This window comes from Cynocephalus volans, chromosome 12 (assembly GCF_027409185.1).
Source record: "Cynocephalus volans isolate mCynVol1 chromosome 12, mCynVol1.pri, whole genome shotgun sequence".
NCBI classification, from domain to species: Eukaryota; Metazoa; Chordata; class Mammalia; order Dermoptera; family Cynocephalidae; genus Cynocephalus; species Cynocephalus volans.
This window is the reverse complement of record NC_084471.1, coordinates 8066302-8135174: the sequence shown is the minus strand read 5'-3', so window position 1 is coordinate 8135174 and position 68873 is coordinate 8066302. Positions and strand designations below refer to the sequence as shown.

At 49.0% G+C, this 68873-nt stretch overlaps 1 protein-coding gene and 1 pseudogene across 3 annotated transcripts; both read right to left on the bottom strand.

Moving 5' to 3' along the window:
• Positions 1 to 8544: 8544 nt before the first annotated feature.
• LOC134391581 (PRELI domain containing protein 3B-like) lies at positions 8545 to 9126 on the bottom strand (annotated as a pseudogene).
• A 10045-nt stretch (positions 9127 to 19171) lies between these two features.
• Positions 19172 to 43793, bottom strand: A4GALT (alpha 1,4-galactosyltransferase (P1PK blood group)). 3 transcript variants are annotated; one of them, XM_063075669.1, is made up of 3 exons: positions 43718 to 43793; positions 23710 to 23847; positions 19172 to 21921 (listed from the first exon to the last, which is right to left on the bottom strand). In XM_063075669.1, the coding sequence occupies exon 3, from the start codon at positions 21873 to 21875 to the stop codon at positions 20814 to 20816; it is 1062 nt and encodes a 353-aa protein (XP_062931739.1). In that variant the 5' UTR covers positions 21876 to 21921; positions 23710 to 23847; positions 43718 to 43793; the 3' UTR covers positions 19172 to 20813. The 3 variants fall into 3 exon arrangements, with proteins under 3 accessions (XP_062931739.1, XP_062931740.1, XP_062931741.1); XM_063075670.1 differs by lacking the exon at positions 43718 to 43793 and adding an exon at positions 23964 to 24108; XM_063075671.1 differs by lacking the exon at positions 43718 to 43793 and adding an exon at positions 24010 to 24108.
• Between the last annotated feature and the right edge of the window lie 25080 nt (positions 43794 to 68873).

Sequence of the window (68873 nt, the reverse complement as noted above, 5' to 3'; positions counted from 1 at the left end):
GAAAAATTAGTCATTACTCTTACAACCCTGCAGAGGTGGCGAGTATATAACATAAGAGTTTATTGATACCCTCATACAGTTTGATTCTTGCATATTGATGTTTTGTCTTCTTTCTGTATCTGTAGATAATACCTCAATGTCAGGCATCAACACTGGGGGCCCTGAGATCCCATTCCCTGATCAGAGGAATAGTATGATAAAAGTTTATGAGATTTAGGATTTGCTCATCTTAGAGCACAGACCTACTTTGAAATTATTTTAAATGAAATATCAGTGAAAATAAAGTTTACTGAACTTCCAGTCAAGATGGCGGAATAGACAGTCCCCAGTGTCACTCTCTCCCACAAATCAACCAATTTACAACTATCAAAAAGCAATGACAGCCAAGCTGGGGCCACTAGAACTCAGGGGAAAAGGAGAAGAGACGTATGGAGTGCATGAAGGTGGGAGAAGCCACGATGACAGAAAGGACCGCTACCACCATTTCAAATCCCAGCTGCTTCCAGGCTGGCCCTGGTGAGTGCATGGAGCAGGAGCCAGCAGAAGCCACAGCTGTGCCCTTTGGGTGGAGTTGCTTGGAGGCCCCCAGCACAGCAAGACCACTAACAGGATTCCCGTGGACCCACATAGGAGAAAGGAGTCACAACTGAAAAAAGGGAGTCATTCAGAGGCCGGTGAGTCATCACAAGGGACTGGCACATGGCCCATCCTGTGGGAAGAGTTTGGAGTGCAGGGGGAGATGGTGGGCGAACACTGGGGCACAGCATGGACAGCTGATCTGCCCCCCAGTCAGTGCAGGACCACTCAGTGGAGACTAGTCAGGAATATAAAACTGCAGGGGGTGAAAAGACTCAGGTCCAGACCAGAGTACAACCCAGGTGTACCAAACCTCAAAAGACCCAGAAGTGCTTACAACATCCAACAATTAAAACCTGAGCTGCACAAAAAGCCATCCCCAGGGAATCAGCAGCAAAGCAGCAGTTTAGCTCAACCACAGGGCTCAAGTGCTGGTCCCCACAGGAAGTTCCCCCATTTTAGAAGTAAGCAAAGGACAACAAATTAGTTCCAGTGCAGAGTTTAGGGGTGGGAACAGCAAATAATTCAACATGGAACTGAAAGAAAAAACAAAAAAATCCACATATTAGAGACAAAATTCTGATATTAATCAGTAAAGATCTAACACCACCAAAGAACACCTATAAAACCTAGAGAAACTGGAAGACTCCTGGGCTCCCAGGCCAGGGAGCAGGGAGAACTGGGCGTCTCAGCCATGCCCCCCCGACATCCACAACCAGCCCAGTGATGACCATCAGGCCGCTGCAGGAAATGCCCTTGGCTCCTGAGTTGGGGCAGTGGGGGGCCAAGGGCCTCGGCCACACCCCCTCGGTCAGCCACGCCCCCGGCCACACCCCCAACACCCACAACCAGCCCAGCAACAACCACCATGCTGTGGCAGGAAGTGCCCTTGTCTCCCCTGAAGGAATGAGGGGGGTGCTGCTGCCCTACCACGTCCCCCTCCTTTGTCCTTCTCCCTCCTTATTTCCTTTCCCCTTCTCCTCTCCCCCCTCCTCCCAACTGTTCCCCAACAACATCTTAGAATGTAAAAAAAAATGATATATTATTTTTTCAAGATGGCGGTGGCTGCGGCGGTTGGCGCGGAGTAGCTAAGGTGGAAAAGGCGGCCACTGGGCCTCAGGCAGCCGGGAAACTTGTGGACCTTCCTCTTGCCATCTCTTAAGGGAGGACCGCTGCTGGTGGCCGGTTGTGGGGGCTCAACGCCACTTTGCCCCCGGCAGGAGAGGCTGCCTCATTTACAGGCAACAGCTTTGAAGTGTGGAGCAGGAAAAGAACTGATTCTTAGCTGCAAAAGCGAGTCTTGAAACAGGGAACACGGCGCCAGGGCTGCTGTGGATGCAGCCAGGATCCCGGAGGCTGGGGCCGCACTGAAGGCGGCCAGCTGCCCTATTCAGGATTCGAGGTTTCAGGCCGGCATAAAAGAAGATATCTGGGGGCGCCCGAGCCGCACCACGGGACCGAGCAAGCAGCCCGAGGCGGCAGCGGCCAAGAACGGGGAAGGCGACAAACCAGAAGCCGAGAGTGAGCGCCCGACCTGACACAGCCCTGTGAGTGACCCCTGGCCCGGACCTGCTCAGGGGGCTGACGCCCACCCAGCTTCCACCTGCATCACCGGGCCACTCACTGCCCCGGGGCTGCCTCCATTTTCCCAGGTGGTGGCAGCTCCGCCCGGCTCGGCTCCTCACTGAGCCTTCCCACTTGCTTGCCCCGGCACGGGGCTTCCCGGGGCCTGTGGGTTGGCCTCCCCTCCCACTCCCTCCGCGGTTCTCTTGTGGGGCTGGTGGCATGGGGTGTCCCCAGCCAGTGTTAGGAGGGCAAGGAAGTACGGGTGGGCCGACTGTCACTCCACCACACCCTGGATTCCAGCCCCCGGTAAACTTCCTGTTACTGGGAGGCAGATACCATCTCTGCGGCCACCAGTTCGGAAAAATGCCTAACCAATTTCTGGTTGGGAACAGTGTGGTAGGAGAGTTCCCAAGTCCGCTTGAACCTGCCAGAGAGCTGATTGCAGGCGGGCGCTAGACTCGGTCCATGCCGGGGGGATACAAAGGTGAACAAGTCCCGAGAAAGATCTACACAGTGCTACAAAGGCACCCAGAGCAACCGGTCGTCTGTGCCTAGCAGAAACCTGGTAGACTTCCTGGGCAAGGCGGTGCCGAGCAGGGTCTTGAAGGCCCAGCTGATAGGCGAGGGTTGCAGAAGACACGTCCCAGCCCAACCCAGTGTGCACAGAGTGGGGAGATGTGCGGCCAGGGAGGCGGAGACTCGACAGAAACCACACACCCTGTGGGGTCGCCACTGCATGATCCAACAGCCCGGGCCAGAGCACACGGAACAGGGAGAAGTCCTGCACGGGAAGTGAAAGCTCAACAGAGATCACACACCCTGTGGTACATGATCCACCAGCCCAGCAGAGTCCAAGCTGACCAGAAAGGTGGCTCCCCAGAGAGGCTCAAGACCCGAGGCAACCATACACACAAGGCACTAGAGGCCAACTGAGCAGTCACGGAGGTAGCCATACGAAATTGGCAACCACAGCAACATCCTAGTTAGTCATTAGTCTCAAACCGGTGGACTGTGAAACCCCCTGCCACAATGAATAAACATCAAAAAAAAGGTACCAGAAATACAAAAAATCAAGAAAGTACACCACCAAAAGTTAATAAATCTCAAACTCTAGATCCTATAGAACAAGAAGCCCTTGAAATGACTGACAAGGAATTTCAAGTGATAATTCTAAGGAAACTGAATGAGATACAAGAAAACTCAGCTAGACATCATGATGAAATGAGGAAAAGTATACAGGATCTGAAAGAGGAAATGTACAAGGAAATCGATGTCCTGAAAAAAAATGTAGCAGAACTTGCTGAACTGAAGAAGTTATTCAGCGAAATAAAAAACACAACGGAGAGTTTAACCAGCAGGCTTGTCGAAGTTGAAGAGAGAACCTCTGAACTTGAAGATGGGCTGTTTGAAATAACACAAGCAGACAAAAAGAAAAGAAAAAAGAATCAAAGGCATTGAAGAAAATCTGAGAGAGATATCAGACAACCTTAAGCGCTCAAATATCCGAGTCATGGATATTCCAGAAGGGGAGGAAAATGGAGATTACATTGAAAACACATTCAACAAAATAGTGGCAGAAAACTTCCCAGGTATAGGAAAAATCACAGATCTTCAGATCCAGGAAGCTCAATGATCTCCAAATGTATTCAACCCAAAAAGGCCTTCTCCAAGACATGTTATAGTCAAATTGGCAAAACTCAGAGACAAAGAGAGAATCTTAAAAGCTGCAAGAGAGAAGCGTCAAATCACCTATAAGGGAGCCCCAATCAGGCTAACATCGGGCTTTTCATCACAAACCCTAAAAGCTAGAAAGGAATGGGATGATATATTCAAAATACTAAAAGACAAAGATTGCCAGCCAAGAATACTCTACCCTGCAAGGCTATCCTTCTGAAATGAAGGGCAAATAGTATATTTCTCAGACAAACAAAAACTGCAGGAGTTCACTACCACACGACCACCTTTACAAGAAATCCTCAAGGGAGTACTGGGTTTGGTTCCTGAAAAATAACTACCACTGCCATAAAAACCCAAGAAAAATCAAAACCCACTAGTATAATAAAAATGGCATTCATGAAGAGAAAACAAACAAACAAAAAGGCTATCTACAACCTAAGGAACCAACAAACACAGAAAACAAACAGTAAATCAGAATGCAAGGAACAAAAGACACCTAAGACAACCAAACAATAATCAATAAAATGCTAGGAATAAATCAGCACTGTTCAATAACAACTCTTAATGTAAAAGGCGTAAATTCCCCAATCAAGAGACACAGAGTGGCTGCCTGGATTAAAAGGGAGGACCCAACTATATGCTGCCTTCAAGAGACCCACCTCACCCATAAAGACTCACATAGACTAAGAGTGAAAGGATGGAAAAAGATTTACCATGCAAACAGAAAAGGAAAATGAGCTGGAGTAGCTATTCTTATATCTAACAAAGTAGACTTTAAACTAAAAACCATAAAAAGAGACAATGAGGGACACTACATAATGATAAAAGGACTGATCCATCAAGAAGACATAATAATCATAAATATGTACACACCCAATGTTGGAGCAGCCAGATTTATAAAACAAACTCTATTAGACCTAAGGAAGGAAATAGACACTAATACCATAATAGCAGGGGACCTGAACACCCCACTGTCAATATTGGACAGATCATCTAGGCAAAGAATCAGCAGAGAAACACACGATCTAAATAATACTCTAGACCAATTGGACATGGCAGATATCTACAGAACATTCCATCCAACAACCTCAGAATAATCATTCTTCTCATCAGCACATGGATCATTCTCCAGGATAGATCACATACTAGGTCACAAATCAAGTCTCAACAAATTCAAAAAGATTGGAATTATCCCATGTATTTTCTCAGACCACAATGGATTAAAACTAGAAATCAATAACAAACGAAATTCTGGAAATTATACAAACACATGGAAATTAAACAGCATTCTACTTAATGACATATGGGTTCAAGAAGAAATCAAGCAGGAAATCAAAAAATTTATTGAAACTAATGAAAATAATGATACATCATGCCAAAACCTGTGGGACACTGCAAAAGCAGTATTAAGGGGGAAATTTATTGCATTAAACGCTCACCTCAGAAGAATGGAAAGATGGCAAGTGAACAACCTAACACTTCACCTTAAAGATCTAGAAAAACAAGAACATCCAAACCTAAAGTTAGCAGACAGAAAGAAGTCATTAAGATCAGAGCAGAACTTAATGAAATTGAAACACAGAAAACATTACAAAAGATCAATGAATCAAAAAGTTGGTGTCTTGAAAAGATAAATAAAATTGACAAACCATTAGCATGGCTAACAAAAAAAAGAAGAGAGATGATTCAAACAACAAAAATTAAAAATGAAAAAGGTGGTATTACAACTGATTCATCTGAAATACAAAGAATCATTCGAGAATACTATAAACAACTATACGCCAACAAATTTGAAAATCTGGAGGAAATGGATAAATTTCTGGACACACACAAGCTCCCAAAACTGAGCCATGAAGATGTAGAAAATCTGAACAGACCAATAACAATAAAGGAGATTGAAGCTGTTATCAGAAAGCTCCCAACAAAGAAAAGCCCAGGACCAGATGGATTCACAGCAGAATTTTACCAGACATTCAAAGAGGAATTGATACCGATTCTTTACAAACTATTCCAAAAGATTGAAACAGATGCAAATCTCCCAAACTCATTCTATGAAGCAAACATCATCCTGATACCAAAACCAGGTAAAGATATAACCAAAAAAGAAAACTACAGGCCGATATCCTTGATGAATATAGATGCAAAAATCCTCTCTAAAATACTAGCAAACAGAATACAGCAACACATACGTACAATTATTCACCACGATCAAGTGGGATTCATCGCAGGGATGCAAGGTTGGTTCAACATACGCAAATCAATAAATGTGATACACCATATTAATAAAATCAAACACAAGGACCATATGATCATCTCTATAGATGCTGAAAAAGCATTTGATAAAATTCAACACTCATTCATGACAAAGACCCTCCATAAGTTAGGTATAGAGGGAAAGCATCTCAACATAATTAAAGCCATATATGATAAACACACTGCCAATATCATCCTGAATGGGGAAAAGCTGAAAGCTTTTCCTTTAAGACCAGGAACCAGACAAGGATGCCCACTCTCACCACTCCTATTCGACATAGTGTTGGAAGTACTAGCCAGAACAATCAGAGAAGAGAAGGAAATAAAGGGCATCCAGATTGGAAAAGATGAAGTCAAACTGTCCCTGTTTGCAGACGACATGTTCCTATATATTGAAGAGCCTAAAGCCTCTACAAAAAAACTCTTGGAGGTGATAATTGATTTTAACACAGTAGCAGGATACAAAATCAACACACAAAAAATCAGTAGCATTTCTATTCTCCAATAGTGAACATGCAGAAAGAGAAATCAAGAAAGCCTGCCCATTTACAATAGCCAAGAAAAAAATAAAAGACTTAGGAATTGAGTCAACCAAGGATGTGAAAAATCTCTATAATGAGAACTACAAACCACTCCTAAGAGAAATTAGAGAGGATACAAGATGGAAAGATATCCCATGCTCTTGGATTGGAAGAATCAACATAGTGAAAAGGTCCATACTACCCAAAGTGATATACAAATTCAATGCAATCCCCATCAAAATTCCAATGACATTTTTCTCAGAAATGGAAAGAGCTATCCAGACATTTATATGGAATAACAAAAGACCATGCATAGCCAAAGCAATGCTGAGCAAAAAAAATAAAGCTGGAGCCATAACACTACCCGACTTTAAGCTATACTACAAAGCTATAATAACCAAAACAGTATGGTACCGGCATAAAAGCAGACACACTGATCAATGGAATAGAATAGAGAATCCAGAAATCAACCCACACACCTACAGCCATCTGATCTTTGACAAAGGCACCAAGCCTATACACTGGGGAAGAGACTGCCTCTTTAGCAAATGGTGCTGGGATAACTGGATATCAATATGCAGGAGAACAAAACTAGACCCATACCTTTCACCATACACTAAACTCAACTCAAAATGGATTAAAGAATTAAATATACACCCTGAAACAATAAAACTTCTTAAAGAAAACGTAGGAGAGACACTTCAGGAAATAGGACTGGACACAGACTTCATGAATATGACCCCAAAAGCATGGGCAACCAAAGCAAGAATAAACAAATGGGATTATATCAAACTAAAGATCTTCTGCACAGCAAAAGAAACAATTAACAGAGCTAAAAGACAACCAACAGAGTGGGAGAAAATATTTGCAAAATATACATCTGACAAAGGATTAATATCCAGAATATACAAGGAACTCAAACAACTTTACAAGAAAAAAACAAGCAACCCAATTAAAAAATGGGCAAAAGAGCTAAGTAGGCAATTCTCTAAGGAAGATATACAAATGGCCAACAGACATATGAAAAAATGCTCAACATCACTCAGCATCCGGGAAATGCAAATCAAAACCACACTGAGATACCATCTCATCCCAGTTAGGATGGCTAAAATCCAAAAGACTCTGAACGATAAATGCTGGCGAGGTTGTGGAGAAATAGGAACTCTCATACATTGTTGGTGGGACTGCAAAATGGTGCAGCCTCTATGGAAAATGGTATGAAGGTTCCTCAAACAATTGCAGATAGATCCGCCATATGACCCAGCTCTCCCACTGCTGGGAATATACCCAGAGGAATGGAAATCATCAAGTCGAAGGTATACCTGTTCCCCAATGTTCATCACAGCACTCTTTACAATAGCCAAGAGTTGGAACCAGCCCAAATGTCCATCATCGGATGAGTGGATACGGAAAATGTGGTACATCTACACAATGGAATACTACTCAGCTATAAAAACGAATGAAATACTGCCATTTGCAACAACATGGACGGACCTTGAGAGAATTATATTAAGTGAAACAAGTCAGGCACAGAAAGAGAAATACCACATGTTCTCACTTATTGGTGGGAGCTAAAAATTAATATATAAATTCACACACACACACACACACACACAAAAAAAAAAAAACGGGGGGCGGAGAAGATATAACAACCACAATTACTTGAAGTTGATACGACAAGCAAACAGAGGGGACATTGTTGGGGGGGAGGGGGGAGGGAGGTTTTGGTGATGGGGAGCAATAATCAGCCACAATGTATATCAACAAAATAAATTTTTTTAAAAAATGATATATTAATAAATAAATAAACTTAAAAAAATCAAAATAAAATAAAGTTTATACTTTAAAAAAATTCCACCTAAAATGTAATAGTATTTTTAAAATAACAAATACATATATTGCCAGCTTGGAGAGACCTGGGGGACTGGATGTCGTCTGCCACCTGTCATCACTATTTCTCTACAAATGCTGCTGCCACTGTTGGTGTCTTTATACTTCCTCTTGCCGGAGCTGTCAATTCTTCAGTCTCAGCATTTAACTTATGTGTCACCCATTCCATTGCTTCTCGGCCTTTCTTAGCATTTGCAGATACCCTACTTGCCGTCAGTCCTTCAAGGTTACTGCTGAGGCTGATGCCTTTCACATGACTCTGACTTCTTGAATCAGAATAGTTTTTCTGGGTCTTGAGAATGTGGTTTGTATACAAGTCTCTCATCTGCTGAGACCATATTTGTAAATGAGATATTAGTCGATTTAAGTTCCATTGTTTTCTCTACAGGATCAACAACAGAATGTTCTTGCACGTCAGTTTTGGTTCTTACAGCACCAATGAGAGGCTTCACGATGAAGGCAGGCTCCACTCTGTGCTGAGAAGTCTACGGCCATGCAACTTTCCAGACGGATCTATACGTCTGTTCTACCCACCCACTCCAAACACACTCGAGTTCATAGGGTCTGGGTGTTTCTGCATTGCAGCTGTTGTAAGAGTTGCCCATGGGTGGTCAAAGACGTGATCCCAAGTCCAGATCGTCATGCTGCTGGCAGCCTGCATGATGTCCAGGCAGCGTAGGGCGCAAAGAGGCTCAGAGGCTACCCCTACCCCCGCCCCGCCCCGCCCCCAGCACCCCAGCTTTTCTTTTTCTTTTTTTTTTCTTTTCATTCTCCTCCTCTTTTCTTTCTCCCCCCACCCCCTTTTAACCTCACTCTGCTTTCTCCTCTCTTCCTCCTTCCCTTTGCTGTTTTATTTTTTTTATTATTTTTTAATTTTTTAATTTAATTTTATTTTTAAAAAGATGACCGGTAAGGGGATCTTAATCCTTGACTTGGCGTTGTCAGCACCACTCTCACCCAGTGAGCAAACTGGCCATCCCTATATGGGATCCGAACCCGTGGCCTTGGTGTTATCAGCACCGCACTCTCCCGAGTGAGCCACAGGCCGGCCCCTTCCCCTTGCTATTTTAGCACTGATGCTGGTGCTTACCTTTATTATTTGGGGGATTCTGTTTCTGCGTTTATTTTTGGCAGCTGGCTGGTGGGTGGTTAACTTTAATGTATCCTTTCGATTGCAGAACACACAGGTGAACTTGTGATGGACTTTGAAGACTAATTAACCTCACCCAGAGATGGATACGATGACCACTAGGACGTTGCACCCCCTCTTTGGGGGAGGACAGTGACAGTGTCTTTATGGGAAGGAAAGGTTCATCTTGTGTGGGATGGACGTGCACACGTGTGTGGCAGAGCTGCACATGCACGGACGCTGAGTAGCTAAAGCGGGGGCTGGGACGGTTATTCCATCATTGTCTCAGCTCCAGCACACCCTGGCAGGACGGGGGGCTCTGCAGACCGCATTTCTGCTTTGCCAGCTGGCACCCTGTTGTGCTGTGCCAATAGGAGGTAGCAGAGGGAGTCTGGGAGGCTGCAGGAGCCGGGAAGGACCCCTCAGGGGCGCGGCTTCCAGCACTGGGGTCCCCCTCCCGGCTCTCCCATCTGTCTCCCAGCTCCAGGGGCAGGAGCTGCTTCACGGGAACAGCCATCTCTGCTGGCTCCAGGGTTTCCTTCATGGCTTTATCAATGCCTGTTTAACCAACTCCCTATATGTTAAATTCTTTATGATAAAATAATTGGTGAGGTTTGACTTTCCTAAGTAGACCCTGGCTGACACATGGAGACTATGCCTCATTAATTCATTCGTTCACTCATCCGCTCCCTCACTCAACCATTTAGCAAACAGTCCCCTGACGCTTCCTCTGTGCCAGGTCCCAGGCAGGGCGATGCTGGGGGCTCACGGATGAATCTGACATGGTTCCTACCCTGGAGGAGCTCACAGTCTGATGGCGGAGGCACTTACAGACATGGACTGAGCAGCCGTGGAGGGGACCCAGGGCTGCCCATGTGAGCCAGTTAGCACAGGGTCCTCGCTTTCTTGCTTCTCTCTGTCCAGCCCCAGGAGACTTAGGAAGACTCTTCCCAACCCTGGGAGCTGCTGCAGGAGTGGGGCGAGAAGGGAGCTGCATCAGCCCTGCCAGGTGCGGGTGGTCTCTGGGGGCTGTGCAGGCTGTTCTGCTGAGGCTGCCCGTGACAGGCTTACGGGATCCAGATGCCTTAGCTGGCTCCAGCACCTGTAGTCAGCGCTGAGGCCTCTGAGAGGGGCCAGGGAGGCTGGGCCAGGCACCGGGCATGGGGCCAACATGGAACGGGCTAGGGGGCCTCATTCCCGCAGTGCCTCATGCCGCCCGGATTCCCCTACTGGGGAGTCAGTGTCTTGCCTTGCAACACCCTGTGGTTTACCTGATGGGATGGACCTAACAGTGGGTTGTGTCCGGTGGTAGAAGGAGGGTGGTCCCGTGACCATGCCTATAGTCCCCCCATTAGTGAGTCGGCCCTTCTGGGTTTACCCGAAGGACGGCAGAGCAGCATTCATATCTAGGCTTGGGGTCAGACAGACCTGCCCTGCGTCCCGGCCCTGCCTCCTCCTAGCTCCTGCAAAGCCTGTAACTTCCCAGGGCATCGCGTTCTCCTGGGGAAAGTGGGATGATATTTGCCTCACAGTGCTGTGTGGGTGAAGGTGTGGAGTGCTTTGTGAGCTGTAAAATCCCGTACCCGTGTAAGGGGCTATTCTACAACCTGGTCCTGTCTTTGACACTGTCACAGCCTGCAGTGGAGTCAGAGGGGCTCTGTGCATGAAGGACCCGGGGTAGACAGAGGATGGAAAAGGACCACTGGGCCAGGCTGGAGGTACAGCTGTTTCTGTGTTCAGGATTGGCCTGTTTCGGGTGGCAGTGGCTGGAAATACCCTAGACACGGCTGTGTAACTATGGGAATATGGTTGCCCTCTTTGGGCACCTGCTGTGGCTTGAATGTTTCCCCCAAGCTCGTAACAGAGTTTGATCCCATCGTAACAGTGTTAAGAGGGTGGGAGATCCAACTACAGTATTTGAAAGGTGGGACCTTTGAGAGGTGATTGGATTGTGAAGACTGTGTCCTTACGAATGGATTAATGCATTCATGGAGTAATGAGTTCATGCTTTTATGGGTTGTCAGGGATTAGACTGAGGGCTTTATAAGGCGAGCAAGTGAGCACATTAACATGCTCTCTGCTCAGGCCTGGCCTTGTGATCCCCTGTGTGGCCACGGGACCCTGTAGAGAGTTCACCAAGAAGGCCCTCACCAGATGCGTTCCCTGGACCTTGGACTTCCCAGCATCCCAACTGAAAGAAATAAATGTCATTTTCTCATAAATTACCCACTTTCGGGTATTCAGTTATAAGCAACATAAAATAGACCAGTACATCTCTCATTTCCTCTTCAGCAAAATGACAGTTGTGATACCCACCTCAGGGGGTTGGGTGAGATGGCACGTGGTGGGCACTTTCCCCTGGACTATGCCTGCCACTTGGGGACATCATGTGGGCCTCTCCTGCCTCTGAAATTCGAGAGGTGGCCTCCTGGCATGGATGCCCTATCATGGCTCTGCAGCCTGCATCAGTACCTTCCTCCCGAGCACTGGGTCAGAGCCCTCAGTCCCACCCAGGCCTCACAAAGGACCTGTGGTCACATTCCAGCTCTAGCCCCCAAGGCCCCTGAAGACCCTCTTCTGTTTGGGGATTTTAGGGCCAGATATGGCTTAAAGCCTCCCTGGTTCTCTGCCCTCACTCTGCAGATAAAGAAACTGAGGCTCAGAGAGGATATAACCTGCTCGAGTCTCACGGGGAGTCTGTGGTCCAGGTCTGTGGACCCCTAGACCATTCTATCCGTGGCACTGCAGGGCAGACTTCTAAGGGTCTCAGCAAGTGTGGTTTGCACAGCCCCAGTGAACTCTTTCTAGAGTTTCTTTCTTTTCTTTTCTTTTTTTAAAAAGATGACCGGTAAGGGGATCTTAACCCTTGACTTGGTGTTGTCAGCACCACACTCACCCAGTGAGCTAACCGGCCATCTCTATATGGGATCCGAACCCGGGGCCTTGGTGTTATCAGCACCGCACTCTCCCGAGTGAGCCACAGGCCAGCCCATCTTTCTAGAGTTTCTAAGGTAATGTGTGAGGTGAATTTCCCAGAGGCCCCGAGGCCCTAAGTACCAAGGCCCAGCCTGGCCCCTCCCCATCTGCTGGTCAGGAGGCCTCTCCCACCCCATCAGCCCACTGTGGGGGGCACTGAGGTCTCTAGGGCAACATCAGAGGGGTCTGGGTGGCCCAGGCTGAGGTTTGTGGGGGATTCTGGGAGGGCAAGGCAGGCCCCTGGGTCTCTGGGGACAGGAGTTTCTCACGTATTCACCTCTCAGCAAGCTGTCCACACCTGGACTGGGCTGGGGCTAAGGGGGGCCCACACCCCAGCTGCTCTGATGGCAGCGACAAACAGGGTCTTCTGCCCCACAAGAAAGGATACCGAGGCCAGAGAGGAACAAGAGCTCCCTGGGCCCCACAGAGCACGGATGGACCCACAGCCGCTGCTCCCTGGCCCAGCTCTGTCTGCTGTGCAGTCATCCCTGTCTCTGTCCCAGATCTCTTTGACCCCTTGCTGGCTTCTGCTCTGGGGAGTGGGACTGGCTGGGAGAGACCTGGCCAAGCCCCCCCAGTCACTGCCGGTGGCCCCTGCCTTGGGATCCCTCCAAGGCCTCCCTGATCACTGCCAGCCCCTTCCGTAAATGCTGGCTGTGGCCTGCTCGCTGCCTTTGTCCACCTTTGACCCTGGCCCTGCTGACCTGGGGGGCTCTAGGGCCCCAGCATGGATTCTCTTATGAACCCCCATCAGCAGCAGGAGATGCCACAAGCTGCAGAAGGACACCCCACCCCCATCCTTGCTCACTTCTTGGACACTGCTGGCCTCTGGTCCTCTCTCCCCACCACCTCCAGCCCCTTCTCCAGGATCCACTCTGGGGTCGGGCCGCCCCCCACAATGGGCCCTGGGTCTCTAGTCTTCTCATTCGGCACCCTCGTCCTCTCCCAGGCTTCGCTTGCCATAGCCTTGAGGGCGACTCTTCAGTCCAGGCCGGGAACCACATCTCCGGGGGGCCCTGGCATTTAGTCTCTGCTGAGCTTCTCCTGTGCCCGCCCTCCCAGCTCTGCAGCCACTTAGCCAGGTGCTGGCTGCCACCAGCCTTGCCACAACCAGGCCTGCTCCACGGCCAGCCTCTCCAACTCCCTCCCTGACCCTCACGGCCTCTGTCTTCCTATTTCATCTAAATGTTATTAAAGCACACAAATCCTAATGTAAGATCAGTGAAGTTTCTTTTCTTTTCTTTTTGGCAATTGGCCAGTAGGGGGATCTGATATCAGTGAATCTTCACAAAGCAACACACCCATGTAACCAGCACCAGATCAAGAAACACTAACCAGGGCCCAAAAGGCTCTGACTTCTAACACCATGAGTTATTTTGCCTGTCTTTGAAATCCATGCACATGGAATTGTATAGGATTGGGGGGAATGCCATGATGAACACCCCAGATTCCCCTCCAGGAATGAAGATCTTACTCCCTGGCTGCTGGGAGAACTGCAGGACCAAAGCCCTCAGATCTTGGCCCTCTTTGGGGTTTGCCTGGGCTAATGTAACTGCCTCACCCGAGGTCATGTCTTCCAGGGACAGCAGATCCAGTGACTAATCAGTGTGGCCGATAAAGGCTCAGCTTCTCTCCTCAACTCAGGACAACTTTTCAGGGTCGTCCCAGCTCCAGAACCACCGTGGCTTTGCCTGAGGCCTCTGTAGGCTTCACTTCAGCTCTTCGCTTGCAGCTAAGTTGTTGTGCTATGACTAGGTTCTTGCCCATAATATGAAGTGGAAATACATCACGCCACATTCAAGAACTCCCTCTAACCGGTAGAGCACCCTTTCCCATCCTTCCATCTTGTTCCCGTTGGATGGAATCAAACATGATGCTGGTGCTTGAGCAGCCATCTTGGGCCACGAGGCATAAGCCACATGCTGGGGATGGAGTCACAGCCCATGGGAGCCGGGCTCCCCAACACTGCAGGGCTACCACGCTGGCCCTGGGCTGCCTCCTCTAGGCTTCTGCACAAGTGAGAAAGTAACTTCTATCTTGGTTAAGCTGCTCTTACTTTATTGTCACTATTTGCAACTGAAATGAATCCTAACTGATACACTCACGACAGATGGTCTGAGCGCCATCCAGTCACAGAATGACCAAGGGGCCAAAAGAGTAAAACTGCTCTGCATCTAGCAAGACAGCATAAAAGGGTGGCTTTGCAGAGAGTCTTAGGGCACTTTAAGATGTGCACCTAGTTTCAGCATAGGATAAAACTGCATCTCTATAAAAATACTCCGCCTTTCACATCACCATGGTACTTCATAAAGTGCAGTCTCGCTGGTTTTAGAACTGAGAAGGGCTTGCCCCAGACTTCCACCGGGGCATCCTGCAGCGAGAAGGGTCCTGGCTTCAGAGTGAGATACATTTGGGCTGGAACTGCACCTCTGCGAGGTGCTGGTTGTGCAGCCTCAGGCAAGTCCCCCGAACTCTCTGAGCCTCAGTTTCCTCATCTGTAAAGTACAGGTGGTGTCCTTCTCACAGGGCTGAGAAGCATAAAATCATGGGCATGAAAGTGTATACTGCTGGGCTTGGGGCAGAGCAGGTGGGCAGGAAGTGCCAAGTTCCCATGGAGGACGCTGTTGGCTCCTTACCCACAGCTGTTGCTGTCCCCCTTCTTTCTTGCTAAAGAAACCCCAGTTTTGTTCAGCCCTCAGGTAGCCTTGAGCTGTAGAGGACATGGGGCCTTCCTCAGGCCGGGGGGTGACTCTCACTTGGTCTAAGCCAGTCCTGGTTGGTCATTCTACTCCCATGGTTAGTAACTGGGTAGGAATGGTCATGTGATATTATTTTGGCCAATGAAAGTCAGGTGAAGTCAGCTGGAAAAAGGGGCTTCTGAGAAAGTTTTCATAGACACAAGGGAGGAATGTATCTTTTCTGCCTTTTGCATAAGGGTGTCATGCTCAGAGCAATGGCAGTCATCTTGAGGCCATGTGGGGATAAGACTGAGACCAAATGTCAACACACGGGATCCTTGAAGACATGAAAATGTCTATGAGCTGCTGAATTAACCAACCCCAAAGGCACCCTGTCACCAGACTTGCTGTGTGTGGCAGACGCTGTTAACTGTCCTCTCATGTCCATTCTTTCTGTGATCCTTCTAGTAACAGGACATATTGAGATGGGTGGGATATATGGCCTTCCAGCCACAGGCAACACTTGCCGGCATCCTCGCAGCTGGATGTGGCCATGTGACTAAATCCAGTCCTGTGGGATGTGAGCAGAAGTGATGAATACAACTCTGGGTTATTGCCTTGAAGACATTTGCCTTGGGGACTCTTCCCCCTGCCCACTCGCTGGAAAATAGCAGCAACTGGAGCACTTTGCAAACCCACATTTTAGGGATAGCAGAGTGGCCCCCCTGGCCTTGAGGCATTCATTTTGGGAATGTGATGTGAGACAGAAACAGTCATCTACTTCATTTGAGCTGGTCCCTGTGAGAGCGTGTTAGGAGGTCCTAGCAGGAGAGCGCAGCTGCTCGTATACCCTTGACCGAAGAACAGTCCTCTTCTCTGCCGGGGAAGGTCGTCCTCTTCGACCGAGCGTGCAGCTTTGGGAGGGACACACATAAAGCTGGTCTATTGGAGGGTCTTTTTGTTACAGCAGCTTATGGAGTCCCTTAACCAATATATCACGTGGGACAATAAGTCCCCACGTGGTTTCAGCCACTCTGACTTGTTTGTGGCAGCCAGAGGGCCCCTCTGATCTTGTTTCTCTCCTGGAAGTGGGTGGGGCCGGGGCTGGGTTCCGACTGTTGTTGGCAGATGACTGTGAGGAATGTCTTCTGTTTGGGGTGCACAGCTGTCCCCCGAGCCCATGGCTTGCCCAGCACCTCGGTTTCCTCCTGGTTGCTGCTGTCCTGCCCCGAAAGCAGAGGCCCCTCCCACCCCCACCCCCACCCCCACAGTAGCACAGATCCCACCTGAGTTCATGGCCAGTTGTCACGTCCAAAGCCGTGTCCAGTCCCGATCCACAACGTCACAGCAGAATTCCCGGTAAGCCTTGTCCTGAGCTGGCCCAAGTTAGGACAAGCGGAGATTTAGGAACAAGCAAACCACGAAAACACACGTCCAGGAACGCAGTGTTAAGTCACTCACTCATCCGTCTCTGTTAAGCACTCAGATGGAGGACATTCCAATTCAATGTTTAAAGAAGTTGAATATTGATACACCAGCAAGGGGGGATTATTTCCCCCACCCAGAGCTGTGGGAAAGTGACTTCCTTGGTGGCCTGTGCTTGGCCAGCCAGGAAGGTTCATCAAATAACTGACAGCTTGCCTGGCTTGGGTCCCTGCTGGGCCACTCAGTGGCCCCCAATAAAGGATAGATCCTTATCTTCTTCCTCAGTCCTGGACAAAAACATCTGTACACACCAGCCAGAAACATGCCAGGAACAAACCTCAGGGTACTGAGGATCCGATTACATGTCCCCAGGGCAGGTTTCCACTGAGATCTCCTTCCCTTCTCCTTTCCCAGAACCTGGTTGCCCAATAACTGTTCCGAAGTGGGGGGCTGCCTCAGGCTGCCAGGGCCTCAGGCGACTGCTAGCTTGGGATGGGGCAGGTCAAGGTGCAGGGTCTCTCTGGAAGTAGACCCAGGCAGAGGGCGGGGGCCAGAAGCCCAGGCAGCCGTGGAGGCCCCGGGAGGAAGACATTGGGCTCTGGTCTGTGGGTATTGGCACAGAGAGGTGATATGGAGTTGTAGCCCCCACCCCAATCTGGCATGGGATCCCTCCCTAGCTCCTCCAGCCAGCCTCCTCTCTGCTCTGAGCTCAGGACAGCCAAGGCCTGGGTTCAAATCCCAACACTGCCACCTATTTGCTGGGCCTGTTTCTCCCAGGGCCAGTGGGGTCGTGATCATGACACCACTCTGTGGATTGTTGTGTTTTTTTTTGGCAGCTGGGCAATACAAGGATCGAACCCTGGACCTTTGTGTTATCAGCATCACATTACCTGAGCTAACCAGCCAGACTGTTATATATAAAACGTGCTCAATGCCAGGCATCGGGCTGGCTCACTGGATAGTCGTAACTGTGCTAGGAAGAAGGCACCACCCACCTCTTTGTAAAAGAGGAAACACGCACAGCTCTGGCCGGGGCTTGGAGGCAGGGAGGCAGGGAAAGGGATCTTTGGGCCTCCAGCCTTGCCCTGGGTATGAAGATGTTTACTCCCAGCCCAGAGATGCAAGAACACAGCCCCATGACATGCGGAGCCTGGGGTCCTCCACTGGCTGGGTGGGGAGGGCAGCATAGGGCACCTCCTAGCCTCCCGCCTGGAGATGAATCAGCCTTTCTCCTGTTACCACGGCCCCACCCATGCCCATCCCCTTGGCCTCTTTATGCTCTAGGATGCTCCTGTTATTTCTGGCCAGCTGGATCCCTACCCGTTTAGAGCAGCTGCACTAAGAGGCCTGGCATAGGGCAGGCTCAGTGAGCTAGAGCCACCGCCATCATCCAGGCTGGTGCATGGAGAGGCCTTACACAACGTGGAAGAGGAAAAAACCCAACACTTCTGCCTCCCTTTTCCCCTCTCCACTGCCCAGTTTCTCAGAGCCAGGATACCAGGAGCATCTGATAGTTCTCCTGTTCTTGGACGGGGCCCTGCCTGGCCCGATGTGAGGAGGGTCTGGGGCCAAGGCAGCCTCCTGGACCCTGTTTCCAGACTGTGGTCCTCTGAAGAGGCCTGTAAACACTTGGCCAGCCTGCAGACCTGCAGAGCTGGCTGCAGCTGCTCAGGCCTGGTCTGGCCCCCTGGGTTAGGAGGTATCAAGGGTGGCCAAGGATCCCTGAATGATGCTCCCCAGGGAGAGAGGTCCAGAGCTGGTCTCTTCTGCATGGACCAATAGGAACTTCTTGGGACCCCCACTACAGGAGCCTGAGGCCAACCCCAGGAATGACACTGAGAGGGATTTGACACAGCTCTTCCCTTCAAGATCTTTGGGGGATAAGCCAAGAATCCATTGTTCATGGACAATGTCTGGGAGCTGTGGGGCTGGAGGAGGGGGCAGTCAGGGAAGGCTTCCTGGAGGGGACATTAGCATTATGGGAAGGAGCAGGAGTTTGTTGGTGGAGATGGCTGGGAAAGGCATTGCAGGCAGCAAGGCAAGAGCGTAGAGTAACAACACATTGCTGCTAGAGTGGGGGGGGGCCACGAATACAGTTTAGTGTGGATGGAGGGTAATGCTCGGAGCTGGACAGGGAGGTGGGACCAGATCACGGAGGGCCCTGAGTGCTGGGCTGGAGTTAGGCTTCGTTCCACAGGCAACAGGGAGCCATGGAGTTTAGGGTGACGGAGTGACATGTCTGTCTCATCTCCATATGTTGGCTCACAGTAGGCACTCACTATATGATGGCCAAATGACCCTAAGAAGTCATCTCACTTATGTAGGTATATATAGTTACATATATTGTTTGCATTAAAGTAAAACCTGCTCATTCTAAAAAAATTTTCAATCCTGATTTGAGCATCACATCCTGCACACAGGTATTGATATTCAACTGTGTACTCCACAGATATGTACAATCAACTATGTCACAATAAAAATAAAATCAATCAATTAATTTATTAATTAAAAGGATAGGCAAGGGAGCTGGCCAATTAGCTCAGTTGGTTAGAGCATGGTGCTAATTACACCAAGGTCCAGGGTTCAATTCCTGTACCAGCCAGCTGACAAAAAAGAAAAAAAAGATAGGCAAAGTGATGTGATTGGAGAAAGTGACTTACAATCCATTGTCTTCAGCAAAAACAGCCCCTGCTCTTGAATACTCCTAGAGCCAGGGAGCTCACCTTCTTACCAGGTACCCAAGATGGTCTGCAGGCAGAATCCAGGGGTCACAGAATGCCTCCCCCCTCAGCTGCCAAAAAGCAGCCCACTGAGCCCCAGAGTTCCTGGCATCACCCCCAGTCCTGCTGGGGAGGGCTTCTCCAGCCTGGTGGGAACGCCCAGCTCTGAGTGGCTTCCACGATGCAAAGCAGCTGGGGCCCCGCCCTGGAGAGAGCAGATTTTCCCTTGGCCCAGCCAGGAGGCGGCCCAGCAGGGCACCTCTGGTCTTCCCCAGGATCTTGGCCAGGCATCCAGGCGAGGCTGGAGGAAGCCCACAGGCCCCCAACCCTCCCTCCCTGGGACCCCTCCCAGGCCTGGCAGCAGCTGGCCCCTTGCCCTGATAGTGGGCTCCTCAGTGTCCTCACTTGGCTCCACTTAGGTTAAAACAGATTCAGGCTTATTATGGGGTGGGGGTGGAAGTGCTGGTGGGACCCAACCCAGGCTGTCTGTGAGCCTTGAAAAGTGAGGTGGGAAAAGCAGGCTCCTCCTGTCACTGACTCCAGTGGCTCCTCACCAACCAAGGGTTGGCCAGGTCTCCCCTGAATGCTCCCATTGTAGGCAGGCTGTGTGACCTCAGCAAAGTCACCCGCAGTCAGCCCCCACAGCTTCCCCACCTGTAGAACAAAGAAGGACTGTGCGTGTGGCTGTATCTTGTCCACCACAAAGCACCAGCTGTCAGAGGGTCACTTCTATTGTGTTTATTATTCTCCTGTGTTTAGCATGGGCAGGGATATTTCTTTAAAATGCCTCTTCTGAGCCAAAAGAATCTCCCTGCCCCCCGTCCACAGATGTGGCAGGCGGTACCTGCCTGCTTGCAACATTTCTAGAGACAGGAAAGGACGGGTGGGCAGCCAGGGCCTGCTCTGTCACATTCTGCCCCTGCTCAGTCCCTCCGAAAAAAGAGCCAGAACCAGAAAAGAGAAAGCCACCACCTCTGGGCTCCCAGGGCTAGATGTGCACCCGCTGTCCCACCAGCTGCCTCCTCTCCTGTCTGGGAACCCTTCCCTCCTTCCTTCTCAGTGACCCCCTCACAGCACCTCCACCCCAGCCGGCCTGGCTTCCCCGTGCAGCCCCCAAGGTGCTTCGATGTTCGCTCTCCCTGCTCGCCGAGCTCACTCCAGCCAGCTCTGCACCACTGATCAGCCAGACCCCAGACGGGGCAGTGGCCTCACCCCGGCATGAAGGGAGCCGGTCCCAGGACCCGCGGCACGTGCTCCCACAACACCCCCTCGGCAGCCGGCCCCAAACCTGACTGCAGCGGCTCCCACCTCCTCTCCCAGGGCCCGCTCCACCCTCCCAGGAGGGGCAGCCCAGCACCCCTCTGCAGCAGGACACGGTGAGGGAGGCCCCCCGGCGGGCTGGTCACAAGTACATCTTCATGGCCTCGTGTGTCGTGGGGCAATAGCGGGCGTGCAGCTGGGCCAGCAGCGCCCTGGATGTGGCCTCGAAGCGCGTGCCCTGGCTCTTCTTGTTCCACACGTGGACGGCGTAGGTGGCATTGAGCAGCCGGGACAGCTCCTCGGGGCTGATGTCCTCAAAGTATTTCTTCCAGTTCTGCCAAGGGATGGGGTAAAAGGCCTCGCGGGGCAGCACGGTGACGCCGCGGCAGGCGTGGCTGTCGCCCAGGCTGCGGATGGAGCACCACTTCTTGAAGACCCGCGTGAGCAGCTGCGGGCCCTGGTGGCCCCACACCCAGCCGTTGTAGTGGGCCACGAAGTCGCGCATGCACAGCGCCATGAACTCGTGCCGGGGCTCGAAGGCCAGGAAGGCGCCGTTGAGGACATAGCGGGACTGGGCGCCCAGCACGTTGGTCAGGTGCCTCAGGTTCTTGAGGACGATGAAGTCCGTGTCCAGGTAGATGCCCCCGAACTTCCACATGAGCGCGATCCTGGAGGCGTCGGAGAGCACGGGCAGCAGGTAGGGCTCCCAGCGCCGCCCCAGGCCCGCGTGCCAGGCCGCCAGGGGCGTGTCCCTGAACAGCTCCTCCAGGTCCAGCGGGAGCATCTGCACGTTGGGGAAGCAGCTCAGAAGCGAGATGCCCAGGTGCCGGGGCAGGGAGGCGTTGCCGGCCGGCAGCCCCTTCATCAGGACCAGCACCCGGGACTCGGGGTGGGTCCTGGCCGCCGACTCCACCGAGCACATGAACAGGAAGTGCGGGTCGGTCCGGTCCGAAGTCTCCAAGAAGAAGATGTTGCCCGGAGCAGGGGTGCTGGAGGGCGGGATGGAGGGGACCGAGGGCGGACAAGGGATGTCTGCAGGCAGGTTAGAGAGCTGCCCCTGGCCCTTGGGCTCACCCACGATGTGCCAGTAGATCACGACAGAGATGAAAAACGTGAACTTGAAGCCGATGATGAAGAGCGTGCAGACCCGCTGCCTCGGGGCACTCCGGAGGAGCCGCAGCAGACAGTCAGGGGGCTTAGACATGGTCACCCCAGATCACACCGGGAACCTCCAGTGGGAACTGGCTGGTCTGCAAGAGACGAGCGCCACCGTTCAGGCAGGCCACTGGCTTCCCTGGCCCACAAGAAAAACACTTCCCGTGAATATCAGCCAGAACCAACGCCAGCTTCCAAAGTGGCCTGGGTTTGAGTCCCGGCCTACTGGCTGCTCACCTGTAAAGTGGAAGCAGTGGGCTATGGACTGCAGTCTGGCAGGGTCCCCTTCACTCTCTAACACACCTGTGAGCTCCCCGGTGACTGGGCCAGTGTCACCTATGGTGTGCAACCAGCGTGGGCCAGGCTAGGGTTTGGTCTGTGCAAGTACCGTCAAAAATGATGGCTTTGGGGCCGAGCCCGTGGCGCACTCAGGAGAGTGCGGCACTGGGAGCGCTACGACGCTCCCGCTGGGGGTTCGGATCCTATATAGGAATGGCCGGTGCACTCACTGGCTGAGTGCCGGTCATGAAAAAGACAAAAAAAAAAAAAAAAATGATGGCTTTGCCACATGGCACATAAGCCTCTCTGCCTGGCGAGGCCCGACCCCCTGGGCCTGCTGATGCTGGCAGCCTATGACTTGAGGCCCAGCTCATGCACCCTTCAGCTGAATGAACCAGGCCTGGGACTCATTGGAGGCAAACCACCAAGCAGCCTGAAGACTTTTCGCATGAAGACGGGCTCTGCAGGCCTGAGTACGGACTGGCCAATGAGTGGTGTGACTAGCTCACTTACAAGCAGGACACTCGGCTCCAGGGAAGAGGGTATGTCTGCCGGGTCCCAAAACCCTTTGCCCCAGGCTTGATGTGGTCTCTTGGCTCCTGGCTGCCCCAGACCCAACACTGGGCTTGCTTCTCACAGACACAGGTCTGGAGTGAAAGGGACAAGGAGGTTGCACCAGAGTCCATGACCTTGACTAGTACTATTGCCCTTGGACCCTCACTCCCCTGGTGAGGTCCACTTGCCAGTAGCCAGGAACACTCCTGGGTGCCCTGGAGGTGACTGGGGGAATAAGACAGGTTTGGGCCCTGTACCCGGGGACGGGGCTAAGTGAATGCCTGGGGGGCATGGAACCCCAACTCTGCTTGAACCAGCCGTGAGACCTGGGGCAAGTCACTGAACTCTCCGGATTCAACCTTCCCACCTGCAGGACAGAAACACTGGAACTCACTCATGGGTTATGTTCATTCACTCACACATTCGTTCATTCAGTAAATATTGATTGTCCATCTGTACATGCCAGGTGACTTTCTCAGCACTGCACACATATTAACTCACTAAACCCTTATAACCATCTCTTGGGGTGGCAATCATTACCTCCATCTTACAGATGGGGAAATGGAGGCACAGGGAAGTTTAGTAATTGTGCAGTCCCATAGCCAGTACCTGGTAGGGCAGGGGTTAGAACCCAGGCCACTGGCTGGAGTCTGTGCTCTCACCACTGCACCACCCTGCCCGGGAAAGGAGGCACAACAAAGCTAGTGCACCAGAAGAGCTCAGTGACATTGACCTGCGCTGTATTTACTAAGAACAGCAATCCCAGCCACCAACATCAGTGTCTTCTTACTGCTCCATGCCAAATTCACACCCACTGGCCCTCAGCAACCCCGGAGGGCAGCTGCATCATTTCCACTTCAGGGGCCAGAAAGTTTGGGCACGAAAGGGTGGAGGCACTCAGCACAGCCTCGGAGTCAATCCCCTCCCCAAAACAGACGGAAATTGAGCGGCGGTCTCATACTGAGAGCCCAGAGCTTGAGCAATTGGGCCAGGCCTTCCCCAGGATCAAGGGCAGGGAACCATGGTGATGTCACTGACTGGTCACTGACCAGCCTGGGCAGTCCATTGTGGAGATGGGGATCTGGACAGCCTGTGGGTCTCCTGGAGATACACCTTGGCACGGCAGCCACCCGTCTCCACCAACACGAAGGTAGCCTTCCACGTGCCCTCTGCGTCTGCAAGTCCACCTGTAAAAGAGAAAAGGCAGAATGAAGTGGGTCACCAGCTCTCCAAGGCCTTGTCTCCCTGGGTACATGGGCAGGCAGGGCCTGGGGCCCATTCGTTCACTGATGCATTCACTCACTTGGCCCCTCAGAGAACAATTTCGGGGTCAGGCCCCATGCTGGCACCTGGGAAAGGGAAGAATTAGACACAGCCCTGCCCTGTTGTGGGGCAGGTTATGCACCCTGAACCTGCGCCTGACCACAGCTCAGGATGCCAGACTCGAGTCATGCCATATTTGGTGTCAGAGACTGAGGCCCAGGAATAGAAACTGCATATGGGGCCAAGTTGGCTACAGACCAATACCCATGTGACCTCAGGCCCAAAGCATGCTCCTGCCCCGCCCACCCATGAGCCTCCCTCTGTGACAATTACTATGCGGGTACGGAATGAATGTACAGAAAAACGAGAGGCAGGTCTACCCCAAACTGAGAGCAGGGCCCACCTCTGGGGACAAGAACAGGATTGAAGATGATGGTCAAGGGGTATTTTAGTTTGATCCATAAAGTATGATTTATTTTTTACCAAGAAGGTGCATTCACTTATTTGTGTCACTCTATGACAACTACAAAACTTTAAGACTTCTTCGTGTGGCAGCGCATCAGGGCTCGGGCTTGGACCCTGGTATTTGAGTCTCAGCTCCACCAACAACTGCCAGTCAGGTGATTCAACCCCTTGCCCTCAGTTTCCCCTTCTGTAACACGGGGATCATCATGGCGTTCTTGCAGAGCCATTAGGGGATTTTCGTGAGATGCCTGGTGAACAGTGGACACTCAGAGGCATTAGTCCAAATAGTAAGAAGTCACACATGACAGAGCCGGATGCTCCACTCCCACAGCTTAGAAGTTGCCACCAAGTGCTGGTGATGTGCTTGCCGGGATAGGACACAGGATTAAGTAAACAGGGAAGAAGGTCTCTGGAACTTACTGTGTTTAAGAGCCACGTACTGTCCCAAACTAGAGACCACCTAGTCTAACCTCTCACTCTAGAGTGGGGAAACTGAGGCTCAGAGAGAGAAATGACATCCCCAAACCACACCGAGAATCAGTGGCCAAGACAGGCCTCGCACCAGGCCCGCAAGCCAGTGCACAGGTGACCAGCCATCACGGCTGCGATGCTCACGGGCTTCCTGTCCATGGACTCTTGTGGGCCGCTCCAGCCCTGCCTCGGGGCCTCAGTTGCTCAGCTGTCAAGGGGGGACAGTGCCTGCCTGACCCCCGTGTCCTCTTTACCTGCACATGCCCCTTGCTGGCTCTGCTGTCACTGGGGGCTGATGTGCTTAAGGAGGGAGAGGGGTCCCATGGGGGAGCAGCAACTGCTCTGAGTGCAGCACAGCACTGTGAGAGGGTCCATCTCCCCCATCGTGGAAGGAGACAGAGAGATGCAGGGCCAGAGGCCAGGCTGACAAGATCGAAGGGACCTGGATGGGCATCTGCTGTCCAGGATGCATCCTCCCCACCCCAAGGAAGGTGCTCCCCCAGCCAAGGGGACAACTCTCCACCCCCAGCTGGCACTGGTACCCCCATGATAGGAAGAAGAAACCTGGACTCATTGGGACTGGGAGGTTTGGGGCTGGGGACACAGTGGGTGACATGGGGTCAGGAGCCATTACACAGTCACAGGAGGCAGGGGAGCAGAAGGCCCTGGTCCAGTGGCTGGTTCAGCCTGACCACCCAGTGAAGGGCACAGGTATCTTGCCAGCCAATCCCATCCCCTGCTCCCCTACTGAACTTTCAGAAAAGTTAAATGACTTGTCCAAAGGGACTCAGCTAGTATCTCTGGGGCTGGAGTGTGCATCCACAATGTGGTCTTTGGCCTCAGCATCCCCACTCCCCTGCGTTGTAGCATTGACTGGAGCATGTTGCCCTGCTGTGTGTGTGTGTGTGTGTGTGCGTGTGCGCGTGTGCGTGTGCATGTGCGCACGTGTGTGTGTGTTGGCCCCCCCAGGCTGTGAACACCTTGTGGGCAGAGTGGCCCAGCCTACAGTCTCAGGCACTGTGTGTTGAATGAGCAATGAGAAAGTGTTTTGAAAACTCTGAAAGTGCTGAACTATGAAAATGCTCTTGGCCCAGTCTCAGCAGTGTCTTCAGCATGCTGTGTGACCTCAGGCAAGTCACTTTCCTTTTCTGGGCCTCAGATTTCCTTCTGCACAATGGGGAGGAGAAGACTAGCTAAATGCACTAACCTTGGGGATGCAAGGGCACATGCTGCTCAATCTCATGTGATAAGTTAACACCTGAGCAAATACTTAAGGCTCAAAGAACCTTGAGGTATCTGGGGAAGAAGGCCCAGGAAACAGCATGGAGTACAGAATTCAAATCCAGATCCCTCCTGACAACTTCAGGATCTGCCACTAATGGCAATGTGACCTTGGACCCATCTCTGCCCTTCCCTGGGACTTAGCATCTTTTTCCATAAAAATGAGGGGGGTGGGCTCTTTGGTCTCGGAACTCAGGCCCTCCTTGGTATGAAAAATCAATACCCAGAGCTTCCACACTCTGCTTGGAGTGTCTGCTGTCCTGTACTTCCTGCCCCACCACTCTCCCACAATCTTTCAGAACATAAATATATTATTTCTGCCTAAGAAATAACAGTGGCAATGATTAGAAGGAAATGATCATTGTAAGAAGGGCTATTTTCAGAGCAGAGATTACAAAATGTTCTTTCTCCAAAACCTTTAAGGTGTTTTGAAGCCAGAAATCAAGTAAGTAGTGGCTTGCTCTTTGGGTGGACATCACCAACAGAAAACCTAGGCAGGTGGAGACTTCTGTTTCCAATAAGAATGAGGCAGCAGCTTTAGGGAAGCTAGGGGGCAGGGAAACCCCACAAACTCCAAACCACATGGAAGGGTGGCCCAAAGCACCTGAATCCAGCAGATATGGCAGTGAGGTGGGGGAGAATGGTGTGCAGAGGGGGCCTGGCAGTGGAAGATCCCAGAAAGCATGGTATTCCATTATAGCAACACAAAATGGACTAATACAGCACCCCTCCTAAAAGGAAGCTGGGAGAAGGCAGGAGCTGTGGCTGAATGAACCCAGAGGGCTCATGGCTGGAGGGACGTGACCTCTTGAACCACGGTAGGTTCTGAGAGGCAAAAAAGAAATGGATACAGAGAAAGGCCATATTTTAAAGGAACAATCAACTACCATAGCAACAGAGGAGGGAAACTTTCAGCAGAATTATCCTGGCCTCTCTCCAAATTTCCACCAAAACCTCCAGTCAATTGCTGGTCCAGGAAAATTCAGCTAATTCAAATATGAAAAAAATGTAAAGGAATAAAAAAGGGGAATGGGGGGAGGGAACACAAATATTTCCTTCTATATATACTAAAAAAACCTCACCATAAAAATATTGCTATGGAACAAATAAAAGTTCAAATCCAAAAATATAGCATGAATTAATTACAGCCACAAAGACAGACCAAAAAGCAGAAATACAAGCACCAGGGAAGAAATGAAAGGACAAGTGATGGCAAGACACAAGGACCATGTGCGAGAATGGACAGATCTCGAGAAAGAAATAGAAGGAAAAGACCATTTTAGAGATGAATGCCAGATAGATTCCATTCAAAATACAGTAAGAAACACTAAGGTCAAGGATCCCTGCACTGGCCACCAAAAAAAAAAAGAAAAAAAAAACTAAAATACAGTAAAAGATGTAGAGATTAAAATGAGAAGTCAACAAAATCAAACAGAAATAATCAGAGACAAAAGAATTCAAGGAAAAAAAAAAAGATTGATATAGAAGACATGTAAAGAAGGTCCAACTAATGTATAACTGGAGTCCCTAAAAGCAACTGAATAAATTTTTAAAATCATAACTTGGGAAGACTTTCTTCTGAATTCCTCAGTGTCAGTGACACCTGTGTTTCCCCATCTGTACTGTCAAGAGCACGGGTGCTGTAGCATTTCTTAAAGGAGCACTTCACAGCTGTCTCCAGAATCACCTTCCAAACTGCTGCCACCTCTTCTGGTTTTCATGTTATTGCATGAGGAGGCAGGAGCAACTATCATGAATACTGCCTGACTGAGAGCTTCCAGGGCCATGAAAATGGAAAAACTATATGTCTTAGGATCACTAGATATAGTATCAGCTAAAATAGGGTAGTGACAAGAGAAAGGGAAGGGGGGAAGAAGAGGAAACAAATTAAACTTATTGTTGTTCATAACAATAGATACTGTCTAAAGAAAAAGGGATCTAGGAACATTATATAAAAGGTATAAATACAGGGGCTGACCATTTAGCTCAGCTGGTTAGAGTGCAGTGCTGACAACACCAAGGACAGGTGTTTGATCCCTGTACAAGCCAGCTGCCAAAATTTAAAAAATAAATTTAAAAAAAAAAAAAAAAGCAAGGAAAACACACCAAACAGTCAAAGACTATCCCCCCCAACACACAAAGTCATATATATGCACATACATACACAATATGACAGACAGAAGACCAGACATTTGTCATATCAATAAATATAAATAGGTTTAGCTCACTTATCTTTAAGAAAAAAAAGAATTAAAAAGAATTTTAAATTAGATTCCAAGCAAAATCCAACTCCATGCTGTATTCAAGAGACATATCTCAAACAAAGTAATGTAGAATGTTTAAAAGGGCTGGCTGGTTAGCTCAATAGGGAGGTCGTGGCACTGATAACACCAGGTCAAGGGTTCAGATCCCCATACCAGCCAGGAAAAAAAAAAAAAGAGTAGTTAAAAGTAAAAAAAGGAGCAAAGGGAGAAAGGCAAATGCAGACAAAAACAAAGCTGGGGCCATAATCTTAGTATCAGGCAATGAAAATTCAAGACAAATATCATTAAATGAGCCAAAGGAGACAACTTATAATGCTAATCATATAATTCATAATGCACCAAATAACATTGCAACAATTTTCAGGAAGAGGAAATTACAGGAATATTAGGATAAATAGATTAAAACACACTACTGAGAGAATTTAGTGCACCTTTCTCAGTCCAAGAAACATTAAGTAGACCAAACAAGTAAGAATTAAGAAGATCTAAATAAAATAATCAGTAAGGTCCTACGATATTTCAAACTCTCTATCCTAATAATAGATAATGTACTTTCTTTTCAAGAGCTAAGCTGTTGGAATATTCATAAAAATTGACCATATTATATCAGCTCACAAAGAAAATCTCAGTAACAGCCAAAAATGTTAAAAAATAAACATTTTATGATTTCAAGGCAATATACATAGAAATTAATGTAAAAACCAGGAAATTTTTAAAAATTTCTCTTGGACAATGCTTGGATCAAAAAAGGAAATACAATCTGAATTTGTAAGATTTCTAGAAAACAAAAATAATCAAAACACCATGTATCCAAATGTATAGGATACAGCTACAGCAATGATCAGAAGAGTGCTTTAGCCTTTACTCCATGTAACAATTAAAAAAGAAAGGATAAAAATAAATAATTAGGACCAGCCTGGGGCTCACTCGGGAGAGTGTGGTGCTCATAACACCAAGGCCACGGACGGGTTCAGATCCCTATATAGGGATGGCTGGTTAGCTCACTTGGGAGAGCGTGGTGCTGACAACACCAAAGCAAGGGTTAAGATCCCCTTACCGGTCATCTTATATTAAAAATAAATAAATAAATAAATAAATAAATAAATAATGCACCAGTCTAAACATGGTAGAAAAGAACCACAAAATAAACAGAAATAATAAGGAAAGAATTCATAAAGATTAAAGCAGAAATACATTAGGAAACAGATAAGCAGTAGAACCAACAAATAATGTAAAAAGCCAGCTCTTTGGAAAAAATCCAATAAATTATACAAACCACCAACAAACCTAATTAATAAAAGGCGGTGGAGGTAGGGTGAAAGCTCCCTATACAAACTAAAAAATACCAAATGGGAAAATAACCAAAGAAACAGGAATTTAAAAAAAAAAAAGAGAGAGAGAGAGAGTAGTTTGCAAATAAAATTTAAAACCTGAATAAAATAATTTCTAGACAAATATATCAGAACTCATTCCATAAGAGACAGATAGTCTACACAGGCCAACTTCCACATAAGAAATGGAATTGTAGGGCCGAGCCCGTGGCGCACTCGGGAGAGTGCAGCGCTGGGAGCGCAGCAACGCTACCTACCGCCCGCGGGTTCGGATCCTATATAGGAGTGGCCGGTGCACTCACTGGCTGAGTACCGGTCACGAAAAAGACAAAAAAAAAAAAAAAAAAAGAAAAGAAATGGAATTGTAAAACAGCTGCCACTCAACAACAGCAACCAGGGCAAGATGTTTTTAGAGGGAAATCTAGCAAACTCTTAAATAACAGGTAATTTTAAAACTGTTCAATAGCAAACTACAAGAAGAAAACATTTTTTAAAAATTTAAAGTATAGCATAGATACCAAAACCTGACAAAAACTGCACAATACATAACTGACCAATTTCACTTATATTATTGTAAATATCCTAAATAAAATATAGGCAAATAGAATTCAGCACCATATCAAAAGAATAAAACATCAGAAGCAAGTGGGGTTTATTCTAGAAATGCAAGGATGGTTCGATATTGGGAAATCATTAGTATAATTCATCATATTTTAATAGATCTTAGGAGAAAAATCATATGGTTCTCCCCAGTGACACTAAAAATCGTTTGATAAAATAGCCAATGCTCACTCTTGGAAAATTAGGAACCAATGGCCACTTCTTTAACAAAATTATACAGATGAACACAAAAGCCAGGAGGCAGCTTCATGCTCAGGGGCGAGTGAGTACTCAGTTTCATACATGGGGCAATGTCACCAAGGTCAGGGAAAAAAGGAAGATGCTGCCCCCACCACTACTGCTGACTAGTATACAGAGTGTATTCATAAAAGCAATTTGACAAGAGAAGGAAATTCGAGGTATAAAAATTGAATAGAAATAGTCAAAACTATTGCTACTTTCATATGATACTATTACACACCTGGAAAAGCCAAGAGAAACTACTGAAGAACTATAAATAATAAAAGCGTACTTCAGGGTGATAAAATACTCTCTCTCTTACATACAAACAAGAAGCACTCAGAAGATATAAGGACAGAGAAGACCCCACCTACAACAACAAGGGCCATAATACTTAGGGTTAAACTTAACAAAGATGTTTAAAATGTACGTGGGCCAAATGTGAGAGCCCCCAAGAACACGAAAGTAACCTGATCACACGGAAAGCCCGGCTGTGTTTCTGGATAGACGAATTAGCTACATAAAGACATCCATTTTCTCTAAGCCAATTTGTACATTGTGTGTGACTGTGGAATTAGATTGATTCTAAAGTTCATATAGAAAAATAAACAAGCAGGAAACTGCAGGAAGACTGAGAAGAGCAAACGAGGAAGGACTGGCTGGCCCTGAAGATATTGAAAAATCTTACAGTAAAAAAAAAAATCCTAAAGAGTTTCAATAATTGAAACAATGTAGTCTTGAACAAACAGACCAAGGAAGCAAAGAAATCACAGAAATAATATGGTACTTTCATATGCAATGAAGGCAGCATAACAAATCGTAGGGTAAAGTGGGCCTTTTAAAATAAGATGTCAGGTGACTACGGTAGCCATGGGGTGGGAAAGGACAAGCTGGGTTCACACCTCAGCACATGCCCCAGGATAAATTCCAAATGCAAATAATAAAACCCATAAAAGTGGAGAAAAAATGGCTGGGTTCACTTATAACTTTGGGGTTAGGAAAGTTTTCCTAATTATGTCTGAAATCTAGAAGCCATAAAAGAAAAGATGAATAAACACTTAAAAAACACAAACACACTTCTCCAAGTCTTTCCCTGAAATACTGTCAAGAAAGTCAAAATAGAAGTGACAACCTGGGACAACTTATGTGCACCTCCTATCATGAAGGTCTAATTTTCCTAACATATAAAGAGCTCTCAGAAATCAAGGAGAAAAAGACCAACACCCCAAAAGAAAATGGGCAAAGGACAGTTCACACACATGCAAACTATGACCCTCAAACAATAAGCAAGATGGGAGAATCTTTTTATAAGTAAGAGAAATGCAAATTGAAACACCCAGATAGCATCTCTCACCTATCAGATTGGCAAAAATCCAAACACTTACCAACATATTTATCTTGCAAGGCTGAGGGCAAACAGGAATGCCATACACTGTTGTTGGCAATGCCACAAATGGTGCCACTCAGTAGTGGACAGCAATGAAACAACACCTATCAAAATCACATTGATATTTACCCTTTCAACATGCAATCCCACTCCGGGAATTTATCCTACAGATAAGCAGCACTTGTGCAAGGTCACAGATTTGTTTGCAATTGCAGAAGATTAGAAACAACCCAAGGTCTTTCTTGAAGAAGCTGATTAAACAAGGACACATGGAAAACAATGTCAGCTCCCAGAGGGCAGGGACGGAGGCTGTTCTTACAGTTTTTCCCCTTGGCGGGGGCCAGCATAAACCCTAGCACATAGTAAGTGCTCAATATATACATATTTTTTACATATATATATTTTTTAATGAGTGAGTGAGATCTCTATTCTGCCGTCAAAGCCAGGATCAAACGTGATAACTAATAGAGGAATGCAGTTTGCTAACTATAAACCATGTGCAGATACAAATTATTACCATTAGAAAATGTAATTAATATGTCCTGCCTCACCATCTGAGGGTACAAAATAAAGTCACATGCCTTTGACTCTTCACATTAAAGTACCCGAGTATTCACTAGTGCCCAAAGCACCTCTCTTCTTTCCCTGAGGCCATCCTTCCCTCCCAAGGTCACTCCAGCTCTGGCTGGGGCTGGCTTCTCAGCAGCAGGGTGAAGTCACCCTCCCCGAATTTTATGCTCAGTGAAGGGCACAGTAAGTCACCATGAATCTGGGCTCCTGTAGCTTCACTCTGGGCGCGTGCACATGCACACAGACGGGACGTCCCACAGTGCCAGGGTGTCTGGGTATGTATGAGTTTTTCTATGTGGGTCACTTGCTATGCAGAGATCACAGAGACGCCTGTAGCAGGAAAGCTCTTCATCAGATAAAACTGTACCTGGCAAATAAAATGCCCACAGAGAGGGCACCTGGAAAGTCTGGCCTCAATTAGAAAAGTTCTGAGTTCACTCTACTTGAAAGAAAGTTCCCATGCTGCTTTACTTTCTACTTTTTACTGTATTAAAGATTAAAGATAACTGGCAGCAAAAGAGAGTGGTCATCCCGCCCCCTCCTCAGCATTGTCGGCACTGGGTGTTTCTATGCTTAACAATATTTGCTAACTGGACCTTTTTTTTTTTTTTTTTTTTCATTTAAAGATGCCTAGTAAGGGGATCTTAACCCTTGATGTCAGCACCACGCTCTCCCAAGTGAGCCAACCGGCCATCCATATATAGGGATCCGAACCCGTGGCCTTGGTGTTATCAGCACCGCACTCTCCTGAGTGAGCCACAGGCCGGCCCATTTTGCTAACTGGATCTTTCCTGAGCTATCGACCTGGTTTCTATCCTCTATACACTTGCACTGTGACCTTGGATTGTGACCTCCCCTCAACTCTAAGCCTCAGTTTCTTCATCTATAAAATAAAAAGCCTGGAAAGGGTCACTTGAGAGAGTGTGGTGCTGATAACACCAGGGCCACGGGTTCAGATCTCTATATAGGGATGGCCGGTTAGCTCACTTGGGAGAGCGTGGTGCTGATAACACCAAGCCAAGGGTTAACATCCCCTTATCGGTCACCTTTAAAAAGAAAAATAAATAAAGAGCCTGGAAAAGGCAATCTCTTAGCACCTGTCTAAAAAGACCTTCCTAATCTGGATTCCTTGGCACTGGTTCTGTCCCTTCCATCAGAAGTAGTTATCACTGACCTCTCAGAGTGTCTCAGTGTCACCTGCCCCTTGGTGCCAAGGCCAAGGGCACAGACTGATAATGAGCTCAGAAGGGAGGACAATTCAGGGATAAGAAAGTTCCTACTCGACCTGATGCAAGAAGTCATCTTGGAAAGAAACCGGCAGAGCCCGGCACCACTCACAGCAACTCGATTGCTCACTCAACAAATGCTTGAGCACCGGCTGAGCCAGACCCTTCTCCGAGGTCTGGGAATATGCACAGCAGGGAAAAGACAGACAGTGTTCAGCGGCATGGAGCTCACATTCTAGTGGGAGAAAATTAATGGCCAGCCAGCCGCCAAAAAAAAAAGAAAGTTAATGAGCAAAGTAACAACAGGTGGTGGTATGTGCTACAGAGAAAAATGCAACAGGTCCAGTGTATCTATGTCTAGAGAGGGAAGGAAGGAAGGAAAAGAAAAGAAAAAGGAGCAACAGAGGAGGTGGGGTGGGGGAGGTGAGGGTACTTCATGCAGAAGGGTTAGGGAGGGCCTTTCTGAAAAGCTGATATTTGTGCCAAGGCCCACAGGGAGCAAGGGAGCAAGTCCTGGGGTTCCCAGGGGGACGTGACTCAGGGAGGGAGATGGGGGGGTGCAAAGGCCCTGGGACACAAGTGCCTGGGTCAGGCCACTGAAGGATGTGTCTTTCTGATGCGGGATGATTTTGAGCAGGGAGCACTACAACATGACTTATATCTTGAAGAGATCTTTAAGATCTGGCTGCTTTGGGGGACTAAACCACAGGGGACAAGTGTGACACAGGACAGCAGTTATAAGGCCATTGTGATAATCCAGGGGAGGGGATGCTGGGCTGGGCAATGGGGAGACGCCTCTCCTCCTTGTTGCAGGTTCCCAACAAGCATCTCCCTCCTGTCAGCATCAGCCCAGGTCTCTGTGTCTGGGGACCGGGACCTAGCACCCAGCCTCCCTGCCTCGGCTCTGACCAGGCCCCCACCCCACACACAGCTGAGGCCTGTGGGCACCTCCCCTACAGCCCCTGTGCCTCTCCCGGCCACCACACCTTCCAGACTGGCCCAGCTGACCTCCTCCCTATGGCTCAATCCCACCAGGCCCTGGGACTTCAGGCTTCTGCACCGTGTTCTTCCCTCTTCCCGAAATTTCCCTCCACGCCTCCCCAGGAACCTCCTAACCACAGTATGTGAGAAGAGCGGCCACTTGCCAAGAACCCAGCACAAAGCCATTGGGGCTCTGTCATCGTGCCCCTGAGTCCCATCTGTGTATTCTCACAACGGGTGCACATGAGCACGTGGCCAGCAGCAGGGTCCCAGCTAGTCCAGCATCAACGGAGTGTTGGGGGGCAGGGGGGTGGGTATCAGTCACCACCCTGCAGTGACACTTCCTACTTCACTCTTCATCTCGAACACCTTGTGGAGTCACTAAAGACTTCAGGCAGGGGCATGTGATGCAGTCATTCTTCCTGCGACCTTGGCATAGAGGGTACTCGGTTAGTATTTTGACATATTCTTTCCAGTCCTTTTCCAGCACCTCTGTTCACGTAGGGCAATGTTTACACAGAGCCACTTGCAGTCAGACCCACAAAAGGAGATCCTGTTACACACACTGTTTTCTACATTTCGTTTTATTTTTCACTTAAAAATACACTGGGCCCCTGTGCTCTAAAACTAGACAGTGGTGGTGGCTGCACAACTGTATAAATTCATCAAACTGCAGGCATGTAGTGACGTGCAAACTATACCACACTAAAGCTGCCTGAAAAATATATGCTATGCCCTTCACCATATGTCAACAATACAGCTCCACACCCCAATTCTCAGGGCCACACTGTCCTCCATCTTAGGGCAGTTCTGGTCTTCACCTATTTCCTATCCTGACCACTGGAAAGTGGCTTCCATCTTTGGGCTTTTATAAACAGCACCGTGGTGAACATCACTCACACCTTTGTGCACATACCTACTTACTTCCATAGGACCAGGTCCTAAAAGTGAGTCCCCTGTGTATAGAGCATATAACATATAAAGGCACTTAAGCTGAGAAGCAAAATGGAGTCAGTCATGCTAAGGAAACTGAAACTAGTAGTGAACAACTTGTTTTGAACCCAGCTGATAAGCAGATGCTCTAAGACGTCGGCCAACAGACACACTGCATTGATAAATCAGACAGGTGGTGTGGGTAGGAGGCATCAAGAGCATAAAACCCAGGCCTTTGCTCAGTTGAATGCGGATCGTCTGGCCGAGAGGTACTCTTGCTGTTGAATGTCTCCCATTGTCATCTGCCACCAAAGGCTCTGCCCCGAAGGCTCTCGAACTGAGACTTCCTTGTAAGACGTTGACCCTCCTGGTGAGACTGGACGTCTGGACCCACCGACCTCTCTGTGCATCAGCCAGTTCCTTAACTCAGACTCTTGCTTTCTATCTTCCTCTGTATCCTCATTCAATTGTACTGTTATTGGTATTCTGAATAGTAAGTGAATGCGGTGGGGAGCAGCTTGAGCCTGTACGTGTGCAGCTCTGACTGCCGAGTGAACCGGTTAGTAGCTAGGGAATTGCTCCTAAGGGAACTCCACAGTAGCCTAGGGCTGATATTAATGACCCTTGCATTAACAAAAGTCTGACATTGTGGAAAGACACAGACGTGTTCAGCCTTGGCTCCTTGTGACCTCAGTCCGCTCATGACACCCTGAGTCAAAAGAAATGTAACTCAAGGCTTTAGATATCTCTCATGAACTTATTCCCTCCCACCACTGCAACTCCAGTGTCAGGGCACACCTGCCTCCCTGCACCCTCGTCCCTGGAGGGGGTGGGGCACATGACTGTCCTCTGTTGTTTCTGTTTGTACTGCTTGCACTGCTGGAGAGGCGAAAAGTCTTCTCCTTTGTTGAGTTAACATTTATTAAAAGCTCACTGTCAGGCATGGAACTATGTGGTTTAATAATAGCAATCGTGGGCTGGCCGGTTAGCTCAGTTGGCTAAAGTGTGGTACTGATAACACCAAGGTCCAGGGTTCGATCCCTGTACCAGCCAGCCGCCAAGAGAACAAACAAGCAAAAAGCACTAATAATAGCAATTGCACATATTTTCTGAGGGCTGACCGTGTGCAGCCACACTCAAAGTGGTGGTCATGCAGTATCTTGTTTAATCCTCCCTACATCCTTGTGTGGCAGCTTAAGAGCTGAGGAAACTGAGGCACAGCTGGGGAGTGGCAGAACTGGGCCTCAGACACCCTTTACCAGGTGAAAGGAGTCTGCCTATGGCTCAGCTCAGTTCACCTGGGACTGCCCTGGGGCTCGGGGCTTGATCTCACTGTGCTAAAGAAGGGGCACTTGATTCTGAGTCTCAGTTTCCTCATTTGTAAAATGGGAGTAGCAATGCAGGATAGCTGAGAGGATTAAATAAGGTTAGGGAACACAGTGTCTGGCACCTCAGTTGATGGAAGCCCGTCCCCAACTCAAGGGGTTGCCTTGGGACCCGTGGGAAGGAGCAAATGAAAGTACAGACAGGGTTGGGGGCCTCTCTGGGCTCTGTGCCTATATCTGGGACAATGACTTCTGTCTGCTCTTTCAAATCAAGCCTGACCAGAGGATGTGAAGACAGACCACTTTTCCCATTTCACTCTCAGGTGCTTGTCCACCTAGCTTCCCGTTTGCCAGCTCAGACTGCACAAGTGTGACCCCAGAAAGCTGTGGTGCCCCTGGAGTCGGTTCATGGTGGGCAACATGGCTGGCACGGGGGAAGGGACCCAAACCCGCAGCCAACTCTGCACAGCTGGAAGCTCCTGGAACCACCGGGATCTGTCTGGGGGAAGACAAAGGAGGCAGAAAGGAGAGGAAGGGACACCTACTCACCAAGTACCAGACAGAGTAAGGTGGTGCCACTTTCCTGATATTTACTAGAAACGGAGGCTCAGAGAGGAAAGCAAGAGCATGCGGTCAGTGTGGGGAGAGACTACTTTGAACCCAGCCCTGCCGCTCATCAGCTGACCGACCTGAGCAAGGCACTTCCCCTCCCGGTGGGGTCTGTCAGTGGGAGTGTCAACACCTGCTAGTCCCCAGGGCAGAGGGAGGACTCAAGAGGCAAGGCTGGTAAACAGCGCAGCCCATTGCTTCCAGAAGCCTTCCCCTGCACTGACGCTTTTCCATCGCCCTCTCTAAGACGACCGAAGCCAAAGTGTCCTCTCAGCCCCCTCCCTCTCGCCTCCTGTTCTCACCAGCTTGGAAGGTCCCTCTGGAGCGGGGCTGGACCCCTCCCACCTCCTTCGTCCCCTGGGACCTCAGTCTATCGACCGCCTCCTCTGCGGCCCCAGCCTCAGCCGCTCTCTCTTCTGGCTCTTTCCCATCAGCTCATAAATGCAGCCAAGCCTACCTCCTCAAAAAGCTCACACACGGATAAAGTAAAATAAAAATAAAAGCACACACACACACACACACACCAGCAAAAAAAGCCAAACGACAACTTGGGGAAAATCAGAGACCAGACAAGGGCAAATACTTCATAGATGAGCTCAAAGAACCAATAAGCAACATACCAAGATCCTAGATGCTGATACCCTTTGACCCACTGCCTGGGAGGTATGCATTGGCACAGTTCCTTTGAAGAGTTAGGTGGCTTTAGGTATTGTCATTCTGGAAGTTTATGTGCACCGACTTCCAGGTTAATTCCTTTCCAGGAAAAATCCAGCGATGTATAAATTTATGCACAAATTAACTGTAACATTATCTAAAAGGGCCAAATGTAAAAAACCCTAAATGTCAAAGGAGATCCATTAACTAAATATGATGTAACAAGATGTAAGTATTGAAAAATATAAAAAGTGTTTGAGAGAGGTGAGGAATACTCATGAAATTATGCTAATTGAAAAATTATATACACAAGATATTCAAATATGTACAAAAGTGTTTTTTAAAGTTTGGCAGAAAAAGGCAAAATTTAAAAATAGTTATCACTTGGAGTGATGCAGGTATGGAAATTTTTTTCCCTACTTCTGTCAGTTAATTCATTCAAGCAACATTTAGTGAGCACCTCCTAGATGCCAGGCCCAGCACTGGGATTCAGACAGGGTTTCTTCCCTCCAGAAGAGGGAAATCCTTTCTTTCTTGGGGCTTGCAGGGTATCTTTGCCTATGGATTCCTAACTTTGGCGTGCTAGCAAAGCCACTTTATGGGGCAGCCAAAGGGGGTCCTGCCATTCCTTTAGATCCCACAAAGCCCATTCATTCTCCCTTCCAAGTGATTAAAAGCCGCTCTCCTCGCAGCCCCAGCTCTATCCCTCCCAAACCTATCTCATCTCCTGTACGTCACCGAAACCCAAGGATTGGCATTCAGGGTTTTGGGACAAAAGGCAGTAGATATTTTCTCCCCAGTTAGAAACCTCTCTAGACAACTAGATGGCACATCTCGAGAATGGGCCCCTGTTTATGGGCCTTGGCAGCAGCTGCCCTTTTAGCACAAGAAAGCTCTAAACTAACTTTTAGTCAACAAACAGTCGAGACCTCCTCAGCCATAAGGCCAAGTCAGTTCTCTCCCTTTCCCACCTACAACTTATTCACCTTACTTTCACTGAAAATTCCCAATTCTTTAAACCTCGCTCTCCCTTATATCCAGCCACTCTCATCCCAAAACATTCACGACCCTTAGAACACAATTGCATGGAGGCTTTAGACCTCTTTCTCAATCCCTTTCCACACATCTCCCTGCATCCCACTACACGGTTCATAGACGGGAGCACAGCCTCCATGCCTGTCCCCTGGGTGGGTTATACCATAGTAAATCTAACACAAGCTATTGAGGCTACACAACTCCCAAAGGAGGTTGGCGTTATACATGGCAGAGGACACCAAACCTCCAATGACCCCATAGCCCAGGGAAACAAACTGGTGGCTCTAACCGCAAAATGGGCTGCTCAATCACCGGGACCCCACTCTTCCTCTCCTGCTCAGGTCCTTCTCATGGTGCCTATGCCCTTATCCCAATACACACTCCAAGAAATACCACACCTCCAACAGTTAGGAGCACAAAGAAAGGACAACTGGTATACTCTCTCAGTCGCTATGTCCTCCCTACCACACAATCTGAGCAAATCCTTTTAGATTTCCATCATTCAGTTCATATAGGCTATGAACTCCAACTATGCCTTCTGCAGCCCTTATATTACTCTCCCCACAAAAGGACACGCTCTCTTCTAACCCTAGCAGATACCTTTGCAGGTTGGATTGAGGCTTTTCCCTGCACTTCAGAGGATGCTACAGCAGTAACGCATGCTCTCACCTCAGAAATCCATCCCTTGTTTTGGCCTCCCCACCAGTCACTCACTCACCTACGGGCTGCCCCACGCAAGCCCACAGGCCTCAGCCCCCTCGAACTTATGTACAGTAGGCCCTTCACTCTCGCACCTCTCCCTTCCAGCTCATCGCCTTTAGGCCAGTGTCTCCCTGCTCTTTCACTCATTAGGGATCTTCTTTGGGAACAGGCCAACCTTCTATTACCTCATCCTTTCCCCACCACCCCCTCAGACTTTAAACTGAGCCCGGGACAGCAAGTGTATATAAAAACCCAAATCCCAAAGCCTCTCTCGCCATGTTGGGCAGGGCCTTATACAGAACTTCTCGCCACCCCCACGGCAGTAAAAGTACCAGGAAAGGCCCCTTGGTATCACTTATCCTTGGTAAAACTAGCACCTGAGACTTTACCCAAAGAATCTGTTAACACCAAGCCAGAGGGGTCCCTCTGCTCAACCCCCAACCCGACATCTCCTCACACTTTGTCCATTTTAGGACCCACAAAACTGAAAATCTCCAGGACCTCCACTCTTCCCCCAATCTCAGAAGAAGGATGGTCTTTCCCCCGGCGATCATCCTCTCACTCCTGCAGGCCCGCTCCACGTCCTTCACGCAGGAGCTGCTCCAAGACTGGTCCCGACCTGCTATCGCAGGTTTGCCATCGTGGGACATGATAAGTATATGCCACTCCATGTCCCTAACCTTTACTTGCTACAGGATTGGCAGCAGCTGCCCCAAAAGATTGTAACATTATGGGAAGATTTCTCCTGCACTCCTTTACCTCCTATCAGTAGGATGTTTCTTAGCAATGTCATTGTGGCAATGTCCCCTTTAAATTCTTTTGGCTCCCTAACCCTTCGCATCCTTCCCGTGATTTTCCTCCTATCTCAATGCTCCCCCTTACTTGGAACATGGAGGTTCCAGGTCTGCAGAGACGATGCCGTCCTCAGCGAATCAGACTGGTCCCCGAGAGACTCATCTGTCTACCACTTCGCGAGAAACTTTTTGTGGTCACCCCCCTCCACAAATGTCTCTTCACTTTCCTCTAATGTCACCTCAGTGGGGACTGTCAGCGTTGTGCGGGGCCTGCCCACACTCTGCCTCACTAACACCAAACACTACCACTCACTCACCCCCTCCTCATCCGTGCCCTAAAACCGGAATATATTTCCTTTGTAAAACTACGTTATCCTGCTGCCTGCCCCCGCAACGCGATTTATTGCATTTTCGTTTGGCTCATCCCCGACATCACCCTCCAGACAGATGGAGAGATGGAGACAGGACTGGGACTAACTTCAGCCCGCGCTCTCAGGAAGTGCCCCCTGCTCCCGTAGGGCACTAATTATACCCTTTTAATTGGGGCAGGAATCCTTCCTGCAGCTGGGACTGGCAGAGCGGGCCCTGCTACTGCCTCTCAATTCTATCAGAAACTCTCAAAAGAACTAATCATAGGTAACATCTCCTCCCTCCAGCGACAGGTCACCTCACTCGTGACAGTCCTGACAGTCACTTTACAGAACCTTCGAGCCCTTGGCTTCCTTACAACAGAGAAGGGAGGCACCTGCCCCTTCTTGGGGAGGAATGCTGTTATTACATAAGTGAGTCCAGGGTGATCCAAGACAACTTACAACATTTCACTGAGCCCTTGGATACCCTGGCCTATGCCCCTGCTAGGACCCCTAACTGTGCCTCATCCTGCTTTTTGGTCCCTGTCTGTTTTGGTCTTTCTCTAATTTCTTGCAGGAACGTATGCAGGCTCTCACCAACCTAAAGGTCACCAAATTGTTCCTGTGAGGAGGACATCAGCACCTCAGAACCAGTGGCCCTTCCCCGGAGGAATACAGCCTCCCACACGAAACCAGTACCCGTCATCTACTTGTGTTACCCGCCAACATAAATCTTTTATTTTTTCCCTATCTTCACCCATCTCCAGCAGGAAGTAGCTTCAGAAGAATGAGACCTCCACCCTTTTCCCCTTTCTCCTATGCTTAAAAGGCAGGAATAATAGATCTGCAACATAACCAGCGCCATCTTAGACAAGGCCAAGTACAAAATGACACTGCCCCCCCTCCCCTCCTCCCCACCCCCGTTCTCTTTTATGAGGTTCTTACCTCATGGTTTCAGAGAAAATGAAATTTTCGGCATTTCCACGTGCGCAGAACTCCGCATTCCCATGACCTAACTCAATCTCCACCCCTGGAATTATATCACCCAGCTCTTGGCGCCCACGTACCTACCTAAGCTCTGCCACCCCCACGCCTGGCGCTGCCCACCGCTTTCAGGGCAGCCCCGGGGTGCCTGACACTCCGAGCACAGCCCGGCAAGTTTCTTTCTTTAACAAAGCTTGCACGGCACCCGGCATCTCGGCTCACTTTCTTTCACAAACCGCCTTCCGAGACTCTGCCAGGCCTGCCCCACACTGGGGCCCTGGGGCCCAACACACACCCACCGGAATAACCCCACCAACCTGGGCAGCTGTAGGGCTTCCACTGGCACAAGGAAACAAAACACAATTTTTAGAAGAATCTCTATTTTAAAGGTTGTCCTCTAATACTGAGCTGTCCTAGCAGACAAACAGGGACAGGTTCCCAAGGCATTAGAAAAACGTTTGGGAGAAAAACGAATGCCAGAGAGGATTCCATCTGTCCTCTTCTTGTCCTTTGTATTTTGGCCTTTGATTTGGGGACTCCCTTTCAGGGGATTTCAGCCTGTGGACAGGGTTGGTGGGGGACAGTCATCCTGGCCCAGTCTGGGCCCTGCTATGTGACTCTGAGCGGGGTGGCTCCCTGTTCTTTGGAAAGAGGTGACAAAGGGGAAATCTTTGGGCAGCTGGAGGAGGGAACAGGAAAGCCAGAGCGAGGCCTGATCCACACCAGGTGCTCCTGGGCTATCTGATGAGTGTCGGGATAAGTGTCCCCAAGGGGCCTGCAGGAACAGTCGGTCACATAGTGTTTGTGGGGAGGGGAAGAGAGCAGCAGAAAGGGTGTCTTGCGGCGAGGGTGGGGTGCAGGGGAGACAGAGGCCCCGCCGAGCCTGTGCAGGAGGTGGGAACGTCTACCCCCAGGAGGCAGATGGGGAAACTGAGGCCGAGGCAAGCCGACCGGCCCAGGCGGCGGAGCAGGACGGACCCCGGGACCGGGTCTCGCAGGCAGATCCTCTTCCCAGCACAGCGGGGCTCCCAGCTGGAGGGGCGGGAGCGCTCGGGCCGGCGACCCCCGTCGTGCCACCTCTGGCCCAGGCCGTCCCCTCCCCCTGGAGGGCCTTTCCCGTCCTCGGCACGTCCGACCCTCCGTATCCCCAAAGGCCCAGAGCCTCAGCTCCCAGCGCCGTCCCCGTCCCGGGGCCAGGGGCGAGCCCAGCCGGGCGTCCGGGCCTCCCGAGACGACTCCGCGCTCCCAGACCGAGGTGGCAGCGCGGGCGCAGCGGGGCCCCGGCCGCGGCTTCTCGCCCCAGCGTCCCCTTCCCACTGCGGGACCCGCCGGGCGGGGCCGGGGCTCCGGGTGCAGCCGCCGCGCTCGGCTTCGGGGCGCGGCGGGAGTGGAGGCGCTGGCCGGGGCGGCGCGCGCCCAGAGGTCGCCTCCGAACAGGTGGCCCGGGCTGGGGCAGCCGCCGCGCGCTCGTCGCCGCTCGCACCCCCCGCCCCTTCCCCTCCAAGCGCCCCCTCCCCACCCGGGCCCGGGGCGCCCCCCGGACCGCGGCCCCGAGCCCCCGCCCGCCGCACCCCGAGCGCGGCCCCTCGTACCTGCGGCTCCCGCGGGGACCCCGGGCTCGGGCGGGCGCGCGGCGCGGCGGCCGGAGGGCAGCGCCGGGGACCCAGCGGGCGCGAGCACCGCCCCTCCGGCCCGGGGCGGGGTCAGCGCCACCGGCCCCGCCCCACCCCGCCCTGCCCGGCGGGTCCCCGCTCCCGGCCGGCGCGTCCTCGCTGCTCTCCGGGGGTGGGTGGGGACCGGGCCATCCACCGACCCGCGGGCGGACAGGTACGCGGCGCTGCCCGCGCCCCCTGCCGCCAGCACGGTGGCTTCGGAACCCCATTTCCCCATTTAACAGATGAGAAAACTGAGGCTCGCCGCGGTTCGGGAACCCGGATGGGCTGCGGTTGGGGAGGGCGGTGACACCCTTTGGGCCCGGGTCTGCCCGATGCCGGCCGCCCCCCGCCGCCCGGGCCGTGCTCAGGCCACTGAGAACAGGGTCTGGCACACGGGAGATGCCCAGGGAGTTCCCCTTCCCTCCGGCGACCAGGCTGAGCCCTCGGCTCCTGGCACGGCCACCCGTGCCCTTGTGCAGCAGACCCCGGCCCTCGAGCCCACACTGGTGCAGCGATGCCCGCCTCTCCTCCCGTCCTGCCTTGGAGGCTCCCCAGCAGCCTTTCGGCCCCACCCCGACGAATCCACTAAAACTGCGTCCTCGGCCCGGGGGTGTCCGTGTCTCAAGACCCTCCCTCTTCTGGGGAACCCCTTGCTCTCTGCACTGCCTGGACGCCCGCTGGCCGGGTCCTCCTGCCACCACCCTGGCTGCCCCTCACTGCCCTTTGCCGGCTCCCCTCCCCTACCCCACCTCTGAATGTGGCCCATGCTCCACTGTTGATCTTCTGTCCTTTACCATCCTGTCACCCAGTCCCGTGGCTCTGGAGAACTTTTTCTACGGTCTAATGGTTGCGTCCCCCCAAAAGTTATACGTGGAAGTCCTAACCCCCAAGGTGATGGTGTTGGGAGATGGTTAAGGCATGAGGGTGGAGCTCTCATAAACAGGGTTAGAGCCCTTACGTGTTCTCTGTCACTTACGTATTTCTTGCTTTGCCAGTCCCCTGCACTAGAATGTGAGCTTCCAGGGCAGGGGTCCCTGCTGCCTTGTTCACAGCTGTGTCCGCATCCCAGATCACTGCGAAGCCAGAGTAGTCACCCAACAAACAGAATGCATGAACTTGACCCTTTTCACCACTTGTAACATGCTTTTTTTTGGCAGCTGGCCCATAGGGGGATCCAAACCCTTGACCTTAGTGTCACAACACCGCACTCTAACCAACTGAGTAACTGGCCAGCCCGTCACTTATAATATTCTTAATGCTTTTTCATTATATGGGCTTTTTCATTCCAATAAACGTATTTTAAATGGAAACATTATATTACTGTTCTAAATAGAACACCACTATCACTAACGGAGAATAGAAGGCAACAGTAAACATGAAAATCAAACAATGTTATAAAGCTTGGATAGGTCCCAGGGCCTCTCTAAGTGCTGAGCCACTCCTCCTGCCTTTTACTTGTTAAAACGGGAAATTAGGGGTGGCTGCTTAGCCCACTTGGTTAGAGCACGGTGCCGATAACACCAAGGTCAACAGCTCGGATCCCCATACTGGCTGGCTGCCAAAAAAAAATAGTATGAAAAACAGAGATTGACAAATTGCAGAGAGGTATTAAAGACAGGCCAGCACCTAGCAAAGACTTGTCCCTGGACCTAAGCAGAGCGTTTAAAAGGGAATCAAGAAGGGAATGGCTTTCTTATGGGAGCCATTTCCTGGGCAGTGCCAGACCCACAAGCTCTTCCTGGCTATTCCTGGGGGAAACCTGTAGAGGATATTGACTAAGAAGTTATTAATGAGATAGAAATTAAACACATGTATTTTACAGGACCAAAGTCCTTAGTAGAGCAGGCCAAAGCCTCTAGTTTAGGGGGCCAAAGCCCAGCCTTTTGGGAAAGGATGTAGGAACGCTAAGATTGAGAAAGACCAGAAAACTCTCACAGGACTAAAGCCTTTGTTGTAGATAAGAGAATTGAAGCAAAAAGTGATTGCTCTGGGGGCTGTTGCCCTTACTGCAGCTAAACCTAAATGATGGGAAAGTATGTGAGCTAAGATCTTCAAGGATATTCTGCTAGATTAGTTAGCACCTGGGGCACGTTCCACATCTCGCCCTAAGCTGTTTCGTTGAGTTTCTTGAGGAGTTAGGTGCTTTGGCGATTATCTCTGTTTCTTTTTGTACCTCACACAGCTTAGTTTTTTGACTCCTTTTGAGGGTAAATTGCTTGAACTATGTTAAGTTACACCCGCTTTAATGAAGATTGTCACATAGCCAGTTTGTTGATGTTTTCACTACGATTGATTAACCATCTGTTTTTCTCCTGTAACTTTCTTGTCTTTACAATAAAAACTGAAGCAAAACCTGACTCAGGGCTGTGCCTGGGCTCCTCTCTTGAAGGAGTTCTCCCCGGTGCAGTCCCTTCGGGCTTCTCATTGCTCTGAATGCATGGGCTCTGAGTCATCTTTTGTGTCTCTGTCACTGTCACTCTGTGAGAAGTGACAAGTGGTGCCCCATGTGAGGCAGAACTGTGACTCCACAGATCAGAGATTGACCTGCCAAAGCCTTGGAGAAGGACATTGACTTATAGTCATCCCGGTGAGGGAAAAACAGGCAGCTTTTTGATTAGTGTTGCACGCCTGTGGCAGTGTCTAACTTGGCTTTCACCCGAAGGTTTTTTCTCTTACTTTCACATTTAAAATATGGACGGCCGGCCCGTGGCTCACTCGGGAGAGTGCGGTGCTGATAACACCAAGGCCACGGGTTCAGATCCCTATATAGGGATGGCCGGTAGCTCACTTGGGAGAGCGTGGTGCTGACAACACCAAGTCAAGGGTTAAGATCCCCTTACCAGTCATCTTTTAAAAAAAAAAAGGACATAATATGGGAATTGATACTTGTCATGCCTTTCCTGTTGTTAGAACAGGAACCCATTCTAGATAAGATAACCTCCCCTTTCCTTATTTAAAAATTCTAAAAGAGCCTAAGGGAAGATGGCTCACACAACACCTTTACTAAAGTGTTTTTAGAATCAATTGCCAATGGGTATAATATGACTCTTTGGGATTGGAAGACACTTGCAAAACCTGTTTTAATAACTGCTCAATATACTGTATGGTTACAAGAATATCGGGAATCTATACATGCTACTGTTTTAGAAAATACGCAAAACAATGTTCAAATTAGTATGGATATATTGTTTGGGAAAGGAGATTTTATAACCCCACAGGCACAAGCTTTACTTCCTCAACAAGTGCTTGATCAAACAACCCGTGCAACAGTAAAGGCTTGGAATAAAATCCCCAAAACAAACACTCCCATCAAATCTTTCACTACTATTTGACAGGGTCCCACTTTACCCTATATAGATTTCATAAATCATCTTCAGGATGCCATAACCAGACAAATTGGTAATATACAAACTGCACATGTTTTGACTTTACAATTGGCTTTTGATAATGCATATGAAGATTGCCAAAAAATTTTAATGACCTTGAAAACTAGAAATCTTAATATTGTGGACATCGTTGGGGCCTGCCAGAATGTGGGAACTAAAACCTGTAAAGCCCAAGTTCTCGCTGCAGCTCTCTAACACAAAAAATGCTTTAAATGTGGATTACTACTCAATATATCTTATGTTTTCATACTAAAACAAAGAGCAGAAACTTGGTTACCTATTAACCTTACACAAGAGGGCCAACCTGTGGCTCACTCAGGAGAGCGTGGTGCTGATAACACCAAGGCCACAGGTTCGGATCCTATATAGGGATGGCCGGTTCACTCACTGGCTGAGCGTGGTGCTGACAACACCAAGACAAGGGTTAAGATCCCCTTAACGGTCATCTTTAAATAAATAAATAAATAAATAACTTTACACAAGAATGGATGGGAAATTCCGCTTTAGAACGAATAACTTCTGCCCTTGAACGAGGACGCTTGCAGAGATTCCTGGGCTTTTTTACCACTTCTCTAATTGCTGCTACAGCTAACATTGCCACAGCAGCAGCTGCCATAATTGCTCTAACCCATTCTATTCAAACTGCACACACACACAAAGATTATTTCCAAAATGTAACCTCTGAACTTTTGTCTCAAACTAGAATTGATCAAGAAATTTTACAGCAATTGGATGCTTTAGAGGCAGCTGTATCCTGGACTGGTGAATATCAACAGGCTCTCTGGACTCGAAATCAACTTAATTGTGATGCAGGATATCACTCCATGTGCATAACTTCTGTTCCTTTTAATTCCTCCACTTCATGGCAGGATGTATAAAGATTATTACACGGAACCTTTCATTCCGATTTACAAGGTAACATTAAAAATTTAAAAATTAAATTTCAATGACAAATGACTCAGCTTCAAGAAGAAGCCCCCAAAATTACTATTGATCATTTAAATGATTTGGCTCATTGGCTTAACCCAACCAATTGGTTTTCCGGCTTAAATATTAGAATGTGGATCATTGCTGGAATCAGTGTTTTATGTGTTTTGTGCTTTTTCATAGTGCTGAAGCTGCTTCTTTCAATGTTTCACGGGGCTTGCTATGCTGAAGTGACGCTTTGCTGCAACAGAAGGTTTTTGTTTCAACTGTAGAAACTTAATCTATAGCTTTTGCTCTTTCTTTTAAATAAACTAAAAAGAGGGAAATGTAGAGAATATTGACTTAGAAGTTATTAATGAGATAGAAATTAAACACATGTATTTTACAGGACCAAAGTCCTTAGTAGAGCAGGCCAAAGCCTCTAGTTTAGGGGGCCAAAGCCCAGCCTTTTGGGAAAGGATGTAGGAATGCTAAGACTGAGAAAGACCAGAAAACTCTCATGGGACTAAAGCCTTTGTTGTAGATAAGAGAATTGAAGCAAAAAGTGATTGCTCTGGGGGCTGTTGCCCTTACTGCAGCTAAACCTAAATGATGGGAAAGTATGTGAGCTAAGATCTTCAAGGATATTCTGCTAGATTAGTTAGCACCTGGGGCACGTTCCACATCTCGCCCTAAGCTGTTTCGTTGAGTTTCTTGAGGAGTTAGGTGCTTTGGCGATTATCTCTGTTTCTTTTTGTACCTCACACAGCTTAGTTTTTGACTCCTTTTGAGGGTAAATTGCTTGAACTATGTTAAGTTACACCCGCTTTAATGAAGACTGTCACATAGCCAGTTTGTTGGCGTTTTCACTACGATTGATTAACCATCTGTGTTTCTCCTGTAACTTTCTTGTCTTTACAATAAAAACTGAAGCAAAACCTGACTCAGGGCTGTGCCTGGGCTCCTCTCTTGAAGGAGTTCTCCCCGGTGCAGTCCCTTCGGGCTTCTCATTGCTCTGAATGCATGGGCTCTGAGTCATCTTTTGTGTCTCTGTCACTGTCACTCTGTGAGAAGTGACAAGTGGTGCCCTATGTGAGGCAGAACTTTGACTCCACAGATCAGAGATTGACCTGCCAAAGCCTTGGAGAAGGACATTGACTTATAGTCATCCCGGTGAGGGAAAAACAGGCAGCTTTTTGATTAGTGTTGCACGCCTGTGGCAGTGTCTAACTTGGCTTTCACCCGAAGGTTTTTTCTCTTACTTTCACATTTAAAATATGGATGGCCGGCCCGTGGCTCACTCGGGAGAGTGCGGTGCTGATAACACCAAGGCCACGGGTTCAGATCCCTATATAGGGATGGCCGGTAGCTCACTTGGGAGAGCGTGGTGCTGACAACACCAAGTCAAGGGTTAAGATCCCCTTACCAGTCATCTTTTAAAAAAAAAAAGGACATAATATGGGAATTGATACTTGTCATGCCTTTCCTGTTGTTAGAACAGGAACCCATTCTAGATAAGATAACCTCCCCTTTCCTTATTTAAAAATTCTAAAAGAGCCTAAGGGAAGATGGCTCACACAACACCTTTACTAAAGTGTTTTTAGAATCAATTGCCAATGGGTATAATATGACTCTTTGGGATTGGAAGACACTTGCAAAACCTGTTTTAATAACTGCTCAATATACTGTATGGTTACAAGAATATCGGGAATCTATACATGCTACTGTTTTAGAAAATACGCAAAACAATGTTCAAATTAGTATGGATATATTGTTTGGGAAAGGAGATTTTATAACCCCACAGGCACAAGCTTTACTTCCTCAACAAGTGCTTGATCAAACAACCCGTGCAACAGTAAAGGCTTGGAATAAAATCCCCAAAACAAACACTCCCATCAAATCTTTCACTACTATTTGACAGGGTCCCACTTTACCCTATATAGATTTCATAAATCATCTTCAGGATGCCATAACCAGACAAATTGGTAATATACAAACTGCACATGTTTTGACTTTACAATTGGCTTTTGATAATGCATATGAAGATTGCCAAAAAATTTTAATGACCTTGAAAACTAGAAATCTTAATATTGTGGACATCGTTGGGGCCTGCCAGAATGTGGGAACTAAAACCTGTAAAGCCCAAGTTCTCGCTGCAGCTCTCTAACACAAAAAATGCTTTAAATGTGGATTACTACTCAATATATCTTATGTTTTCATACTAAAACAAAGAGCAGAAACTTGGTTACCTATTAACCTTACACAAGAGGGCCAACCTGTGGCTCACTCAGGAGAGCGTGGTGCTGATAACACCAAGGCCACAGGTTCGGATCCTATATAGGGATGGCCGGTTCACTCACTGGCTGAGCGTGGTGCTGACAACACCAAGACAAGGGTTAAGATCCCCTTAACGGTCATCTTTAAATAAATAAATAAATAAATAACTTTACACAAGAATGGATGGGAAATTCCGCTTTAGAACGAATAACTTCTGCCCTTGAACGAGGACGCTTGCAGAGATTCCTGGGCTTTTTTACCACTTCTCTAATTGCTGCTACAGCTAACATTGCCACAGCAGCAGCTGCCATAATTGCTCTAACCCATTCTATTCAAACTGCACACACACACAAAGATTATTTCCAAAATGTAACCTCTGAACTTTTGTCTCAAACTAGAATTGATCAAGAAATTTTACAGCAATTGGATGCTTTAGAGGCAGCTGTATCCTGGACTGGTGAATATCAACAGGCTCTCTGGACTCGAAATCAACTTAATTGTGATGCAGGATATCACTCCATGTGCATAACTTCTGTTCCTTTTAATTCCTCCACTTCATGGCAGGATGTATAAAGATTATTACACGGAACCTTTCATTCCGATTTACAAGGTAACATTAAAAATTTAAAAATTAAATTTCAATGACAAATGACTCAGCTTCAAGAAGAAGCCCCCAAAATTACTATTGATCATTTAAATGATTTGGCTCATTGGCTTAACCCAACCAATTGGTTTTCCGGCTTAAATATTAGAATGTGGATCATTGCTGGAATCAGTGTTTTATGTGTTTTGTGCTTTTTCATAGTGCTGAAGCTGCTTCTTTCAATGTTTCACGGGGCTTGCTATGCTGAAGTGACGCTTTGCTGCAACAGAAGGTTTTTGTTTCAACTGTAGAAACTTAATCTATAGCTTTTGCTCTTTCTTTTAAATAAACTAAAAAGAGGGAAATGTAGAGAATATTGACTTAGAAGTTATTAATGAGATAGAAATTAAACACATGTATTTTACAGGACCAAAGTCCTTAGTAGAGCAGGCCAAAGCCTCTAGTTTAGGGGGCCAAAGCCCAGCCTTTTGGGAAAGGATGTAGGAATGCTAAGACTGAGAAAGACCAGAAAACTCTCATGGGACTAAAGCCTTTGTTGTAGATAAGAGAATTGAAGCAAAAAGTGATTGCTCTGGGGGCTGTTGCCCTTACTGCAGCTAAACCTAAATGATGGGAAAGTATGTGAGCTAAGATCTTCAAGGATATTCTGCTAGATTAGTTAGCACCTGGGGCACGTTCCACATCTCGCCCTAAGCTGTTTCGTTGAGTTTCTTGAGGAGTTAGGTGCTTTGGCGATTATCTCTGTTTCTTTTTGTACCTCACACAGCTTAGTTTTTTGACTCCTTTTGAGGGTAAATTGCTTGAACTATGTTAAGTTACACCTGCTTTAATGAAGACTGTCACATAGCCAGTTTGTTGGCGTTTTCACTACGATTGATTAACCATCTGTTTTTCTCCTGTAACTTTCTTGTCTTTACAATAAAAACTGAAGCAAAACCTGACTCAGGGCTGTGCCTGGGCTCCTCTCTTGAAGGAGTTCTCCCCGGTGCAGTCCCTTCGGGCTTATCATTGCTCTGAATGCATGGGCTCTCATCTTTTGCATCTCTGTCACTCTGCAAGAGGTGACAGAAACCGTCTCCTGGCAGCCTATTTACTCTTAAAACAATCCTCTGAGGTCATACTTTTATCCCCATTTTACAGATGAAAAGACTGAGACAAAGATGGGAACTTTCCCAAGATTACAGAGCATGTTAAAAGTGAGCAGAAATTAGAATTGGTGTTTGCCTGACCCCAATCCCCCACCAGCTTCTGAGGCTGAATTCCTTCTAGTCTGACCTGGCCTGGCTGTTCGGTGAACTCACGTCGACAGATGGGGGGAAGGAAGAAGAGGGTGCAGATGGAACAGCCCATGCACCCACCCTGTTATGGCCTCAGTTTACCCATGTGTACAATACTGCCCAAGAAGCACAGCCTGGCCACGCTGCTCTGGACTCTCCTGACACCGGAGCACCCCTTCCTGCCCACCCCCCAGTGCTCCCCTCTTCCCACCCTCCCAGCACCCATGGTGGTCCCTTTCCTCCTAAGGATGAACATACGGAGGCTCTGAGAGGAAGGCAAGCTGTGGCTAGGGCTGGCTTTCTGACTGGAGATGGATGGCCTTGTGATTACAGTGAAAGGAGGGGGTGTCTGCCGGGTTCGAGTCCAACGCCATCACTTGTTAGCAGGATGGGTGTGGGCAGATTCTTTCCTCTAAGCCTCTGTTTTCCTCTCCCATCGGTAACCGGGAGCTAGTAAAGAGCCAGGTCAAGTGGTTGTGAATGTTGAACAGAAAGCCCTTGGCCATGCCTGGCCCACCTACCATAAGGGATGGATAAAGGGCTGGCAAAATTCCTGTTATCGGGTGAACTTCTGCCACTTGCCAAGCCCTTTCCAGGGACACCTCTTATCCAGAGGGACTCTGTGGCTGGGGAGTTAGGCGTGGTCCCCCCTGAGGGCCCTCAGCTAGTAAGTCCCAGCCCCACAACTCTTAACGACCTGGAGGGCGGCCCTGGGAGGAGACTGTGTTCCCTGTAGCCCCACTGGGACCATGGTCCAAAGCAGATTTCAGACCCACATAGGAAAGAGCCTTCTAGGGCCGGCCCGTGGCTCACTCGGGAGAGTGCGGTGCTGATAACACCAAGGCCACGGGTTCGGATCCTATATAGGGATGGCCGGTTGGCTCAGTGGCTGAGCGTGGTGCTGACAACACCCAGGTCCAGGGTTCCATTGCTGTACCGGCCAGCCACCAAAAAAAAGAAAAAGAAAAGAAACAAAACGAAACAACCAGGGTCATTGTAATGAAAAACCCTCATCTACAGGACGGGGGAGTAAGAATCACCGAAGACCCCTGGCCAACCGGACTGGCAAGGGCTCCCTGCTTCGGCAGAGGGGTGAGTCCCTTCCTTACCCAATATGGCAGTCACAGTGGAGGCCCTTCGGTCCCCACGTGTCCCCGCTGTCACCACTGTCACCGCTCACAGCGCTGCACTCGTGTCTGCAGCGCCCGCCCTTCTTTAGCCAGCGTGCTACGTCTGCCCACGCTCCATGCTCACTGAATTTCTCCACCATGTCTTGGTTGTTGGAGCTCATCCTCTAGTTGTTTATTCACAAAGGGACCATGGTTTCACTTAACATACTGCATTAGTCTGTTTTGTGTTGCTATAATAGAAATATCTGGAACTGGGTAATTAATAAGAAAATGAAATTTATTGCTTATAGTTTCTGAGGCTGGGACATCCAAAGTCCAAGGAACACATCTGATGGTGACCACAGTGACTCAGGGGTCTTGCTTTGCAAGATGGTGGAAGCAGACAATGCAGAGAGAGCAAGAGAAAAAGGAAGACAGACTCTCCTCTCCTTTTAAAGCCCTCAGATCCACGCCCCTGACCAGCATTTTTAATCCATTCTCTACTGCACAGTCCTACAATCCAATCACCTCTTCAAGGCTCCACCTCTCAATCACCATAATAGGATTTCCCTCCCTCTTAACAGTCACAGTGGGGGCTGAGTTTCCAATACACAAAATTTGGAAGATAATTCAAGCCTCAGTGAGTTTTGGGGGAACATAATTCAATCCACTATACATACTAAGTTAATTAATTAATTTACTTATTTTTCTTTAAAAAAAAAAGACCACAGGAAATATTTTCCCTACATTCTAACATGCTTGAAAATACTTGTCTGCAGCCTTTTAAGATGTGTTAAGGTTGTCTCAGTTGGTTAGAGTGTGGTGCTGATAACACCAGGGTCCAGGGTTCGATCCCTGTACCAGAATAAATAAATGGATGAAATAAATCAGTTAGGCTGACTGTGAAACTCTTGGGTCCTACTTTCTCTTCCTAAGGACAGCCCAGTCCAACACTGAATGTTGCTGTGACAAATTCTGAGGTCACCCTCAGAATGAGTGACATCATTTTGCCTGGATGTTCAGAGAACTCTCTAAAGTTTAATAACTCTACTAAGATAATCATCCTGCATCAATTTGTCCTGAGACACAACGTGCTCATTCTTTTATGAAACTTAATCTTCGTTTTTATCTAAGTTAAACATGTACATAGTTTAAAGTCAATTAGTCCTATAAGACTTACAATTTGAAACATCAGTCCTCCGCAGCTGGGGCCCTCCGCCTTGCTACTGTTCCCCAGAGGCAGACACTTTCAGCTGTTCCCTGTGATATTTACCTTGTGGCAGACACTGCTGGTCAGCTGACTCAACCTCCAATTTCTCTTTTTTCTTTCATAACATGCCAGTTATGGTGGCCATATGGCCAGCCGACACAGGAAGAAGTCTGCTGTGAGGTTTCTTCTGTGCATGTGTGTGGTTGGCTGGTACAGGGATCTGAGCTGGTGATGTGGGTGTTATCAGGCTGTGCTCTAACCAACTGAGCTAACTGGCCAGCCCTGCTATGCAGTTTCTGAGTAGATTGTATCTTTCCTAATACAGGTGCTGCCTCTTCCCCTTCATCCTGCTCGAATATGGATGTGATGGCTGGAGCTGCAGCTGCCATTCTGTAACAATGAGGTATTGAGCATGAGGAAAAGGCAAAGAGAATCCCAAGTCACTGGCCCTCATAGCCTGCAGCCTCTGAACTACTCCTAACTCATGCTGCCTGGAATTCTCTTTATGTGGTGCAGAGAAAGAAAGAGAAAGAAAAAGAATTTAAGCTTCTGAGATTGGGGTTTGGGATTTTGTTGTTATTGTTTTTATAGGCACAGGTCTTTCTAACTGATACAACCTCCATAACTTTAAGTTACAAGTTTTGGGCTGGCCAGTTAACTCAGTTGGTTAGAGCATTGTGTTGGTAACATCAAGGTCAAGAGTTCAGATCTCAGGCCGGCCTGTGGCTCACTCAGGAGAGTGTGGTGCTAATAACACCAAGGCCACGGGTTCAGATCCCATGTAGGGATGGCTGGCTTGGTCACTGGGTGAGCGTGGTGCTGACAACACCAAGTCAAGGGTTAAGATCCCCTTACCGGTCATCTTTAAAAAAAAAAGTTCAGATCTCTGTGCCAGCCAGTTGCCATAAATAAATAAATAAATAAAGGCAGTATACACTTAATTTTTTTTTGGCAACTGGCCAGTATGGGGATCCAAACGCTTGACCTTGGTGTTGCAACACAATGCTCTAACCAACTGACCTAACTGGCCAGCCCCACTTTTTTTTTTTTTTTTTGAAGATGGTAAGACAGACTATTCAAGGGGAGCCATGGGGGGCCGGCCTGTGGCTCACTCGGGAGAGTGCGGTGCTGATAACACCAAGGCCACGGGTTCGGATCCCATATAGGGATGGCCGGTTCGCTCACTGGGTGAGTGTGGTGCTGACAACACCAAGTCAAGGGTTAAGATCCCCTTACTGGTCATCTTTTAAAAAAAAAAAAAAAGGGGAGCCATGGCACTAGGTATAGGGACCACTGAAGGTGTCATTATCTCTGACTGGAGACTGTCTTCTGCATGGTTATAAATGGCACTGCCAATGGCTCCCCCGTCTCACCCATGACATCTGCCACCACTGGGAAAGATGAAATTCTCTTCCTCAGCCACAATTTGCAAAATCCCAGATCTGGGCTTTGATGGTCCTCCTGGGTCAGGTGCCGGGGTGCGGGATAGCGGCTCCTCCGAGCGTTGGGAACAGACTGGTGCTGCGTGGGGCACTGGCTGCCATGGCCCAGCTCCCAGCTCCTGGCTCCCAGCCAGAGCACCAGTGATGGGGACACTCTTGGTGTCTGGTTTGAGCATCCTCTCCTGGAATCCTGGGAGGACACTGCAAGCCAACAGTGGCTGTCTGCTGTGGCAGGAGACCAAAAAGCTGTGAGGGTCCAGGCCAAGGGACACTCAGATTGGAGCAGGGCTGGGGCTGGGGCCAGAGAGCCCTCTGTCCTGGGCTTCTTGGAGGACGGACACGTTATTCTGCAATTCTGTCAGTGCCTTCAGGGGTCCCAGCATGGGCCCCCCACCCCCAACCTACCTCTTCTCCCCTCCCCTGCCAGGGGCCCCTGAATGAGATATCCCCTAGAGCCTGGGGCAGGAAGACCCTGGTGGAAGGGAGTGGATAGGCCTTTGGAGCCCACCCAGGTGCAGCCCTGGGGACACCTCGATGAGGGCCTCCTCCTCTCCAGCCTGTGTTTTCTGTCCAGTGTTGGGCCTTTATTTGTCCCCGCTTCCCTAAGAAATTTGCTTCGGGGGAGATTCCAGCTTGCCTCAGCTGAACCAAGAGGAGGACATGCACCAGCCTGGCGGCTTGAGCCTCAGGGCATCCCCAGAGGCCAGTCAGGCCCTGGCAAGTCCTGGAGAGCGAGAAGGAAGCCAGGAGGGGGGCGGGATGTGGAGGGAGAGAAAGGATGAAATAGCAACCACGAGACTCAGAGAGGAACAGAGGGAAAGGGCCGTGGGGAGAGAGAGACAGAGGGAGAGGCCCAGGGGGAGCGGGAGGGAGCCTTGGGAGGGATCCCTGGAGACTGATCCCCCCCAACACACACACACACACACACACACACACACACACACTCTCTCTCTCTCTCTCTCTCTCTCTCTCTCTCTCTCTCACTCCATCCCCAGGGACCTGAGGTCAGTCTCAGCTCCAGACACGTTGTGGCCTTTTGCTGTTGGGGCACAGGCTGCAGCCTGGGCCTAGGGCTATATTCTCAGAGGGCTGCACCCAATGGGGCACAGAGGCTCCAGGTGGGACCCTGATTCTGGATGGAGCCAGGCCACACCATCCCTGAGCATTGACTAATGGCTCTGGGGCTCCCTCAGTGTTGCCAGACACTTGGGCCTGCCAAGGGCAGGGCTGTGGCCACAGGACCAGGCAGGTGGTCAATACCAGCACAAGCTACTGTCATGGGCAGACCCGTCCCTTCATTCAATAAACCGGCCTGGAGCCATCCTCTGAGCAGGCTGTGCTGCTCACCAGGGACCCAGCTGTACCAGAGGCTCACGGTTTAGAGAGATGACAGGCCAACGTGTCCCATGGGCAGCATGGGGTGTCTGGGGGTTGCAGGAGGCCGCAGGAGGTGCCCAACACAGCATGGTGCACTGGGTAAGGTTTCCTGATGGAGGCAGGAGGAAGAGGAGAGGTGGCTGGAAAGGCAGTTCCAGGCAGAGGAAACAGCCTGAGCAAAGGCCGAGAGGTGGGAACAGCGAGGTACGTGCGTTGGGAATGATCAAACTGGTGGAGGAGCCGAGGCCAGAAGTAGGGCGCAGAGAAGGGTGGGTACAGCAGAGAGCGAGTCTGCAGGGCCCGACTGAGACCACCTGGCGCAGTCATTAAGGGAAAGCGCGGAGAGATCTGAGAGGTGAACAAAAGAGAAAGAGGTTACCTTGAAGGCAGACGTTAAAGTCAGCTCCCTGGTGGGGAGACTAAGCCTGGGCCCATGCATATGGAAGGAGGAGAGACTAAACCTGTTACTCCCACGTGACGCTGGCTCTCTGAAGGGCTCCTAAGTAGTCCCAGGTTGACAGTGACTCAGGCTTGTGGCACAAGCAAGTGTAAATCCTCTTTGGAGAAAAGCATCCCCAGTTGAGGTCCTCTGCATTTTTAAGCTCAACGACATATGAACTTATAAAACTGCATACATAGAGCGTGGTGCTGATAACACCAAGGCCCACAGTTTGATCCCTGTACCAGCTGCTGGCAAAACAAAAAGCAAAAAACAACCTCACAAAAACTAAGACATACATACACGCAGAAAAATAAGCCGTTATGAGAGTCAGCTGAAATCACACAGAGGAAATTTTGACTTAACTCTTTTACCGATACCACCGGGGACTACAGATATTAGATAATTTAGGGGCCAAGGAAAAACTTCCTCCTCATCCCTGAAGGTTCACTAATAAAAATCAACTGTCAATATTCAATTAATATGAAGATGAGTCATAACAAATTTTATTATTTAACATGCTGGGAGGGGACAATGCACAGGGGAATCTCAAAAGAGTAATTTCCCCCAAATCCCGATAATCCAATGGGGGACAGAAGTTTATAGACCAGAGTTCACGAGAGAGACGGTGGCGGAGGTGTGAGACCCGAGAACAATGGCTGGGACAGAGTTTCTCTGGAGCACTGCAGGGGGCAGCTTCACAGGTGAAAGAAGGAAGGCAGAGGTCAAGGTTCAGGGAGGGCTCAGAGTGTGGTGCTGATAACACCAAGGTCAAGGGCACTGAAAGTAAAGCAGACACTGTCTTATTATGCAGATAAAAATATCTCAGGTAAACTAGTAACTGCCCTCAGAAAGAACAGATAGTAGCCAAAGGAGGGGCCTCAGAGCAAGGCTGGCCGTTTACATCTACAGATGTAAATTTCTTTCCACACACAATAAAGCAGACTTCTAGCTAATCTCGTTTTTTCAGACTCCCTGAATTAGCCACCTTGAAATATGTCAAAGTATATTTCAAGGCTGAAATATTTTGCTTTCCCACAATATCAGAATCAGGATATAAAATAACCAAGTTTGAAATGTTTAGAACTATATAAGATGGAATAAAAATAGTGAACAGGGAATGACAGACCCTCAGAAGTGACCGGGCTGATTTAACATTAAACCAAATAGAATTCATAGATATTAAAAATATCCTTTTTGGGGGAGAGGTGGGTGGCTGGCTGGTAAGGGGATCTGAACACTTGACTTGGTGTTGTCAGCACTGTGCTCTCCCAAGTGAGCTAACCAGCCATCCCTATACAGGGGTCTGAACCCGAGGCCGTGGTGTTATCAGCACCGCACTCTCCCAAGTGAGCTAACCGGCCATCCCTATATAGGGATCCGAACCTGTGGCCTTGGTGTTATCAGCACCGCACTCTCCCAAGTGAGCCATGGGCCGGCCCTTATAAGGCTGCATTCTAATAAACTGAGTTAACTTGCCAGACCCCTAAAAATATAATTTTTAATATTAAATTCTCAATGGGTGGGGATTAAACAACAGATCAGACACAATAAAGAATTAGTGAACTGGAATATAGAAATGAAGAAATTACTCACAGTGCAGCACAGAGAAACAAGGATGAAAATGTCAGAGAGATAATGGAAAATGTGAAAGATAAGCTAGGAGATGCAACGGGCAGAATAAGAAAGTTAACAGTCTAACGTGAGTCCCAGTAGGAGGGGATGAAGGAGAGGCAGCAAATAAAGAGCTAATGGCTGAGGATTTTCCAGAAATGATGCAAGTCATAAATCTACAAATATAGGAATCACAACATATATCGAGCAGGATAAATACAAGGAAACCTAAACCTAGGTATGTTTTCACAAAACTGCAAAGGACTGACGTTAGACTGTCTGGAGACTCCTCAGTGGCAACAATGGAAGCCAGAAGGTAGTAGGATGATATTTCCATCACGTTGAGAGAAAATAACTATCAATTTGCAATGGGTACCGTGAAAGACAGTCTTTCAAAAGCAAAAGTAGTATACGGCATTTTCAGAAAAACATGTAAAGAATATACCACACTCATTGAAAGGAACTTCCAAAGGGCATATTTTAGGAAGAAAGGAAATGATCCCAAAGGAAAGATGTGAAGTATAAGAAAGAATAGTGAGCAGATAAATTAACAAACATGGGTAAATCTAAGCAATTGTTTCCTGATTAAAATAATAAAGATAAGTTCCAATTTGTGGGTTTAAGAAGAAGAGAGCTAAAAACCAAAAAACATTAACATGGGGAGTAGTGTCAGGAAGAGCTATTTGAAATTGTGTTCTACGGGCTTTAGATTACTTGGGAAGGGTTAACATATTGATAAACTTTAGACTTTATAAAGTATTCATACTAAAATTTTATAGATGACCATTAAAATAATAAAAATGTAGTATATAGCTTCCAAATACATAAATGCCCCAGAGGAGGGGAAATGGAATTTTTTAAAAGGGGAAACTCTATCAATCCAAAAAAATAAAAATAAAATAAAGGCAAGAAAGGAGAAAATAGAAAAACAAAACAAAACAAAAACCAGAAGAAACAGAAAGTACAAGGTAGTAGAAACAAATTTGCATATATCAATACTCACAGTAAATGTAAATGGACTAAATTCACCATTTAAAAGACAGAGATTGGGGCTGGCCCATTAGCTCAGATGGTTAGTGCACAGTGCACTAACACTGAGGTCAAGGGTTCAATCCCTGTACTGGCAAGCTGCCAAAAAATAAATAAAAGAAAAGTAAATAAAATAAAAGAGATTGTCAAGCTAGGTTAAAAATAATCTATGAATGCAATTCACCACATTAATTGATCAAAGGAAAAAATGTGGTCATCTTAATTGATGCAGGAAATAACACCTGATAAAATCCAACAGCAATTCATGATTTAAAAGGCAAATACCAAGGATACCTGTACTGTCAGCTGCCAAAAAGAAGACGAAAAAAAAAAAAAAAAAGAATCAAAAAACAAAACAAAAATCAAAGACAAAGCAAAACCAAAAACTTATTAACCAAACTAGAAATACTAGGAATTTCAAAACCCAGTCTGTCTGACTGAAGAATCCATCTCTTCCTTTTCCTAGCTAGCTAGCAGGAATGTCAATCCCAGTCACTCTGGGAGAGGATGGGTTTGCTTTCCCCACCCACCCTGGGCCATGAAAGGGCCTCTGGGGTCTTACACAAACCACCCAACTGGTGAGTGACACTCACTGTACAATCATCTGCATTGGCCATTGGTCCCTGTTGACATGCTTCTTGTCTAGACCCCTGGGGTATCACTCTTAGGCTTGGGGTCTTGGCTGAGGCTGAGACCCTGTGCCCAGGGTTGGCTACCCTGGGCTAGCCTGCAGGGTCCTGGATCCCCTCCACAGTCCTGCCATCTGAGGCTAGGACAGTCCCCATCCCTTCCCAGCCTTGGGTGAAGAGGCCTCAAACTCCTTCCCTTTGGCTGGACCTGTCCCACTGTCCTCCTGGTGAGCTCAGCCTAACCCTCTCAGGCATCCCTGGTTTCTGCCAACCCGAGGCATGAGGGTGCCGGCTGGGGAGGTTGGGCTCTGGGTGCTGCCATATCTGCTTTCCCAGAGACAAACGACAGAAGGCCTGGCCTCTTTGTTGGGGTGGGAAAAAGATGCCCCCAGCAATGAGAAGTCCTAGATTAGCGTTTCGGTGGGGCACCAGCCACTCCCAGGAGACCACCCTTTCTGTCCCCCTCAGGACACAGGCCTTGGCAGGCGGGGCTATGCCCTGCTGGAAGGCAAATGCTCCCTTGGTGTACCCAGCTCCCCGGCCTTACAGCCTGGCAGGAGGCAGGGTCAGGGCATTCTGCTGCCTCTGCAGCTCCATCCTCTCCTGGGAGCTGCTTGCCCACCCAGCCTTGCAGACCTGGTGGCCGGCCCTCACCAGCCCCTGTGCCAGGTAGCAGTGCTCCTGCCCAGCTTTGAGGCCTGGCTGGGCCCACTCCTGTGGTTCCTCAGTCCTCAGCCTCAGGAGGTTGTGTCCCACCACCACTGCTGCGTGGCCCTGGCCAAGTCACTTGCCCTCCCTGGGCCTTAGTTTTCTTCTCTCAAAGATGGAATTTTTATTTTTTCTTGGCAGCTGGCCGGTAAGGGGATCTGAACCCTTGACCTCGGTGTTAGAACACTGCGCTGTTAGCAACCGAGCTAACAGGAGACCTACTCCTAGGTGGAATTAGGCTCCCTGTTGGCTGAAAATTCTGCTGTGAGGACAGCCCTGGGGCAGCTACAGGGTGTGACCCACCCTGGAGGCAGGTTTTGATTCTTTGGTGGGTGCAGGACAAGCTGATCTGGGCCCTCCCTCAGTCCCTTAGGGCTTAGAACATCTCCCCTCCTGCCCTGAGGGTGTGGGTCAGCTGGGCAGGGCTGTGGGAGGAAAGTTTGGCCTGAGTCTCAGTCTTCCCTGCCTCCCGGAGCAACTCCTGCCCTCCAGCCCTGGACCTCCCCACCTCCTAGCACGACTCCCAGCCAGAGTGTGGCTCCGGGGCCAGCTGCCTGTTGAGAATCCTGGCCCCAGAGGGGCATCTGGGAGGTCCTGGCTCACGGTGTTACAGGGGTCACTCAGCTCCTGGCTGAGGGGCCCCCAAATTGTTACCAAACTCACAGTTCCGGCTGCCTGCCCCCAGACAAAAGCAAACCACTCAAGAGTCCAATGTTGTTGCAAATGCAAGTCAGCTTTTATTCAGGAACACCGGTGACCTGAGGAGAGATGTTAGGCTAACTCCTCTTTCCTGTAAACCTGAGGAGAAAGGCCAGGCTCAGGCCATCTCCAAGACTCAGGTTTACTGAGGGGTTTTTAAAGAGGAGGAGGGTGAGGGAATGGAAGGTGGGAAAACGAAAAGCGGGAGGGAGGGGCACGTGAGCAGAGAGGGTTTCATGCAAGGTCTCGGGTGCAAAGTCTCGCCAAGACTCCGTCTGGTTTCTGCTCCCATCTTTGCTCTTATCTCAGGGGCTGGGTTAGTATGTGTGAGTCTGCAGCTTCAGGCTGGCTGGAAAGCAACTTTACATTCATGTAAATAATGTCATCTGGCCCCATAACCAAGGTTCAAAATATCAAAGAACTATGGGAAAAGAGGGAACTCAGAGAGACGCATGCCAAGAAAGAAACTGTCTTTTTAAAATTTGCCTCCAGGGGCCGGCCCGTGGCTCACTCGGTAGAGTGCGGTGCTGATAGCGCCAAGGCCCCGGGTTCGGATCCCATATACGGATGGCCGGTTCGCTCACTGGCTGAGCGTGGTGCTCACAACACCAAGCCAAGGGTTGAGATCCCCTTACCGGTCATCTTTTAAAAAAAAAAAAAAAAAAAAAATTTGCCTCCAGCCCATGCTGCTTTAGGTCCCAACATGGCTTCGGTCTTGCTCACTCCAACAGTAGGTCTCAGTGCTCCGCAAAGCGTTTGTTATTTCTTTGCTTCCTTATTGTATGTTCCTCACAGTGTTGTTCTTAAGATGAAACAGGATCTCCTTGTACAGCTCAGGGGCTGCCCCAAGGGTTCTCGTGGTTGGCATCTGTGGGTCCCCCATGTGGAAGTGGCATCTGGCTCATACAGTGATGGTGAGTGAAAGGACGAGTAGACACCAGTTGACGATCCACCCGAGAGAGCCCGTTTATTAGGCAGCACACACACACACACACATATATATAGGGCTTTTAGGGAAAGCTGATTGGTTTAAAATACAATCCCTACTTAGCATACCGCATGGGGCTTGGGGGGAGCTGATTGGTGTGTGATTCGCGCCGGCGGGAAGGAGAGTAGAAGGGCAACCAGCGCCATGATGGGGTGTGGCCGAGAAGGGCTTATGTGATCGGGGTGTGATCCCTTGGGGCATTTGGGTTCTTACATTCCTCCCTTTTTCTTGTTTTAGGAAAGGGGACGTTGAAGTCATCGAGCTACTTCCTGCTGAACTGGGGCGTTGTGGGGGGGGGGCAAAGGGAGGAAGGTACATAAATACCCATTATGAAACCCCAAAGGAGGGTGGAGAAACAAGTAATTTCAAAAGGGGAGAAGTCCATAAACGTTCCTTGAAGCCACAAGTCGCACATGCACCGGTTCCATTGTTCGTAGTTGGAGACTGGAGGGAGCAGCCAGGCGTCGGTGGCGAGGGCGTGTAGGACGCGTTTCCTCTGTAAGGTGGTGTCTCTTCAGCATCGGCTGAGGCGCTCACGAGATGAGGCGGGGGGTTCATCGGTACCCAGAAGCTGGTAGTTTCTAAGCAAAAGCTGGTTAAAGGCCTGATTAGAGATTTTTCCCACTTGGGTTTGAAGAAACCTAATGGTGCAGGGCAAGAAAAGGCAGGTTATGAGGATAATGATTAGAGGTCCCCAAATGGGCCAAATCCAAGTTAGGATAGGGATTAAGATAAAAGAAGAAAAGGGGTTAGAACTGGATGTGGTTTGTAGGCTGGAAGCTAAGTCGGTGAGTTTGATGATGTTTGTTTCTACTAGACCGGATTCATTGATATAATAACAGCATTCTTCCCCAAGGAAGATGCAAGTACCTCCTTTTTCTGCAGTGAGGAGGTCTAGTGCTCTGCGGTTTTGGAGGGTGACCTGAGCTAAAGAGGTGATCTGTCTCTGTAGAGAGGAAAGAGATTCAGCAGTGGAAGTCAGAGCCCCTTCAAGTTTAGCATTGATGTCTTTGACCGCCCATAAACTGTGCCCTAAGTCTCCTCCCGACAGGCCGGCTCCAACCGCTGATGTTGTTAGGGAAATACCAACCATGATTGGGAGGAAGGCAGCCCTTTTTTGCCTTGAAGGGGGATGAAGAAGATGGAACAGTTCTGAACTGGTGTACAGAGTGAGTTGAGGGACGATGGTGACAAGAAGGCATGGGGATTAGGCAGGATGGAGGTAGAGAGGGTTCCATTGCACCAGAAGAAAGAGCCTGGTGGGGCGAAGGTGTGGTTATAAATGGTTGAGGAAGGGAAGCGTTTAAGGGGACAGCCGCCAGGAGCAGTCGCATGAGAGAAAACAATTTCCGGGAGAGAGAGAGAAAGATGAGTGTTTCAGAAATGATCTGTTGCCAGGTGTAAATGGGTGACCCTGGGGAGCTAGCAGAGGGGCCTGAAAGCTCCCTGGGTGAAATGAAAAGAACAGGAGAATAGTAACATGATTACCTGGCAGGGCAAGTTTAGCAGCAGTTGGAGTGCAAAGGATGACAGGACATTGGCCTTCCCACTTAGGGGTTAGGGGGGTTTTGGGTTCCGGGGAAGTGTAGAATACTAATTGGCCTGGGCTGAGTGAAAGGTTATTTTTGGAAAGTGATGGCGAAGGTGGGAGAGCAAGGGTAAGGCCATGGTGGGTTGTATGGGTCCTTCAGTTGCTGTGATCCCCGGGGGTAGGAGGGGCCTACCATACATGACTTCAAAAGGGGAAAGATTGGAGGGCTTTTTTGGGAGAGCTCTGGTCTTGAGTAGAGCGAGAGGTAGAAGATGGACCCAATCAAGGTGTAATTCCAGAGACAATTTAGTTAGTGTGGTTCTCTCTACCTTTCCAGATGCCTGAGGTCGGTAAGGGCAATGTTGGTGCCAGGGGAGAGAGAGTGACTGGGAGAGTTTTTGTATTATCTGGGCGGTAAATTCAGGTCCATTGTCAGATTGAATGGAAGTGGGTATCCCAAATCGTGGGATGATTTGGGAAAGGAGAGTCTGGGCTATGGTGGAGGCCTTTTTATTGGATGTTGGGAATGCCTCTACCCATCCTGAAAAGGTATCGACAAACACCAAGAGGTATTTGAGGCGCCGGACAGAAGGCATGTGCGTAAAATCAACTTGCCAGTCGGCCGCGGGTGTGAGACCTCTGGCCTGGTGGGAGGGGTATGGCCCAGGTTTGAGAGGGGTGTTAGGATTGGTACGCTGGCAGATTGTGCATGAGGAGGAAATTTTTTGCAAGAGGGCTTTGTCAGATGGGGTGACTGAGAAGAAGGCTTGTAAAAACTGGGATAAAGCTTGGGGGCTAGAGTGAAACAGATCATGGAGCAAGCGAAAGAGAGAGGACTTATCATCATTAGGCGGTTGAGGCTGAGAGGGTGTCTGTGAACCCTGGGAGCCATATGGAAGAATGGGAAGTTGGTTTTGTGTCTGTGGGTGCATTGCCGCAGTGCGTGCGGCGAGGTCAGCCTTACAATTCCCACGAGTGATTGGGGAATCGTCCCTCTGGTGGAATCTGCAATGAATGACTCCTAATTTACAAGGTAAATGGGATGCCTCGATTAATGGGGAGATTAAAGCTGAGTTGGTGATTGTGTTACCCTTGGTGTTAAGCAGACCGCGTTCTTTCCATATGGCGGTATGAGAGAGAAGTATATGAAAGACATATTTGGAGTCCGTGTATAAGTTAAGAGTTCTTCCTTCAGCTAGAACGCAGGCTCACATGGCAGCGATAAGTTCGGCCTGCTGGTTGGTAGTACCCTTGGGTAAAGGTTGGGCCTCTATAACCGAATCAAGGGAGACTATGGAACCTGCGTAATAAGTGTTTCCTTCCTTGAATGTGGACCCATCTGTGAACCATATGAGATCAGCGTGCAACAGGGGCCCCTCAGTGATGGAAGAGCGGTAAGGTATAAAATTTTGAAGGCTTTCTACGCAGCTGTGCAAAAGGGTGTTGGGGGAATCTGGTATAGGCAGTAGGGTGGCCGGATTTAGGGGTGGGCAGGTAGTGAAGGATAGGGCAGGATTTTCCAGAAACGAGGATAGGAGGGTTAGGATTCTGTAAGGTGGAAGGGATTGGAGAGCCTTATAGGTAAGGGGTGAGAGAGAGGTGCCCCAAATGTTAATTTGGATGCCTCTTTATGCAGCAACTGCCCCGCTGCTAGGGCTCTTAAACAGGGTGCCCAGCCTTGTACAGTGGGGTCTAATTGTTTTGATAGGTATGATACAGGGGCAAAGGAGGGGCCGTAATTCTGTCCTAGAACGCCCAGAGCTTGTCCCGTATTTTCATGAACATAGAGGAAAAGGGTTTGGTTAGATCAGGAAGATGAAGTGCAGGGGCCGTTAGAAGGGCCTGCAGAAGCTTGAGAAAAGGGCACTGAGGTGAGGAGAGCAAAGGTCCTTCAGGAGGACCCTTACTCATATTATACAGAGGTCGGGCTAGCAAAGAGAAATTGGGGATCCATGCTCTGAAATATCCGGCTAGACCCAGGAAAGATAGGATCTCTGTTTTGGTTTTGGGGATGGGCAGGTTAGTAAGGAACTGTTTCCTGTCCAGGGTGCTTTCCTTCTTTCCCGGGGAGAGGAGAAAACCAAGGTAGGTTACAGATGGCAAGGAGATTTGGGCCTTGGCAGGGGGCACTCGATATCCCCTACCCGCTAGGAAGTTAACCAAGAAATGGGTAGAGGTTGCTGGGACCTTGGAAAGAAGAGTGTATGGATTTGATACAAGGGGGTGAATGGGAATGACAGCGGTGTTAACAAGGCGGAGATCTTGGACGAGACGAAAGGCGCCATTAGGTTTTTTTACAGCGAGTATGGGAGTATTGAAAGGGGAGTGAGTGGGACGGAGATACCCCTTTTTTAATAGGTCCTGAATGATGGGGCTTAACCCGAGGAGGGCTGTTGTGGTTAATGGATACTGAGCCTGACAAATATATTTGGAAGGGTCTTTTAGTTTTATGTGTACAGGGGAACACTGGGCCAGAGCGGGGCTGGCAGTGTCCCAAACTGTGGGGTTAACAGGGTGCGTTAAGATGGGTAAGGACCTTTTTGGAGGGGTGGAATTAGTAGGATCTTGGGCTTGAACTAGCGCTAGGAGGAAAGAAACGGGGGAAGAGGAAGAGGACAGGGGCAAGGTAATGGAGACTTGAAGCCGTGATAGAATGTCCCTACCCAACAAGGGGACGGGGCATTGTGGCATGACTAGAAAGGAATGGGAGAAAACGGATTGAGTGCCTTGAAGGCAGCAGGTTAAAAGAGGGGTTTTTTGGGGAAAGATTTGTTTACCTCCTACCCCGACTATAGGAGAGCTGCTGGAGGTGGTGGGGCCTTTATATTCCCTTAAGACCGAAAAAGTGGCTCCAGTGTCCAGGAGGAAAGATATTGGGTGGCCGTCCACGACCATGGATACCCTGGGCTCCTGCTTTGTTATAGAGATGGTCGGGAAGGGCCCAAGGCTCCGTCAGTCCTCCTCAGCGAGGCCCACCATAGGTGGTGTCCACGGTTTGAGGGACTGTGGGGCAGTTGGTCCCTCACCCCTTCAGGCAAGGGGGCAACCAGATCCCCAATGTCCCTTCTTTTTGCATTTTGGACAAGGAGTGGTGGGTGGCCTGGGGGTGGGGCAAGCCTTGGCCCAATGTCCTTCCCTCCCACATTTAAAGCAGGCTCCAGGTGGAGGCTTAGAGGTGGAGGCTGTGGGAGGGCGCCCAGGGGGTTTGATAAGCTGGGCCGACATCTGGAAGTTGGCGTGGTCGGCCTTTTGTTTTCGATGTTCCTTTTCCTCCTCCCGATTATGAAAAACCTTGAAGGCCACTGACAGGATTTCGGTCTGAGGGGTTGCAGGACCCTGCTCTAATTTTTTAAGTTTAGTTTTAATGTCAGGGTAGGATTGGGCCAGGAAATAGGTCATAAGGACATGCCAGCCGTCTTCTGAGTTGGGGTCTAAGTTAGTGTATTGTTGAAAGGCCTGAGTTAATCTATTGAGGAACTCGGAGGGAGTTTCCTCCTTTTTTTGGACAATTTCTTGAATTTTTTGGAAATTGACGACCTTGCGAGCCGATTTTTTGAGGCCAATTATTAAGCAAGAGGCAAAACGGTCTCGAGCCTGGATTCCCTGGGCTGTGTTATAATCCCAATTAGGTTCCTGTTCTGGGACTGCTTGGGGGCCTGGCGGGTGATTCGGACTGGTACGATGGGTGTCAGTGACATGGGTTTGGGCTGTATCCCAGACCCTGCGGCGTTCCTCGGGGAGGAAGGTATTGGCTAAGAGCATGAAGATGTCATGATGTGTGAGGCTGTAGGCCTGCAGGATCCATTGGAATTCTTTAATGTAGGTGGTAGGGTCGGTAGAGAAAGAGCCTAGTCTTTTTTCTAATTCT

What these genes read in the sequence shown, in the direction of transcription:
- A4GALT (XM_063075669.1), bottom strand. Translation starts at nt 21,875, where the DNA reads ATGTCTAAGCCCCCTGACTGTCTGCTGCGGCTCCTCCGGAGTGCCCCG.